The following is a 72,089-nucleotide window of genomic DNA, read 5'->3' as shown; positions in this document are numbered from 1 at the left end:
ATGAAGCAAAACACAGTTCAATCATTTGAAAATGTGAGGAGAGGATGATTACATTAATATTTCTGTATTACATGAAAAGATGTCTAAGTTGTTACTTCATAGGAAGAATAATAACTTAGTAAACGAGTAAGTGTAATTCACCAGAAACAGCAGTGGATATTTGCATTTCCCTTGGCTTTAGTTCAACCAAGTCAAGAGCTTTTTGTGATAAATTCACTGAAGAGAGAGACCAAGCTGCAGGGAGGCTGTGCCAGTAGCTGCAGTCCCAAGGCAGCTCCTGCTGGGAGCTGCTCCCACCCCATCACACCCGGGAGCAGGAGTGCAGCCTTGACCTGACAGAGGTTACGTACCCTCAGCGTGGCCAAATTCATCTATACTGGAGCAGGAGAGATTGTGCCATCAATCACCTGCACCAGGGATGAAGTTAAGCTGCCTGTACAACTTCCCTTTTCTCCTTTCTTGGAGTCTTACCCACTCAATCGCAGCTGCCTCAAAGGAGGGTTTGTGTGGGTTCTTTTTTTTTCTTCCCTGGAACATTTGACTAAATCACATTTGCAGATATTTCAAATGTTTCATTCACGTGACACCTGAGCTTTATTTACTTTTGAAATAAGTCATCTCATTAACAGAATTCATTATCCATTATTACTGTCATGTCATTCTCCTAATAAAAGGAATGACTGTAGAAGCATTCAGTGGCTTAGCTGGTAGCATAGTGAGCTATTATGCAGCAAACCTGCATTCACGCTGTACATTGGTATGCCAAGGCTGGCAGAGACTAGGAGCATCAATGAGGTAATAGTCTTAATCTCTGAGGGGAGGATTATGTTGTGCTGCACTGCAAATACCTCCTACTGTTAGCAGGATAATACTTCAGATGGAGCTATAAATTGTTCAACAAATAAGGACAGGTGCTGGGAAGAGGGTGAAAAAAAACCTGCAATGTTCCACCATTATCTCCAGATAAGAGGTGGAAAAACTGTTGTTCTCACTGCTAAACTATTATCACTCTTTCTCCATATAAATTACCAGCGTGCCATGGCCAGCCACTCAAAAGTGAAGTGCACTGATAGTAGTTGGGTCTCTTCTTCCAAGAAATGCTATTTGCTTTTGTGACTGAACAAATGCTGGTCGTGGGTATGTGTGGCATGAAGTGATCACAGGCAGGGTGCCCCAGAAACACTGTCCCACCTCCCCGTGTGAGTTTCCTTTTCCAGACAGTCCTATGGCACATCTGAGCCTGGACAGACCGTGCTCTTCACTCTTTTCCTGCTCAGGAGAGCAGTTAGGATTCACTACTGTTCATGGCATCACAGTTTGCAGCTGTTCTCTTTATAGAACCATGTTTTCTAGACCTGGTACTCTGATTTCACCTTAACTGACCCTTAACAGTAGGTCCTAGAATGAGAAAGGGATTTCTCATTTATTAGTGGCAATAAAAAAGTTGGCACACTTTCCAGACCATCTTTTGCAATAGGAAGTCAGCAAATATCACAAAGCTGGGCAAATAGCATTATTCTCACTTTACAGAGGATAGATTTGAGACAAACACCAAAAAGCATTTAATCTGTGCTGTTGCTGGGATAAACTTTGTCCAGTGGTCCCTGGAAAATGCTGCTCTATCACAGGATAACAGAAGAGCATTTAATGGGAATGTACAGATCAGCAGTTCAGGCTAAAACATAAGCAGAGCTTTGCTCCTAAACAACATTGCCTTTTACAGGTAGCAGCGATTTACAATGGTCCCAGCACTCGTCTCTACTTTTGTCCTGCTGTTCTTCCCACTGCTAGAATTTGCTCTTGATCCAAAGCCTCATCCAGCCACACAGCAAACCAGAGGTGGATTCCGAGTGGGAAGCAATGCTTTCAGTCTCCTAGGTTAGTTCTGAGTCTAGCTGAGAAGCTTTGCTTTGGACCAAGGCAGCATTAATTTCATTTGCCTGGCTCACTTCTCAAGGAGCAGAAGTAGATTTCCCTGCTTACCCAGCTGTAACTCAGGGACCTGCTCTTTGCCCACACCACATCTCTTATGATGCAGCGAGGACCTTTTCACTCACCATATGAAACATTACCTTTTGATTAGAAATGGCCAGAGAAACATTTCCAGGCCCCTGAATCAATAATTTTTTAATGGTTTTGCTCATGGAAAATTTCAGCATTTGCGAACACTGTCCTGTTTTAGGATTACAGCAAATGAGGGAATATTGACCTTGCCCACCAGCTTGAAATTACTTTAAAAAATTTATCCAAGCTCAAATATGCAGCCCTGAGAAGTGGGAAGAGAGACCTCTTTTGGGCAAATTTTTAGCAACATCTGATTTAAAAGATGTTCAGATTGCGGGTCCAACTCGTTTTCCAGCCATGCACATGGAGATTCAGTAATTTCCCCCTACTACTGGCCTTTCCTGTCTGTGGCACCCGTGCAGGCTAGTGGAGAATCAAGGACACAGAGTAGCTGATGATATAACTAAACAGATTTGTCAATCAATGGAACAAATGAAAATCTCTATGCACTTGCTTAATTTTTTAATTTTGAGTTGATCCTTCTTCAGTAGGAAGCACATTTAAGGGGCTCCTGATTTTCCTTGCAGAAGGGCTGACCTGCTGCCCACTGCAAAAGGATTTCATCCTTTCCATGTCCCTCAAAAAATATTAACTTTTTTTGCTCTCAGTTTTTTTCACCCTTCCTCATAGAAATGCCTGGTTTCATTTGCTAGAAAGTTAACCAGTTCTCATCACAGTTACAAAGACTGGGATAAAAAAAGTCTGTCCCTCTCTAAACTCCTGGTCTGAAGGTTTGCTTTAACACCTAGTCAACCCAGTCACAGCAGCTTGTCACAACATGACTCAAACCCAAGAGTTTTCTTCAAGAGGGAGCTTCAGCTGGAAGTTTTGTGACTTTGTGGCCAAGCACAGCCGCCCCAGCATGGATCTGACTCCACAATTTCTGTAGGAGCTGGAGTCTTTTTTGACACAAAAGGGAATTTTCCTAGTCAGGACTGCACCCTATTTGCACTTACACCAGATTAACCACTGCTGGAAAAGATGTAAAGGGTTTTTATGGTGTTTGTAAACCTAAAGCCACCTTGGCAGAAGTGAGAGTGAGATCTGTAAATATATCAACAGAACAGCTTGTCTCTGGTTCCCCTGCAGCCAGGTATGAGAGATGCTCAGGGAAAAGCATGAGACAGTTAAACTCCGACAATGCATTAGCACAAAAAAATCCCAATATCAAAGTCCAAACACACACTGCTTTAGCAGCACTGCAACCCAGTGAATCCCAGTCTTTTGGTCGGTTTTCAGCAGTCTTTGGAAGAGTTGTTATCTTTCTGATTTAAGATACACTGTTACTTAAAACCCCTTAACAGTAAACCAAATGTCAAAAGATGAAAAAAAAATTTTCCATCACCCTCTGCTTTTTATAAAAATATATCAATTTAATAACTTGGTTTAAAGAAAAACAGAATGATCATGTTAAAATACTGCCAAATTTATAAGCTTTGACAGTCCCACATACTGAGATGAACAGGCAAATTTATTTAATAAGAAATAAAATACATTTTCTCCCTGCATTCACTGAAATAATAAGACAGACACATCTGTCCCAAATTTCTTTTAAGGAACAGAATGGCTGCCACTAACTAGAAAATAGTGCCTTTCTGCTGGCTTACCTCAAGATAAATTTACAGCTTCACTGTAACAGTATCAGAATTCAAAATGTAATAAGTTCAAGTAGAATGAGATCAAACATTTCTGTCCACATTAACTCTTTGATGTCACAATTCAATATCTCACAATGAAAGATGGGGATGTAAAAAGCAGGAAAGTTTATGCAACTTCTCGCTGTTCTCAAAGCCAAAATATCTGCAGGGCCTGCTCTGTGGGGTTTGCACATTCCTGTAGGAATGTGTGGTGGGCATGGCAGAAGGCTACACTGCCACAGGAGCACAGATTTACGTGATTTTTGGGACAGATCTTTCTGTTGGCACAGACCTCAGAGCCTCATAGTCCAGCAGCTGTTTAGAGACCTAAACCAACATCTCAGAGATAAAAATTGTGCCAGGCACTCTCCAGTGCAAGATCTTTGTGCAGTTAGAGTGCTAACACATTTCAAAAGGATTTCAGGGAAAGGGATGGTTCTTGTGCCATCTGACCTCAGAGGAGAGATAGGCCACTCTCACCCCCAAACAGTGCAGAAAATGGAAGACAGTAATTGTAGCCACACAAAAGAAAAATGGTACATATTTCAAGATGGAGAAGAGTCGTCCTTCTCTATGACAGCAGGCAGAGTTATTACCCATGTGTCCCTAAATCTCCACAAGGGATTTATGCAATGTCCCATATCAAATGGACAACCTACTTTTATGAATTTCTGCTGTCCTCTGAGACCAGACATTTCTTTTTGATCTAAAGCCTTTGGTCCTCTCTGTTTCCTTTGTGCTTCTCAGATGGCACCAAGAGGATTCCAAGAAAAAACAGCGAGGAACTTCTTTACTTATGAACTTAGGATCTGATCATGCAAGCCAAACAGGCTCTTTAGCAATTGTTTAGTTTCATGTGGCATTCCCATATACCGCTCCAATATTCTGGGAAACTGAACTTTGGGAAAAGTGTTACCAGCAGAATGCAGGCAAGGTGTGCCAATAACCAGCTACGATGGTGAACCTTCCCAGTGAGAACCAAGAAAGGGTTTCCTGGGGGTAAACGAGAATGAGAACCAAGAAAGGGTTTACTCTGGGGGTAAATGAGAGTCAGCTAAAGAGGCTGCAGCTCCCCACCAGTGCTGCCTGATGAAGTCCTTGTTTGTGGGTTGATATGACACCGCTGCAGCTGTGCCCTGGCACGCATTCAGCTTGTGCTGGCCACAGAGAGCTTTTCTGGTCTAGCCTGAAACAGTTCTGCAAACAAGGCAAGCTGTATGAGCAAAAATCACTTGATGCCAGTATAAGCTGGGTTTCCCTGAAAGCTTTTGCCAGTGTGAAGTGTTCTTAAAAACTGTAAAAATAAAAAACAAAAAATGTCACACCCTTGGCTGGCATTGGCTTGTGTGCAGACGTTTTAAAGATATATTTGGCTCAGGTTTGCTTTTGCTGGATAAGACTGCACCAATGTAATTGAAGAATGTTATGATAATAATAATAAATGTCACGTTTATTAACATATTTAACTGCATTAATAAATGGGAAGCTGTCAAACTGGTGTTACCCTGAGCAAAGACCATAATAACACTAAGTGGTAACTCTTGGGGACTATGTGAAAACAAAAATCTTTCTTCGGATGGAGTTGTAAAGTCTGTAACTGAAAACTAAACCAATATCTCTCTCACCTTTGTGAAGAGCAACTTTCAGATAGGGAAGGTTACTTAGCAGGGTCCAGAACACACAACGAAAGCAGGAAAGGAAAAAGAAATGAGCTTGTACTATGACAGGTCGAGGTCTCTGGATTCCCAAAGGCTATTCTTTTGCCAACATAAGTGTTCTGCTGTCTAAGAAACAGATTGTGAACATCCTTGTCTATGAGTATCTAAATCTAAAGTGATTTAACCTGCCACAGTGAAATGAAACCTTCCATGATAGAGTGCTAGAGGAAAAATTAGTTGCCCTGAATATACCTGCCTGGGACAAACCACGTGTCCCCCAAGGGACAGACAAGTCAGACCCTGCATCTACCCAAGAAGTCAGAATAAAAAAATCCTTGAAAACTAAAATTAAAAAGTAATTACCTGAACAAGGCTCACAGAATTCATTACTTTGTAGACAGGGCTTATTAGAACAAGAGAATATCAGGCAGACACGACAAGTACGACCTGCCATAAACCAACCCAACCACAACTGCATGTAAGAATGTACCATTTTATCTGCCTGGTTTTCAGATCATTGTTAGTGCTGGAGAATAGCTCTGCTCAATGGCAAACAAGTGATGGCCTCACCTTCTGCATAATTGGCACATAATGGGAACTGTAAACGGGGGAGACTAAACAGCTGGGAGCCAGAATGGACCATTTGCCCCATTGCACTTGCCAGCTGAAGTTTGGAGAGAGGGGGTTTTAAATATATTTTTGCACATTTTTTCCTATTCAATCAGCACTTTTTCCATAAATGTTTGCAGGTTAGAAGGACTTTTGGACCCTGACCAGACAAAGCTCTTGACTGCTTTCAAGAGCTTGGAAGTCAATAGAATCACTGACCTATGTGAGAGCTTGAAGAAGCAAGGGAGGCAAGGTTTGTAGGGAGAGGTATTTTATGAGGAAAACCAATATCACTGGAAAAAAATGGACAAGCTGTCAGGGACACAATTTTTAAGTGCAAGCCCCGTCAAAAGTTTTAATTTCTGGGGCAGATGAATTATTTAGTTTACCCCTTCTGTTGCTTTGTAACACCTCAGGGTCAGTCTCCTCCCATTTCCAGTCACTTGGCTGTGGTGCCTTTTCCCACAGCCTTGTCCATGAGATCTGAGCTGCTCTCTAGGTGTACCTTTCTTTTTCACAGGGCACCTGAGGCACCTCCTGAATTATATGCCTATAATTCAAGGGGATTTAGGACACCTGACGTGTCGTGTAATGCTACACAATTACATCTCAGATCCTGGCTTTCAACATCTAAAATCCAGCAAACCTAGATGAGGTGATTTCAGGATGAGTTTCTTTGTGGTTCCATTATGGATTTTTTTTTTTTTTCTTTTTGCACAAAGATTAGCTGTAGCATAAAGCAAATCTAAAAAAATTAAAAAATGTGGCTCTGGATTCTTACATACTCAATCCTCTAATCCACCCTCACATAACCTGTTCTGTCACACAGCCCTTGGTGTAGGTGTGTAGATGGGATCTGATGACTGAGCTCCATTGTGTGAACACCCACACAGCACAAGCAGACGGAGCTGTTGCTGCAGCTCTTCCTCCAGCACAGCAGTCGAGCTCGACCATCCTTTCTCCCACCCACCCTCTCACCCCCTCTGTGCTCTCTCCTTTACCACACTCCAGTGCCAGGGAACTGCTTTCTGCAGGCCAGACCAGAGCCTGAGCTTCACTCCCTGCCCCGAATCTGCTTCAGAGATGGAAAAAGGTCCTCACGGGTCCCTGACGTCACCAGAGCTGCAGGATCCCAGCTCTGCAGGTGAGAGTGGAAAATGTGATGGGATGTGCTTCATATTGCACAAACCCATGGGCTGACAGTTCTTTTGAAGATGAGCAAAAGAAGAGGGTGGGGATAAAGATTTCGACAGCATGTTCCCCAAATATTCCTCTGCGTTTGACACACAAGGTCTTCATTTCGTTCAGCTCATGCTGGGGATATTGAAACCCTACTGGAAGATATATTATTTCTACCAGTGCTGCAACTTTGCAATCAAATAACTTCTTATACTCATTTTATATTTCTCAGCCTTCACAATATGTGCCAAATGCAGACTCTCTGAAAAACGGAGGACTGGTCAACAAGGGCCACTGCCTGCTAATAAAATTAATTGTGCTACAAAAATGTAACAGGTTGTGTGTTGAATGTTTGAAGAAAAAGCAACAAAACAATTTCCACCCACCCAAATACTAACTGAATAACTTGGCCAAAAGCCTCATATTCTTACACAAATCTACTTTATCATTAAGAAAAGATGTACAAAGAAAGATTCAATTCCTAGCAGGATGCAGCTTAAGAAAGGGAGATTAGAAAAGGCAATGAGGCACAGGTCAATGCCAATATATCCCTTATATTCGTCTAATGCAAACCTAATTGGAAATTTAACTAAAAATTATTGCCAAATACCCCATTAGCTGATTCCAAAACCTGTTTCAACAGCTCAAACCTTTTCCATATCACTGGGACTGCACAGGTGCCTACAAAGGTATAATTTGAATTTGTTTCTTATAAAACAGCTCGTAAGTAGAAAATACCCTGGTTTAGCCATTATCAGGCATATTTTTCTAGGTGCCCATAATGGCAAAACCAGCACAAGCCATTCACATCGTTAAAGCTTTGGGAGCTGACCAGGCTTAGCACACGGGCTCTGTGAGACCATAAAGAAAATGTCTGCGAGCAAATTCCTATCAAGAATGAATCAGAACTCTGTGTAAAAGGTAATTTCAGCATCTCTGGTCCAGCAAAGTAATGCCAATTTAGGTATAAAAGATAGGTATATATACCTATATAAGATATAAGGCCAAAGTCTTTCTACGTAGACAACATTTCCAACAAGAAAAAAAAAATGTTGTAGGAAACCTAGGTGTGTATTAGTCCTTGCTGTGCTTGGTTGCAGCTTGTGCCAGCTCTCTGGATTAGTAAATCAAAATAACGAAATTGTGAAATATCTTCCTACCATCAAGAAAAGAAAAAAAATTAGTTTTAGGGTTTTCCCAAGCATTTGCAGTGATGATCTTGCCAATCAATTCTTGTTGTGGAGTGAGCAGAAAAGAACTAATTATATGACTTTTTTTTTTTTTTTTAATTTCAGAACAAAGAACATATAATAATTATTGGTCCTGGAAACTTAAATATAGCATATGCTGTAATCCTGAGTTCATTATGACTTGAGGGACTGGTAATAATAATAAGGCATTACGCAGCCCTAAGGAGCTTCATATCTAGAAGGTAAATACTTAAAAGCCTTGGTACATCAGCAATCCAGAGGCAGGAGTAGAGATTATTATGGTTTTAGGTGAGGGTACATTATAATTCTTGTTTTTAAATCAGCTTTAAATCTGATTGCAGAAGAGCTGGATTTCAAAAAAGGGCTTTGGTGTGCAAGAACATGAGACAGGCCTGTATTTTGCTTTCTGCTCCTTGATTGTTGGTACTCTGGGGTAGAAAAAGTGCCTGAAAATCATTAAGAATTGAACAAACTGAAGTTAAAAGCTTTGATCATGGAGTGGAAAGAGGAAGCAGATAAGTGTGTTGTGTTTTCCTACATTGTTTTGCCCTTAGACCACAACATTTGAAATTTAAAGTCATTGTTTGCTGACTTTTTTGTTTGTTTACACTTACCGTGTGTGTTTTGATCAGCTCAGTTCACTTTGTCATACAGAAGGACTCTCACTGCAAAACAGCAACTACAAAGCTGCCCTTGTTTTTGACAGGCTAAAATACCTGTGTGAACAAAGCTATCAAATGACCTCCCCACCCTTAAAGCACTGAACAGCACCGAAGCCATAACTCAGTAATAACAGATGATCTATATAATACTCCAGTTATAGTCTCCCTCTAGTTACTCTGAAACCCTAATAAATATAATATTGGTAATTAATGGAGGGCTGCACTGGGGTGCTCTGTCTCCTGAAGGGCCAGGTTGCCTCTGCTTTGCTTTGCCCCAAACAAACCTTGTGGAGAAAAAGGAGAGGAGAAATCACCTTTGGGGCACTCTTGGAAGTATCAGTGATTTATTCCACAGCCCTGCTCCAAATAAAACACAGGATTTCAGTCATGGGCTGGTCACATGTGCCAGTCACTGGACTGCGGGAGAGGGGCACTGGGGAAGAGTTGCTGTCTGAAATAGAAACTTTGGTTGGAAATGAATCTTTAGAGCTGATGTTCCTCTGAGTTGTGTTTCTGAAGGGCTGCTCTAGTGAGCTTGGCTGTGACTCCTCTCACCAAGATGCCACCTCTCCACAAACACCTGGAGTGGCACAGGTCACAGAACCCCCCAGGCAGAATAAATATTCTTTTTCCGTGATTCCTGACAACCTTGCTTTTGGATTCAGCACTGATAAGGGACCATGACCTCTTACAGAAATGAGACTGCTCCTGCAGCAAGGGGCTCTGGGAGAAACACTCTGTAAAATTAAGGGTGGAAAAGTCAAGAAGATGAGAAAAGCATCCCAAAGAATCCCATGAATTGAGGGAAAGGTAACAGCTGGATTAATGTTCAACTGCTTCATTTTGGGGTTTGCCATGAATAATTAAGTGTAATTAATAAATAGTGCCCTGAAGATAGGATCAAACAGACTTTGGGTGTGGTGCTTAATCCTTCCTGAGTTGGAGAGCAAGGCCAGCAGCCCATAATGGATTTAACTAATTCTCTTAATTGCAGCTTCATTTGCCTGATCTTTCTAAATGGTATTAATCTAGATTTGCAGAATAAGCACTTGGAAAAGACTTACCAAAATCACGGTAGGATCTCAAAGATACATTTCTCTTCTTAGATTTTCTTCAGTTGGAGAAGAGATTTCATTGTCAATGCAAATTCTATTAATTTGGCTAAGCGTTCACAGTCTTTGTTGGCATAAAATAAGAATTTAAAATGTCATTAACAAATTCAACCCTTAGAATCAACATTGGAAACGACAAATTCTGCAAGACTGCTAATTAGTTATTTACAGATTAAATACTTCTAAAAGGCAAAACTGCAGCATTTGACTCTCATTTCTGCACTGTGTACTGAAGCACTGCACAGATTTCTGTGTTTCACAGAAGGAAACACATCCCACGTGCTGACAACCACACTGGGCAACCAGATAATCACATTTCTTTATCACCCTTTGCCTGGACAACAACAAATCTGCATGCGAGGCCTTTAGCTCTGAGCAAATTCCAGCCAAAATAAGTTATAGATCATATCCTCAGATTTTCCAGATCTGATCTGCCCTCTGCTCCCACCACACTCCAACACTCAGGTGTTCAGTTCCCTTCTCTACCGAGCTCACTAAGTGGACTAAAACAGTAAACAAAACCTAGAGATGCAGAGGTTAAATCCACTGCCAATAGTTTCTCTCCTTGGGCACAACAGAAAATTTCTTCTCTGCCAGTGCTTTGTTGGAGAAAAAGGAATAAACTGCAGCTCATGTGGAAAAAAGTGAAGATGTGTGAATGGCTTTGACTTGCCTGAGGTGAACAGCTGTGCCAGTTTTGACTCTTGACCCATTTTGAGTTTGATTTCCTAGCTAAGTCCTGCAGAGGTAACTACTGTCCTGCTTGCCCAAAATCAACACCATCATTGGTGTTATCACCCATGAAAATAAATGCCAAAATTCCCACTCTTTCAGTGGTGCAGCATCTGCCAGCTGAGTCCAGTTCTGCTCATGGCAAGGACTCCTCTATCTTTTAATTACAGACTGAATAAAATATAGATTAAACTAAATAAAACAAGAGCAACATGGGCTGTCCAGCCATACACACCACTCTGCTGGTTTAATGTAGGTTCACATCACTCATCTTTTCCCTTTCCTATGTCTTGCTGCCTCCTTTGCTGTGTTTTGTCTTAAGCTGGGCTGTAAATTAAAATGAAAAATATGTTCATTTTTTTCCCTCTGTGTTTGTGCAGCATTGAACACCGAGAATCCAAGAGCCTGTCACCCCACTGTACTATTAATAATTGAGACCAGTAATTATTTTATTCTCATTATCAAATCAAAGAAATAATGCTGCTTCAAAGCTACACATGTTGCAAGTAGCAAAGTGCATGTGATATCCATGGCCCTTTTGCTGCTCTTAGCTAGCCACTAACTCACTTAATTTTGTGTAGTTTAGCACATTACAAGATTGTTCAGGAGTGCCATAAATGATGTCAGGCACCATCAGAAACCACTTCAGAAAATCATTGCCTGTAGCCAGATCAAAAGGTGAACACCTGGAAACTTGCAGTTCTGGGAAAGCAGAATAAATCTTTTTTCTTTCCCCCTTTTTTTTTTCTCTTTTTTTCCTTTCTCTTCCTCTTGGAGATTTGTTTCTTTTTGCCTTAAAGAATTTGAAAGGTTTATTTACAGCTTTTCAAATGACCCCTAATCTATTTAGAAAAACATAGCACGGCAAATTCATCTCGGGTGTAACTCCATTTGTTGACTTAAGCAGACTTGTGCCAGAAGGGAGCCTGGCCCAGGAGTTTCTCTGCAGAGAAAAACAAAGCATTTGAATACAACACTTAATTGGCTCCTTGAGTCCCATCACAGGCTGTCCTGAAATATATTTATTAAAGGTAATTCTTTTATTGTGGTAAGATTGTATCGGTAACTGAAAGTCATGATATTGGTTGTAAACCTTGTCTTGTTCCTTAGGCTTCCCTGCTCGAGGCTGATAATTTTCACAGCACCTGACAATGTTTAGAGAGACATTGTATTATGTAGTTGAGTGAAATCTAAGATCATCAATAACTGGGAAAGTTGCTTATTTTGTCAGATATCAGCAGTGTAATTAATTACAATCCATTAGGGTCAACTTTCAGGAAGTAATATAAAAAGCTGTTTACTGTGGAGCTGCGGAATTCAGAGATGTGCTGGGAGCCTCTCGCAAAGACACACAGAGTCCATAAGTAATATTAAAATGATGCCTGCTATATCATCAAAAGCTAATTGATTTGTTTAATCCTAAAAATTTCTAGCATTCTTCTCTCGACCAGGTTTTTTATATTGATTCACTATTTTTACATGAATTTGTTATTTTTCTCAGCAAGTCCTGAATATTTTTATGAACACATAAACCCCAGAAAAAGAATCTGGGGCCCAAAAAGTCTGTCAAAACTGGTAGCTGCTGATTTTCTTGCACTAAGGATAGAGCACAAATCTGCCTGTAAGAGTTGTCTCCATATCTTGTAAATGGAGCAGGGGCACAGGGGAGAGTGGAAGGACACTATAGGGAAAGGACTGGCAAAAAGGATAAGGAAAAGAGAGTAAGGAGAGAGCAGGGAAAACATTTGAGAGAGGAAAATATAGAAATATTCTAAAAGCAGAAATCAGCTGTCTCAAGTGGTTGAGACAGGGCCAAAGGAGCAACAGACAATTGATCCTCTTCCCTGCTTGGCTGGTGACTGGATGCAATGCTCATGGGGCATTAATCCTCCCTGTCCCGTCCCAAGAAACAATCCTTAAAAGATCCAGTGATGAAGCCAGCAGAAAACTGGTGAACAATTAGTGTTCATTCTGGATGAATCAGTGGCTTTGCTTTCATTTGGATGCTAATGATGTTGTGATTGCGTTAGAGTAAGCCGGTTTGGGTTTTCTCAAGTACACAAAAAATCTGCACAGTTTTAATTAGTTTGCTATGAACAAGCTCACTTTAAAGAGTAGCATTTAGTAGATTGTAGAAGATTTCCATCCCTTTTTTCTGACTTTAATGTACCAATTAAGAGTTGTGCTTGTTGGACTGTTTTGGCCTTACGCTGTGATTTTGGTCATATAGTTTAACAATTTATAAGAAAATCCTGAGGCCACAGAGCATTTGCAAACACATACCAAGCTGAACTGATGGGGAGAGCACTGAGAGGGGAATTTGCTTCAAAAAAATATGACCTTCCATGTGCAAACAAACTCATTTATAGGAAAAGGACTAATAAAACAGAGCCTTTTAATGAGGCACCCAAACAATATTTTTACAAACCAACTTCTTGCTAAAGAAGCTGTCTGGGTGTATGCACGTGCATTGCTGCTAAAACCAATTACTTTACTACATATGCTAATAATACATATGTATGATTAGCAAATACATATGCTAATAATTCAGCCAGAGTAAAAATGTTAAAGGAAAAAAAAGAAGAGTAGCATTTTGTAGAATTCTGGTTTTGTTTATCCAAGCAACTTGAATTTATACACCACAAGGAAGAAAATGTTTTCTTTTTCACATATGAAACAACAGCAGGTAATTTAAAAGCAACAAATATAAACAGTGCCAATCCCAAGCAATTACTTGAGACAAGAATAAATCAAATGCCCAAATTATTTCTATATACCTATATCCAGCATCACTGGGATTTTTAAAATGGCTTCATGAGAGCAAGGTCAAGCTCTGTAGCTACAATGACATTATAGACATTATTAAGATATAGAATTACCAAGTCAGATAACTTTTGGTTTTGCTCTTCTCTGTGAAACACACTTACAATCCTTTCTGCTGTTCCAGGTTACAAACGGCAAACTTAATCTGAAGAGAAACGTTTATATATTTGATGTTAACTGCAATAACTGCTCTATTTAGTTAGAGCTCTTAAACCTTTTAATAAAGCAGATGCTGGACAAAAAGTTTTTATTTTATTTTTATCATAGATGTATCCCCCAAAAGCTTGAAGTAATAGGTCTGACTCTTGAGTAATATTTCTCAGTATTTGCCACATAGTTTGTACGTATTAGTGTTGCATAATAAATAGATGTTTAAAATATTTGTTCATAGAGCTCTTTGCTTGAACTTAAGCGTAAGTTATCTAAACAGTTGAAAAAAGATTTATAGTTATGAAGAGGCCTATATGTCAAGCAAAGTTTTATGATATGTTCCATAATAAATTAGCAATAAATGGATACAGGTGACTGTGGAATTTATGGCCTTTAATGTTTTAATGCTTCACTAAAGAAAAACCTATTATTAAGGTCCTAAAGGGTAATACAGGAATACCATCTACAAATTGTCAAATTAAATAGTTGTTGCCAGGTATTTGAACAGTGGAACATTTCTGCTTGACCAGCAGCAGGGGTGGGTAGCAAAGAAAGCAGGAGAAGACCAGATAATTTCTGAAGCACAGCTGAAGATTTCACCCTGCAAACCCTACTCACTGGAAATGATGGGTCTGATCCTAAAACATCTCACATTTGAAAAACCTGTAATTATCCAGGTGGTCTAAGTCTGCTTGAAGGGCTCCAAATCACTCATACAGGTAAAGGCTGAAGGATTCATCCCAGTTTAATGGAAGGCTAAAAGCCAGTGAGTGAAGCTGTGCCTTTCAAACATTTCTGTCCACGTGAAAACTATTGCTTGAATTTAAGAAATAACACACTGTGGAAAAGAATGGATTTCACTGTCCTAACTCTGTGACCTCAGATAATACTGGAAAGTGCCCTAAAACACAAACGCCAATTTGCTGCTGCAGACGCTTGTGAACCTCTCTTAAGTGATTACACCCCCATCAAAGGATAAAAATATGGGTAAAACTGATGAGAACCCAACCAGAAAATAAACCAAACCTTTAAGTCAAAACAGGGATGGTACTTGGTGAGGTAAAGGGAGAGAGATTTATCTTTGAAGGGAAATCAGACCTGGCAGTAAGGAGTTAAGATCCCAAAACGACTTGGCAGTGCTGCCCGCTCTGGAGAAAACAGCCCCCCCAGGGATGTAGCAGAGAGCAACCCCGTCCTCAAAATTGCTTTTTAAGATTAAGCATATCCAAGCTATTAGCAGGATGTCTGCACGTTAACACATCAGCACAAAGATAGGGCCAGGGGGAGGGGGAAAGAGTTATGCAAAAGTGCTCTGCGACTGCCATTGGGGCAGTTCATCCCTAAAGGGAAACACATGTTATACAATCCTCTGCCTAATAGGGTTGGACAGTAATTAAAAAATATCTTTTATTTGGAGAGCTGGGTCTTGAAACTACCAGCTCGCACCATTAATCTTTTTGATGTACTGCAAAGATCTGCAGCAAAGGTCAGCGGGCAGGAGCTCTGCCATTTGTAGGGGGACGAGCTCCCTGATGGGACAGCGAACTGCAGAGCAGATAAAGCCATTACACCCTGCTATCAGTTAACTGTGGCTCACAAAGGGACCGCAGGGTGACCATGACCTGATCACATCCCCATCTGCTCTCCTATCACTGGGAGACTGGTAAATCACCTTGAAAACTACCAGCAGCTCCTCTGAAATAAAATTCAGGTGAGGCAACTGCACAAGGAAACGATTTAAAGTGAATGGAAAGCAGGAAGAGGGCTCATTGCTCTCAGGATGCCTTGGTCTGCTCCTCAGAGATGGCAGAGGCAAACCTACTGTAAAATGAGGTGTCTGAGATCCAAGTTACACCTCACTGACTGTGCCATAACAGTTAAAGCAGCAAACCCAAAGCTGCTCTCTATCCTCTCAGCATTAACACCGCTCTGCCCCACCAAATGTTTCCAGCAGTCCCATTTGCTCCAGCTGGGGAATCTTCTGTTCTAAAGAGCCTTGATGTCCTCTACCAGTAAAACTAAATCCCCAGAGTGGCTACTGCCAGTATAACCAGGCAGAGTTTGTGGTCAGGGGAAAAGCTATCCATAGTCAGAACAGGCACCAAATAACAGTGCCACAGCAGAGGCTGGAGGGCAGTGTTTTAGCCAGCCTCTGACACTGTCCCCGAGCATGTGCCAGATCTTCTCCAGCGAGAGCTTTCCACTGCAGATTGGGATAATCATTAATTAACCCATTAGTCTTGTTCACTTCACAGCTCCTTTTCCTTCTGTGCTCTACTGTCGTGACACCATGAGATGTTTTTCCTTATTTTGACACGGCTAAGAACCTCGGTTCGGGGCTTTTTTTAGATTTTGGGGCGTTTTAAAAGAGAATTTGATGAACACCTGTGATTTCATCTGGAAGTTGTTTTTATCGCCATGCTGTGAAGAGCTAACTTCCAGATCACCCTCCCGTCCATATGTCTATCAGATGTGTTCATCTTGTGCTGGGCTGGGCAGGGTAGTTGGGTTTTTTTTCCACTATGAACTATGAGCTTATCTGACCCTTAACAATGACTGCTGCAGGTGAGTTGTAAAGCTATCTGCTGTTCAGATGAAACACAGATACTATCTACAGGTATAGCCTCTGTTTCCAGGAACCTTCTGCTGCGCTCTGTCCAGAGGGCCAACAGTGATTGCTTCCCACGGAAGGCTCCTTCATCCCCAGGGTGAAGCTTCTGCAGAGTCTAATTTTATGTAAACTCTCAGTTGTTGCTGTTTCCTTGTGCTTTTTTTTTTTTTTTTTTGCCATTCGTAACTTGCCCTAAAAATTCTGTATCACTGTAAAAGGCAGATTACCTTTACCAGAATAAAGATCCCGTGATTATTTTTTTTGAATGCTGTCTCCCTCAGGACAGAACAAACTGAGATGATTGTGAAGGATTAATTTAGCTCGGTAAGTGTCCCCAGATCTGGCTCCAGGGTGTAATATCACCTCTCTATTGTCTGTGTATCCGTTTCCACTCAGAAAATGGGGGAGAAGAACATCCTCTGAAAATTTACTTTTCCTCCTTGGACAGCAGAAGTTAGCAGACTTAGATCTTTCTATTCCTTTTAGGTTAACAGTGTCTTTTATGCCTGATTTCAGCAGCTGTGATGAGCCCACATACAGAAATATTCTGGAAAGATCAGTTCACAAGAACACTCAGCTTCTGGGGACAGGACAAGTAAAACAACTCTTGTGCAAACACAGTTGATATCCTCTAATTAAGAAGGTAACAAAAAATAGGACATATTTCTGATTCAAAACAATATTTATTTAATTTACATATTTAGCTGGCATATTTGTGCAAATGAGAGAAAAAAACTGCACTACTATTTCACCACAGATAAGATTCTTCACTATAACTACATGCTTCTAAATAATGATTTTCAGGTTTTTCTGCCTCTATCCACTACTGCAACATGACAAATCTTTAAACATATTATACAGATATGTTTTTTTGAGGTTTCCAATGTATGGGTATTTTAATGGTATCTACAATAATGTTCGAATGAGGATAAAGAAATAAAATTTATGGATTTCAGATGCTTCTTCATTTAAAGCAGACTGAAAAAACAAGGAAGTGGGGAAGTGATAGGTGTAATGCTCCACAATTGCTTTGCATCTGGGATTTTCAAACAAGTTTAAACCACTGGAATCTCTTCATGCATTCAGACACATTTCAAAGAGCTTTGAAGGGCCTTCGTTCATGCAAATGTTGTGCATTTGCAATGGGTGTGATCCAAAGCCCTCCTCTGGATATTCCTCTGCCAATCTGTGGCTCTTCATCCCCACCTGAATGTTGCAGCTGAGGTCACTCCCTGCTACGTCCAGGATTGAATATTCTTGTAATCCTTGTAAAGCATCATATCAAGTACCAAAATTATATCAGTGGCCTCTGAGAGCTGCAGCAGGGGAAGAAGGGCTGCCAGCCTTCAGCTGCAGCTTCCAGGCTGGTTCTTGGAGACTGGGATGCAGGAGCAGATGATGTTTCCAGCATTTCCCAGTGGAAACTGCAGCATTGCCTGTCATGTGCCACAAACTGGGATCGCTCTTGGCTTAGAAGTCTGTACTGAGCCAAAACCCAGTAAAAAAGCCTGAGTAGAAATGCAGGAGGTGTGTGGCTTTCATGCCCAGATTGCTGCAGCAACTGGGACCAGAGGGAGAGGGGAGCACTGTCTGTTGTAAACACAAAGGTAAAAAGACCTGGGGGAAAGCAGGAGACGTTCTGTCAGAAGGAATGGAGAAGGTGATGGAAGGAGCACCAGACAGAACAATGTCCAAGTGGAGGTGAAGAAATTCAGATGGGGATTTTTCTTCTTGGGACAAGACAGGACTGTACAAAATCAGAAGAAGTGAGAAGAGGTTAAGCTTACTGGAGGGACAGGGTTGCTGTTGACAATATGAGATCAGTGTTTGAAAGAGTAGCTACAAAAGATGGCACAGATACCATGCTGCTGAAAAAGAAATAAAATTAAAAAAAAGGTTTGTCAGTTATTTAGACCTTTCAGGAGTTGCTGTAGAGTTTGTATGGAACAAAACAAAACAAAACAAAACAAAAAAAAAAAAAAAAAAAAAAAAGAAAAAAAAAAGGACACAGCTTTTAAACAAAGAAAAAGAAACCAAGACAGAAAAGGGAATGAATAAACCTCAATCTGTGAAGTTGCTGATCCTTTCCACACACTCCAAAGGGGCTTTCTAAAAAAGTAGGATGTCTTTTGATGTTGAAAGATAAATACAAAAGAAAAGCACCAGTAGCTATGATTGGATACCCAAAAAATGTAAAGGTCCATTTACACATGCACCTTCACTATGAAGTGATATCTTAAGACACCTGGGTACCTGTGTGATTTCCTGGGTTAATTTATTTATAGTCTTTTTTTTCACAGTAAGTGTTTCCATAATAATAATGGAGTGTGACATTTGGGGTTTTTTTCTTCCCAAAGGTATGCAGCAAGCCGAGTTTTATATCCAAAGATATATGTCTCATTTGATATTGGCTTAATGGCTACTTTCCCAAACACAACAATGCCTGGCTCAACAGCATTTCTACTGTGATTTATGTAACAGCCAAGTTCAGGAACATTTCTTTCTTTTTATTTTGTTTTTTCTTTCTCTAATAGTATCTTCTTTTTTTCCTTCTTAATTTCAACTCAAGAGGCTCTCAGGTAAAAAAAAAAGGAAAGGAAGTTATGCTAATGAAATTCTATTTCCCTTTTAAAGATGCAAGCATAATGTTTAGCTCTCATGCTTATTGCAAATTCAGGCACGCAGGATCAGAATTTAAAACTATTCTCACTTTCAAAAATAAAATCAATATGTAAAAATCTAAATCACAGCAGAGAGCACCACACCTTAAAATCAATAGCCTAATTCATATATAAAGCTGAAATTCCACCACTAAAGGTCCTGTGTGGTGAATCTAGCCCAAGCTGTTGTCTGTAAATTCATTTTACCAAACATCCTGACCTGGGAAGTGGGAGACTGAAGCAATAGCAGAAACTCACCTCTCCAGGAACCAACCTGACTGCAACTTGTCTGGTGTTGAGTGTCTGGTTCTGGTTTTACTCCTGTAAGACTGAAGTTAAACTGTATATTCTTGCCCTCTGTCATCTGACAGAGGAATGTACTCAGCCCCCTAACATTTGCACTGCTTGTCTTACTGCCATCATTAAAAGAACCTCCTGCCTTGTAAAAATGTAACTACACGTGTTTCATAAAAATTGATATAAAAATAACAACACTGGGGTACTTACATCTTTCTGGAACAATTGAATTCTGAAACAAGCATCTTGGTTCTTCCTCCTGCAAATGGATCAAATTACATTTCACTAGGTAATAAAGTGTGGTACAATAGCCTGCCCAATCTGTTTTCATCTTGTCTGGTACAAAGTTTCAGATAAACTCACTCATTATTCAACCTAATGGGCCGGGTTTGGCATATATTGAATGTTGGAGCTCTCCCTGGAAGCTGCAGAGGTTAACTGCTCCTAACAGTCTCTTTCCTTCCTTTCTGGGCATGTTTTTCCCATAAATATTTGAAACAACAGAACTAAATGTCATAGTACCCTACAATGAAGGTGCTGGTACAGACCACTGTGATGAAATAATGGTGGCAATTTTTTTGTTATAATCCTTGGTCACCCCAGTGGAACCTGGTCCATACCTGGAAATATTTTGAAATGTATCAGGGAAGCAATCTGCTCTTGCCAAAATGCTTGCAGAATTGAAGGTCCACATTATTAAGCAATATTATTGTTCTTTATTCACTTTATTGGTAGTGTTTGCATGATTGTGGCACTCCATGAAAAAATAATACTGTCAGAGTCTGAACTGGAGATGTTACACCCTTCATCCAATTATCATTTCAGAGGGGGAAGAAAAACCTTTCTAAATACAAATGACTTAATTTAATGTTAACTATGAGCTAAATAATGGTCATTGTAATCCTGTAAGTGGTCCAGCTGCAGGAAGTTGAAAACAAAGTTGCTTCCAAAAGCAGAAGCTTGAAAAACCTATGTATATCATTTCTAGGCTCCGCAGCAAGGAATTACACAAATTGCTAATCAGGCACTAAAATGAATATACTGTTGATACAGTTGAAATGTTTTCTTTGCTCTCCTGTCGTGCTATAATATTTTTCTAGTCCCTGCCCTCAAAGTAGATACATCACATTTTGATGTAGTTAGGCTCTTTTCAAGGTGTGAAATTGGTAAGTACCAACACCAAAGGAAAAAAAATCTTTTAATACTGCACTGTGCCACTTGAAGCTGTATTACCCTTTGGCTTTGAGCCAGCAAACTCCAGAGAGAACTATTTTATAGCACATGACTATAATAAAAGATATTTAAACATGGCCTAACAATGGATTAAACTAGTAAGACATAGTTTGTGTTAGATCCCAAGGATGAATATCAAAAATAGAGGCAATAGTTTTGAAACAACAGCCAGCAGTGAAAAGTTTACTTCTAATATAAACCAGACAGTCCCCAAAATAATTTGTGGTTTATTTAATTCTTACCGTTCATCTTGTGTTCTTTTGAGTAAGCTAAAGTAAGACACCCGCGTAAAAGCACCAGCTGGTTTAGATTTTGATTCTGGATCTCTAGTGAGCTGAAAAACTCTAATCTGCATCTGCAAGGGTGGGGAGTCGTTTTTGTAAACAAGGGGAAAAAAAGGGATTTGCTGTGGGGGGAAGGGCAGCTTAGAAGAAGGTGCATTTTGGGAGAAGAGAGAAAAAACAACCTCGTTAATATATTATAATAAATTACTGTTTTGTCATTATCTGGTTATATTTGCACAAACATCAATTGCATGGGAGCCCTGAAAAAAGAATGTTTCATTGCCTTTAATATGCACTGCAGTGTGCACCCATACAAAATCATTACTGTAACAAAACCAGCTGCATGTAATAGAAAGCAAATGATTTACAATGTTACTATAAGAAACTACTTTATTTCATATTATCATAAAAAGAACAGCACTGAAAATTTGCATGACAAACACAAGAATCCAGGAAATTCCAAATCTAATTCATTTTTAGGTTTTAATAGGTATTAACTTATGGAGGTGAATTGTTAAGAACATTTCTTGCAGAATATTTCCAGAGAGTTTAGCTGCAATATTGGAACATATATTTAGTGAAATGTGAACTAGCCCAGCAGATGAAGGAAATGCATAAGCTTTAAATTCACTGCTGGACCTAAGAAAAGCACATTTATTTTTATCACCATGCTGTGGCAGAAGGTTTGGGTCTACCAAGGATCTCTCAAGCCAATGGGTCTTCAGTCCTCTGAACAAAGACTGCTGGATTTGATGCTGTTCTAAAGTTTCACTTCTGTTACCAACCTTCACAGTGACTGTTTTAAACTGCTGTAAAATTTTAACAAATAAACGTGAACAGTTTCAAGCCCACATTCTGCCTGGTTGTACAGAGGTGTTGGGATACTCTGCTGATTTAGCAGATTATGAAGCACCAAATCCCAGCTCTGTCTCACACAGGTCATGAAACAAGTTCCTGTTGTGTCCTGGAAGGTAAGCCTATTGTACTCAGCTAGGGAAGGAGATAACAGCTGTTACCAAAAAGGTGGCAGGCATGTAAAACAAAAACTGAAGCCTTGAACAAATGAAGCTTTATAAGACCCAGGCAGAACTCAAACAAATGTTCAATGAAAGTCACTTTTATGGCTGTACTTTGGTTTATCGCAAGGCAGTAATAAATGTGTCTCATTAAAAGCCAGTAAAAGAACACCACCTACACCACCAATTGCTGTAACTGCAGATATAGCAGATCTGGAATAGTTACCTAAAGACCCTCATTTCCTAGCATTTAATGCTTCCCTGTCCATATAAACTAGCTTTCTATGGATTTAAAGACTGTTGGATGCTAAAAGCAGCAGCTGTTGCTGGGAAAACGACACTTTCAAAGCCCTGTTTCTTTCTCAAGGTGAAGTTAGAGGAAGGTTGAATGAACATGGAACGCTCCTCAGCGAAAAAAAAAAATTCCAGAGGAGAACATGCCAACAGAAAAACAAGCAATTCCCCCATCCTGGCTGGAGTGTGAGTGTTTTGCCTCAGCTTTATTGCTCAGCGGGTCAAATTCATTCCTGGTGAAATGGCAGTTCCCATGGTGAAGCTGCAGGAAAATTCTGAAACATTCTGGCACCTGTCAAGAAATGGGGATGTGAAAGTGGGGGGAGGAACTGGCATGTAGAAGCTGGGATTAAGGGTGGGAGCCACCACATAAAAGGTTATTCTTGTTCTAGTTGTAAGAACTTTTTTATTGCGTAGAATTTACATACATGCTTATTAAGTGGTTTAAAAAAGAAGCCTGACAGATATTAAACAGCATGCCACACTCTTTATGCTGCTGCCATACAGATGTGTCCAAAGCATAAACAGACTTACAGTCAGCACTTGATTGCTCTATGGGAGAGTATCTCTGCAGTAAATTTCTCCAAACTTTTCAGAACAATTAACTGGAGAACTGGAATTTTTTTTTCTCCCCCCGCAGATTTGATCCATTGCTTGATCTCTCACTGCTTTCCAATTATGCAGGGAAAATATATAGCAAGTGTTTTAATACCCTAGATTGAATTTCCTAAACCTAAGCTAGCAGCAGAATTACTGGGCCAGGGATTCTGGCACAAGAAGTACAGCTGTGTGCGAGCTGGTGGGAAAACTACTGGAATATCATGACTAGTCTTGGTGTTCACACTTCAAAGAAGCCATGGAAAATTGAAAATAGATCAGAAAAGAATGATTTCAAGATTTGGAATATCTGCCTTGTAGGGATAGATGTTTGCAGCTTAATCTGTTTATCAGAAAAAAAGGTTAAAAGACTTGATCAATATATTAATACCTACATGTGGAAAAAATCCGTAATGGCTCCGTAATTTAAAATATAAAAATGAATCAAGACATAGAAGCTGGAAATGATAAAATTCTGATTATAGATAAAACATATAGGATTATTAACAGTGAGGTTAGTTAGTTCTCAGGTAAACTTTTACAAAGGGATTGTGGGTTTTTCACCCCAGAAGCTTTTTCGTCAAGACTAGATGGCTCTGAGACCAAGGAGAACTGGGAAGTGGGCTGGGTGCAGGATTCCCAGGTGAGGCATTCTGGCCAGGGCAAATGGGCAAATAACCATCATGGTCTCTGTGACCAAGGATGCACTGGGGCAGGTCAGTCTTCTTCAGCTAAACTAACTGGCAAAGCCAACATCAGTGTATGAACCAAGGTAAAACCTTCCTGAAGAGTTCCCTTTTCACAGCAGCACTGATGCTCTGGGAAGCCATGTCATCTGTGCTTGGCTCAGTGAACTGCCCCTTCTTTCCATCCTGATTCCCTCCCTGTCTGTGCTTTCCTGCAGAAAAAACATAACAATGTATGTAATTTGCTTTATGCAATCCCCCTGGTGCCATGCACAAACCAACTGCTCTAACCTCGCTTTTACCTCTTTGCCCCTTTTTTTGCTCACACTTAAAATTTCAGGCTTGCCACTGCATAAGTCTTCTTTGGGAACATATGCTGGATACTTAAATGTTGAAGCAAATCTCTGTTTCTGCAATTTATGTAATTCCAGGGATGACCCTGAGAAGTCATATCTTGGCTGGGATGATATTTAAGTTAGTATTTACAGCTGCCTGTGAGTTTTGCTGAGTAAAGGTTTTGCACAGTAATATTAGTCTTGTGCCTCTTTACTCAGCACTGCCCAGCCATTACCTTGCTGCTCAAACTCAGCAGTTTGCAATTATCAGCTTCTGTGACATCTTGATTCTGTCACTTGCAATGGAAGGACCCAGGCAGTGGCAGGACTCTGCACAAAAGAGCCTTCAATAAATAAACACCAAGAATATCTGATTGCCAAAGTGAAGCATTTAATCACATAGGCTTTTCTATTACTGGAAATGAAGGCAGACATGCTGTTACAGTAATATGGGGAGAGAAAAAAATGAGATTGAGCAGCAGCAGCAAAGAAACAAAGGAGAAGCTGAAGGAAAACAAAATATGGAGATGATTTAAAATCACTTATGAGACCTGTGCCTGCTAATGCATTTTTTCAAATGATTATGACTTACAGAAAATACATTCAGACATCTTCTTCTCATTAGAAACACTGAGTTGAAAAAGATATAACCAGTATCCCAGTGTGTTCCCCTAACATGAGCTTTTGAACCACAGCTACGAAGTTGCATCCAACACTGGTATGCCTTAATATCATATGTTGCTGGATGATGAGACATCTGTATTCTTATATGGACAATCACACGACCCCAGCACCAGCGAGAGTGTTTCTAGAGAACAATTGCTGATGTGTTAGCATGGTTTCTATCTTTCTATTGAGACTAGTATGCTCCATCTTTGACTTCATAATTTTCTAGCTGATGGGAATTTCAAAAGAGCTGCTGTAGAGAGCTTTTACTGTTACTCACTGCTTTTTTCAGTGATTGATAGGCAATGCTGTCAAACACCAACAGAAAATGAGGATGCATCATTGGTTCAAACTGTGAAGATACAGTGAAAACTCTGAGGTAATGACAAATCACTTTTGCTAGAGGCTCAGAGGGTGATGCCCACGTCCTAACATATGTCCTTTTTTAGTGAGGTTTAACCAGAAAGAAATCTGGTTGCAAACTTTCAGAAGCAAAGGCAAAGGAATATGAAGAGCAAAGCAACAAGAGATTTTAACACCAGGCAACTGTTCTCATTTTTATTTACTCAGACTCCAAAACCAACTAACTCTGCCTGTGTCACTTTGTCTTCACATGCAGATACACTTTCTGAGCATAATTCTAAAGGGGGAGTTGACAAAGTGACAGAAGAGCCTCAGTAGTTTCCTAGTGTGGGGGAAAGGACTTCAGAGCTGCAAATAATAACCAGAGACTAAATTCTGCTCTCCATCACACTGGAGAAAATTCAAAGTAATTACCCCAATGACTTCAGTGTAGTGATCCTAGATTTATATTACAGTAAATGACAGCAAAAATTGGACCCAATATAGAAATAATTTATCTAAGGCCCTAAGTATAGTTAGTTGCACAATTCAATCTGTAAATAATGCCTCTAATGCACATATGGCTAATTTACATCCAGACTATGAGAACATATCCAGTGCTGATTTCCAGGATGCTTAAAGCACTAGGCAGTGCCAAAATAAATCTGCAGTATTCCCAGAGCCCTCACAATCCTTCCAACTTCTGGGGTTGGAAAGAAGATGCACTACACACATTTTGGAAAAGTGAAATTCTATCTGCCATATACTAGTTATTGGATAATTCTTACCAAAAGGGCATAGAAGGCTGTTAAGCAGCACTCCATGTCTACTTGCAAGAGCTCTGCAAGCTCTCTTCTCTCAAGAAGTTGTTTTTATCTAATTTGTCTCTTACTGGGAGCAGAATTCTAGGAGCAGCTTGAGTTTTCTAAGAATAAACCACATTTGAAAGATATGAGGGTTTTAAGTAACATTGGAGAAGAGGGCTTGGAGTACATACATTTAACATACATAAAAATTAACTACAGTAATTTAAGTTAGATTCTTTCTCTAATCACATATTTATGTTAAGACCTCGCTGAAGCCAAATTGAAATTGATATTTGTAGGAGGAAAGATGGTATAAAAATCTGAATTGTTCACCAGCTCGGCAAGAGAAAAAAATTCTGCCAAAATACCAGGTATTGTTCTGGGTTTTCTTTGAGCACTGCAATGTGGTGTGTGAAGAGTTAGAAAATCCATGTCCTGCTGTACTTTGGACTTCAGAGGAGACATGATAAACCTAAGTGTTACAAACATATCAACCTTCCTTCCTTCCTTCCTTCCGACACTTCCTTCCTTCCTTCCCTCCTTCCTTCCTTCCTTCCTTCCTTCCTTCCTTCCTTCCTTCCTTCCTTCCTTCCTTCCTTCCTTCCTTCCTTCCTTCCTTCCTTCCTTCCTTCCTTCCTTCCTTCCTTCCTTCCTTCCTTCCTTCCTTCCTTCCTTCCTTCCTTCCTTCCTTCCCTCCTTCCTTCCCTCCCTCCTTTATGTTATTTAACTTCTTGGTTGGTTGGTTTGGGTGTGAGCTTTTCGTATCATCAGGGAAGAAGAACTCTCCTGTTATGAACACACAGGAAGTGTTGAGACCCTGTGGTTAAATGCAGATTAATCACGGCTGCCTCAGTGCTGCAGGTGGATTCCATTAGACCCTTCAACAACAGAAGAGACACAGGATAGTCCTCTGGTAGAACAAAATCCTTGGGAAGAGATTTTGGGGGCAGCTAAGCCTGGGAAAAAGTCTTGGAGATGAGCAGGAAGTTTAAGTGTGTTTAGTTAAGACCCGACTTCAATGAGCACTCATTTGCTCACTCATTTAAAGGAGTACACCATGCTTGAAGGTGGGTAGGTGTTTTTCCCTCTTGATGCGTCTGCTACCTTGGTGCACAAACAAATGATGCAAATATACAATTTAATCTCTGTTCAAATAATTCCATTTAGTCTGTCCTCACTGCCTAATGATGTTGAATGTGTGAGTCCTATAAAGCCATTTAGAGTCTTATAGAGGGAAAACAATTAGTGAAGTTCAGAAATAACCTCACAAAGGACTCTTTGGAACATAATTTTCTGGTATTTGCCAAGATTCTCCTTAAGGGAGTTGATAACTTTGGAGAATTTGTGAGGTAATGGTCTTTGAGATCATTGGAGACCCATAAAGAATAAATGACCTAGAGAATAAATGCAGGAGTTATTTAAACACAGGAAAAGTACCTCTGAAGAAGCCTCATACTCAAACAATGATAAAAATCTTTCTTTTTCTTTTCTTCTCCTGGTTCATTAAGAAACCAGAAAGACCATCATTTTGAAGTTGCTTTTTTCTACTGTTAATGTTTCTTAGGTTCTGTCAAGCACGAAAAAACCAAGATTATTCTCTGCAAAGATGACAAAATCATCCTTGATTCTCCCTATATTACTTATTTCTATTCCCAATGCATAAAGGTTATTTAAGATGTTCAGTCAGTGGACATATAGCCAAAACAGGAAAAAATGTTTATATTTAAGTCTAAAAATAGATGCCATATAGCCAATTTCCATTTCTAATATAACTCTTCATTTTGAGCCTCAGTTTGTGTTGCTGTGATTTTTGAACAGGTACTTCTCCAACGGTTACTTTGGAGGTTCCCATGAAGTTTAGGTGAGCCAAGGGCAAATCTGAATTTAGCTCTTGGAAGTTAGTTTTAAAAGAGTTTTGTGTCACTGGCGCTGTCCCCTGTGGAGGTGTTGCTGATGACAGTCTGAATTCTACCAGGTGTGGGGCAGGATGTACCCCACGGCTATGTCAGGTTGGAAGTGCTGGAGTTTGCATGACGGGGAGGCTTTGACAGAAGAGCACAATGGTTTGTGCAGAAGCTGCTGAGAACGAGGTGTTTTCATGTTTTTAAAAGGCTGAACTGAAATCTAACCCAGACAGCTGAGTAACATCTTGAGACACAGGCAGTTTGGGTCAAACCTGGGTGACTGGCAAGTTTAATTATAGTATTTGATGACTGCTTTACAGCATTTAAGCCTCTTTGAACTTCACAATGGATGAGAGTGTTGAAAGGCTGTGAAACATGTTCGGCTAAAAATGAACAAAAAAGATGATGCTTCCAACGCTCTTAGTGGTACCTGGCATTTATTTGAAGTCTGATATTGCACACAGGACTTCCACAACTCCAGATTTCCGGTTGAAAGTACTGGATTTCCATCAGAACAATGGACAATTCTGTGGCATTTGCCTGATTTCAAGCCCCCACTCCCCTTTTCAGAGACACATTTCCTTTGCTGGTTCTTATATGATCCCATTCCTTGCATTAATGCAAGAAAGAGAGGTGAAGAGTGAAGCAGGGCAGACACAAACTGCATCCCAAGCAGATGGCTGGAGAGAACAGCACAGAGAGAACAGAAGAAATGACAGTGGCAGCACCTGAGAGCTCAGGACTACTGAGGTCTCTATAGGGCTTTTAAAACCTACCAGAGAAAATTCAGCCCTAGTGTTGAGGCCAAAGGTCTCCTCCTTCTGAGAAGTTCCACAAGAGTGAATGTGAAAGGTAAAAGAAAGCACACAGAGCAGGACAGTGGCCCAACTGGCCCAGCCTCAGCAAACCTTGAACATTCTGGGTTGCGAAATTTGGGGTCAGAATAGAAAATTCATTAATATTCTTCTAGCTTTTAATAATTACATCAAAATACTTCCAGCATAATGAATTCTTCTCAAACCAAGAGAGCAGACAAAACCAGCAGCTTGAGAAAGACTTTCCAATCCACAGTAGTTTGAGCCCAGCTATTTGATTTCTACAGTCAATTAATTCTAGTGAATTCCTGAAGAAGTCACTAATCGAGAAAATAACGACAGCTAAGAGAAAGCTAACAGGCAACAATATTCAGTCTCAAAAATTGCACAGTCTTTCCAGAAAACAGTCTGGACAGTTGCAACAGCCACTAAAAGTTATTCAGCAAGGCAGGAAGCAGAAGCTTGTCACATGTCAAGACAAAACCAGCCTGTTCCTCACAGCAATGTAATGTTCAAAGCAAAGACAACGCCTGCAATCTGACAACTAAGAATTATTCAGCAGATAATTTCAAAGAGGAGATAGCATTTTCATAAGAAAAAACAACAAAATGTTTCCTACTTCACAAACAGAAATCAGGGAGAAATTAAATCACCAAATTACCTGCTACAGTTTACCAGTGTAAATGCAACTGCTCTGATCCTCTTTAGCAAGTACACAACTGGAAATGAGAAGCAGAATGTGGAATTGTTTCAGTGGCACAGGCAAAAAGATTTTCTTGCATTTTCTTTTGAAATGGCAGCCAGAATATCAAGGCTCCTGTTTAATCAGATGTACTGTAGGCTCAGGAGGGAGAAACAAAAGGGAATTACAAATTACTGAAATAGAAAAAAAAATCCACCATACTTCCTGGAATTCCCCCTTTAAAAAATGGAAACAAAAAACAACAGTGTTGATGTCCTGGGTCAGAAATGACTGGAAGAACATATAATAGAGACAAATGGCACATACGAGCTTTAGGGTTCTGTATTAAATATACCATGGATGTCCACTGCTGTTCTCTGATTAACAATTGATTTTTAAACTCACTCTCATCACTGTCTACAAGGAGATAGGGTGTTGGAGTATCCACCAGGAACACAGGACAGCTATTTCAAATCAGAAATGCAGAAAGAATTTTCTGAGACCACATATTCCAGCTTTGATGGCTTTTTCTTCATCAGCAAGAATTCTGGGCTTGGTTTTCTCAGCTTTCTCCAATGCTACACAGAGGGTAGCAGAACAGGGAAAAGCAGCAGGGCACAGAACACTACAGGAGCCGCCTGCCATCCCCAGGGAGAAATCCCTTTTACCACAGTGCAGCGTACAAAGGAGCTACACTTGACTGCAAGCTCCAAATATAATGTTTTGAGCTCAAAATTCTCTAAAAGAAACGAAGGACTAGAAAATTCATGATGAGATATCCTCAGAGTGAGTGAATTTGGACAGAAAACATGATACAGCAGTGACAGCGAGTTTAAAAGATTATTATGACAGAACAACAGCGGATATCTATGGTGCACTGAAGGAATGGTACAGTCCTGTAACCAAAATGGTGCATAGGAAATAAAAGGGATTTTCTAATGTAACATTCATGGACAGTGATGAGCAAAACCTACAGTGCATACAGGCACTGAGCAGTCCTGGTGGCTCAGTGAATGAAAATCTGAGTCATTTCTGGATTAATGCTCTAACATAGTGCCAGGGGACACTGTGTTGCTGGAGATATCATTATTTCTCTGAGATACTTTGTCATTTATATCCCACGCTACATTCCAGATGATGACAATTACCCTATTCCAAAGAGGACAAAATCAAAAGGCCAGCTTTCAGCTTGACCCTAGAGGGGTGTAAGAGGGAATAAAATATATCTGGTGCACCTTTGAGCAGAATTCTCTTCAAGCACAGGGGTGGAGGAGTTGAGGGGGCATGTCCCCAGTGCCTACTCCAGCAGCTGAGCAGAGAGGAGAAACATGAGAAAGGGGAAAGGTTCCACACTCCACTTCTCACATGCCAGATTGCACATAAGGAGTAGAGGACTAATAATATGTTTATTTCTGAAAGCAGGAAAGGCAGATTGGGTATTGCATTGATATACGGTCTGCAGCAGTACAAAAGTTCTTCCACCTTCCCCTGTTCAGCTGTGTGCACATGTATTCCAGTCAGCCCCTGTTTAAAAAGAGACAGTAACAAGAAATTAAAGAATACCAATAAAAGGCAAGGAAAAAGCGCAGAACCTGTCTCTTGTAAAAACTCGTTAAAGTTTTCCTGAGACGCAGCATGCAGGACATGATGTTTGACTTAAATTTCTATTAAATAAATACATTCTGCCTACCTAAAATTCATTTCTTGTTTTGATTTGATGAGTTCATCATGCTTGGTTTCTACTTAGTGCAATGAAGATTATTCTACTAAAACAGAACTTGTATGTGGTAAAATTAATTTCAGAAATGTTCTGATGTACATAAGTCGCTCTGGTTTCCAAGAAGAACCCCGTGGCTTTCCCCCATGGCCTAAATCTCCCGCAGAACCCTGGCACCATAATCCCTTCTGGCTCTTCCAGCCCGAAATACTGCAACTCTCCCCAAGCACAGCAGCTCCTCCTGGGAGCTTCACTGTGAAACATTTGGGAAAGATACCTGAGGATGTGGAAGAATGACAGCTGCAGAGTAGGGGAAGGGGTTTTCAGGTGAGGGGATGGTGATTTATCCCAAAGAGTTGACCTACAGCCTTAATTGACCATTAGTATCTCAGCATCGCAAGGCAAGGCAGACAACCATAGCATTTGTAATGCTTTCAGAAACTCCTATACTAAATGACCCATTTATATATTTTTGCCTAAATATATGATCCCAGGACATGTATTGAAGTTACCATTTCCAACTGGACCATCTATTTTCCCATCAAGAAAAATCAGATACAAAGTGGAAGAGGAAAGAAGTGCCAGGACTGTGTTAACTATCACAGCATGCAGACAGCTCTCACTGCCAGCCAAAAATTGAGCATCAATGAAGTATTTATTAAAGTTGTGTACAGAGATGACAGGAGCTGGGCTCAGGCTAATGACTGTGCGTAGACTGGTAATCCCCCCTTTTGGGACCTCGGACGATAACTTGCTTGGCATTAGGTATTTTGGGTAGCATCATACTTTACTCTCCCTAATGGCCTTCAGCTTTAAGATTTTCATTTCCTGTAGGTCTCAGCTGTATGGGAATATGGGAATGTATCCCAAGGTTTCTTTCCTCAGTAACTTGTGAGCCATGGACCAGGGACTCATGAGTGAGGGGTGGTGGGTGAAGTATGATCTGACCTGGCTGCTTTTTATGGTTTGCAGGGATGGGATACAACTTGCAACTCTAATTTTTACTTCTTATTTTTTTTTTTTTTTTTAAAGAAACGACGTTAATACGATGTTAATAATAAGTGACTCCACTTACAGGTGCACATGTAAACACATGCAGTGTCCAGGTGTACCATAAGCAAAATTATATGTCCTCAAAACATCTTGTATATTATTTATATTAATATTTTTATGTTTTGTAATTTTTACTCTCTCATTTAAATCCAACAGATTTTCCAGGGCGGTTGGATGGGGCTGAAAAATAAAGATGTTCCCGAAGTGACTGGCAGCAGGGTGGTTCCAGAGCTCGGCTGGTTCCGTGGCTACCCCCGAGCCCCTAATATTGAATAAAAACAATAGACGCCTTTAGCCAAGTACCCTCCTCTCCACAGCTCCTGCAGAACTCTCTGCCCGCTCTAGAAACAAAAATAGCGAAGAATTAATTAACGGGCCGGGGCTCTCAGCCGGGAGGGGGCCCCGGGAGCCCAGCGCTCCGTCACGCCCGGGGGAGCCGCGGCCTCTCCGGCCCTGCCCGCGGGCCGCGGGGGTGCTCGGGGCGCTGGGCAGCGCGGCCCGGGCGGCCGGGGAACGGCGGCGAAGGGACGAGAGGGAGGGGGCGAACCCTGCCCTCTGCCCTCTGCCCGCCGCCGCCCGCAGCATGGGGAAGGCGGAAGCGGCGGAGCCGGCCCGTCAGGCCGGGCGGCGGCGGGGGGGCAGCGCGGCGAGAGGCTGAGGCGGCCGCGGCAGGGACGGGCGGACTGACGGAGGCAGGGAGGGCAGCCCGGCACCGAGCCCCGCGCCGGCACCGAACCGCCGCCGGCACCGAGCCGGACGAGCAGGGCGAGGCCGCCGCCGGCCTGCGGGGCCCCGCGGCGGAGCGGCCCTGCCCGGGGGATGCCCTGGGGGCGGCGCGGGGCCGGGCCGGCGGCAGCGGCGGGCAGGGCCAGGCCGGGCGCGGCGGGGCGGCGGGGCCGGGGCTGCGGCGGGACCTGCAGCCCCCGGCCATGGAGCCGCAGGTGGGGCTGCCGGGGAAGGGGGGGACCCGCGGGCTGGTGAGGGCCACCCGCGGCCAGCAGCGCTAGAGGAAGGACCAGCCGAGCCCCTGACAGGTGTCTCCGCCGTAAGTGCCCTTACGCAGTCCCTCGAGGACTGACAGACTTTGCGTTTGTTATTGCTGCTGCTTCTGCGATCTTCAAAGATGATGTTGGCGGAGCAAGCCCAAAAGTGGTTCCCAACTCATGTGCAAGTTACGGTCCTTCAAGCCAAAGGTCTGAAGCCAAAAGGTAAAAATGGCAGCAACGATGCCTACACCATCATACAGCTGGGCAAGGAGAAGTACTCCACCTCGGTGGCTGAGAAGACGCTGGATCCCATCTGGAAAGAAGAGGCCTCCTTCGAGCTCCCTGGACTACTCATGCAGGAGAATCCAGAAAAATACATCCTGTACCTGATTGTCATGCACAGGTCGCTGGTGGGGCTGGACAGGTTTTTGGGACAGGTAGCCATAAGTCTGAATGATATGTTTGAAGACAAGCAAAGGCGGAAAACAGAGTAAGTGATGGTTGGTTTTTTTCATTATAATTTGTATTCGTTGGGCAGTTGCACTTGGGGAGGGTGGAAAATAGTAGCCTTACTATGAACATAAGTACTTTGAAATGAAATTAGTACGTTTCTGTCATTGATTCTGTGTTCAAATCTCTTAAGCTATACAGTTGTGTCATTGTGGCCTGACCTCTTCCAGAGAGGTTTACTGTAATCAAAGTGCCTACTCTGCACAGGGAAGGACTGTCAATAACATTAACTTTTCTGACAAACTCTTGTGTGTAACATGAACTCGTTACAGTCTGTTTATCTAAGCATTTTTCTTTGTTCTGCACAGGGCCATACCCCCATTCATCTCCTACCTCAGTTTGAACCATGTGTGAGACTCAGATGCCCTGAAACCTGGTGTGGTTCTCTTTAAAGTTGTTTCCCTTCAGTTGCTTCAACCACGTGTCTTTAAATATTTTATATTTATGTTTTAGTGGTCAATGAACTGTGACTTAATGAAAGCTTACCACAACAGCACAGTGCTTTGCTGGTCCTGATTAATCTTAGGCCATGATCCCGCAGGCTGCACGGTACAGCAGGCCTCAGCTGAGAAGACTGAAGAGAAATTTCAGCTCTTGTGGTAGCTTCCATCACTACCTACATAAGCCTTTGTCAAATAAAATAGTGTGTGCACTATTTTAGGAAATAAATTCCTAATAGGAAATAATTCCTTTTTTTGCATTCCAGTGCCAGGAAGTTCAGGCACTGGAATGCAAAAAAAGGAATTAAAAAAAAGGCATCATAGCAGTTTATTAAGTTGAACTGTACTTATCTAATTCTCTGAGTTTTTCAACTAAATGAGTAAAGTTGTTATAATTCCTAGACAAGACATGGTTGCACAAAGATGTTTGGTACCAGCGTAATTTGTCCTCCGTGTGTGTAGCTCAGACTGTAGGTATGAGAGTACTGCAGGCATGCCTATGACTCCTTGCTTTGGGTTTGGTGTAGATACACTGGTGCCACAGAAGTTGAATCAGAACAGCTTGGAGAGCTCCAAGTGAGCTCCGTGTTGGCAGTGACATGAACGCTGACAGATCTGTCTGCAGTAGTTAAAAAGTTCCTGCTCCAGGTGCCTTTCCTCCTCTAGTGTCTCTTCAGAAGAGTACAAAGGCTCCTGTGCTCAAATCTCAGCTGTTGAAATTGAAGTCGGGTATCCATAGTGATGGTGGGTCTGTGGTGAGGTGCTGGACTTGGCATCCAAGCCACTAAAAGACTGGTGTTGCTTGTCTGTCTGTGACTGTGCCAGGGTTGGACCTCCAGCAGCATTGGCAGTTGGAGGTGGAAATCCGTATGGTTAACACCAGGCAGGGCTTCTTGGTCAGGCAACTGTTTCTGCTGAAACCACCTCAAAACCTGGTCCTACTTAAATGCATGGCTGAGGTTGAAGAGCACCAAAGGCAAGTCAAAGCTCTCTTTGCTCTGGTGTTTGTTTTTGTGAACTGAATTTTTGGCAAAACAGTATGTTCACAAACTGTATGATCAGAAAGAAGAAGTCTGTGCGGAATCTCTTGTGGGTTCACTGCCTGGAGTATTACACTTTTTAATTGCTTATCTTTGTAGGGATAAACCAGTTATCTTGATGCAATGCATGGTGATGCCTGTAGCCTTAGGGTCTTAATTTCTTTTGACACTCGAGTCAAGAAGTTTCACTGCTCTTTAGACACGTATCTTAAAAATTCTTGACTCATTAGTGGTAATTATCTTGCAAGTCAGTAGTCAACTGCCTTAGTTGCAACACCTAGCAACAAGGTGAAAAACACGGTGAATGAATGAATGAGGGAGGAACGCTACAAAAAATAAAGACTGTAAATCTAGATAGAAATACGTGTTCAGAAGCTGGAGTAAAATATGTAAATTATTCCATTAATTGTTTTTGTTACTGTGAGTAACAAAACTTCTTTTCCCTAGAAGAAGAAACATAGGCCTCTGCACCAGGTTTAGCAAAAGTAATACTAGAGTCAGTCTTGCAAAATTATTCCAGAAATTTTTAAGTGGGGTAAGTAACCCAGTCCTTGTGATAGCTAAACATTCAGATCTGCAGTATTTTTATAGGAAGTTAGGCTTTGCAGGGCTCCATAGGTGTTCTTTATTTTCTCATTTCTTTCTCTGAAGTGTGAGAGAGGCACTCCTGCTATGTAGCTGTGGAGCGGTTCCTCCCAGAGCACCGCTGAAATCACCGGGAGCGCCGCGCGCGCGCAGCCTGCGAGCTCTGCTGCACAAGATGGGGGCCTGTGGGGAAAGTTTTACAAACAGCCTGAGTCCTTTCTTCAGAAGTTACTTGAGCATTTAAGATTGCAAATCTTATTAAAAGTCGATGGGTGTTAGGCTTCTAGGGTCGAACAGCCGTACTTGTAAAAGTCTTATGTAAGTGTAAAAGTGCGGCTGGGCGGCAAGTGGGATTTTTGGCAGCGCGTTCTCGCGTAATGCTGATTTAAATTCTTACGAGGAAGGAGCCACTGAAAGTCCAGTTTTCCCCTTGGTGTCTCTAGGTGCTTAGAAACCTCAAAAACGTCCTTTCTAACATCCACTTTCAAAAAAAAAGTAACTCTGAGTTCTTAGGTTTGGACGTTTTTGAGAAGTTTTTGTGGTTGTGTGCCCTCGTGCCACACGGGTGTGTCGTGGCTGTCTCCTTGAAGCACTCGTTGGAGATGTGGATGCAATATTTGTACGTGTGTGTGGGACGAGGGCAGACTTTCAGGAATAGATTTACGAATGCAATCTCAAACAAAATGCTCTTTTCCCCCTGCTTTATTAAATCCTTTTTGATAGAAAATATTCCTATTCCTGTGTTGGCAGTAAACTAAGGGTAATATATTTGGACCTGAAGACCTAACTGTGAGTGTGGTGTGGGAACTGAGACACCCAGCACCTTTCAAAACCAAGTACAATGTCTTTGTTACCAAAGCATTCTGATGGTTGAAAGCTATATTCATTGTTTCAGAAACACTAATCTGTTTTATTAAGCAATGTTTTTACTTTCAAATATGTTCAACAGGCTTGTGCTGTTATTAAATCCAGAGTTATTTTCTTATGTTGATGTAACCTTAACATTTCTTGCTTTGTTTGGGGATGAATGAGATCCAGTTATTTGATGAAGTGTCTATTGGTAATATTTCTACTTTTTAATATATTTAATAGCTTCCTCTTTCCAACACAGCTGTACATATGGTGCTGTAAGAGACAGACTCAAGAGTCACCAGGGTATTGCAAAAAAGATATTTAATATTCTGCACAATGCTGAACCCTGTCAGCAATTCCCTAGTGCTTTTTTAGTAAGGAGGTATGAGAAGTGAAGGCTACCAGCTGATTCTGAATTCCTAGGAAGACCGTGGGGTGTGTGACATTTGGCTTTTTACATATTTTTTTAATTTAATGTTTTATAATTTGGAAGAAATAAATTTCAAAAATCATTGCAGACTCAGGAACATTATGTTAGGGACAAATAACTTTTCTTTTTCTGTGGAGATTTTTTTGTTACTTGTCACATCTTAAGACAAATACTCCCTGCAGTAAAGTTTTCAGGCAGAGGCCTCATGATGGGATTTGTCTTGTGTTCTAAGAAACTTGCTCTGGCTCAAGACTTAATAAAACAATGTAGTCTCTTTACTATAACTTGATAGGGAATATTTTGTACACAGCATCATACAATGTCCTTTTGCTTTTGAAACTGATGATTTTTCAAATTTTTAAAAGTAAAAATTGCTGGAACAGTTAGATCCAGATGCAGCTCAGATGGTCCCTCACTAGATCTCTTCCAGAGACTTCATCCAAAGCATCTGCAGGATCCCAGTTCATTTTCTTTCTTTCCTAGTGCAGAAAAGTCCATAGTACTGTGAAAGTTCATAAATTTGTGTCTCTGACATCTCTGCTGTAGTTGGAAATGGACAGGGACTTTTTACTTCTGCTCTTTTTTCCAGAGCTGAAAACTAGGCTCCAGATGCTGAAAGATTTTACTGAGGTTTTTTAACACTTCAAAAAGCTTTGGAAAAACTGCTTTAATGGAAGTGTATTTAGCATAAGTTTTCAAATGTTACATTTCTGACATGGCTTTCATTTTTTGCAATAACACGGCGTGGGTTTTTAATTCACCCTAAGAAATACGTGGCAATTGTTTCCGTCTGCTCTTGCAAAATAAATATACCTCTTTTAGTCTTTCATTTGAAATGTAAATTATGATCAATGAACATATCATTTTGAAGCATATATGCTTTTTTGTAATAATTCAGTTATAATTCACAGTTGCCTTAATGCTGCTCATAATCTGATTGCACAGCATCAAAACAAATTTTTGAGTTACCATGAAATAAAAAAATACTCATTTTCTGACGTGTCTTAATTTACTGAAGCATTTTTCAGGTTTTTTTTATAATGACTCTTAACTTTCCCAGTTATTTATTTCCTCTGCTTTTGCTTCATCCTTGTTACTCTCTAATTCCACTCTGTTTATTGTCCATTCCTTCATGAGCTGTCCTGGACGTTTCATTTTATTGTATGTTCAGCTGATTTAAGATGTAACACTTGTTTGGAATGCTATAAATTTGAGAAGGCAGGTGATGTAGAGTTATTATTTCTTATGGACATGGTGGAGGAGACATCTTTTATTTGTGATTTAGTTCCTCTTCTCCCTAGGGTCTGTAATACCTCAACACCGCTCCCCTCCACACACACACAGATTGCAGCACTTGTTAAAAAAATGCTTGCTTGAGCATAATACAGTGAAGGAATCTTGGCCTTTTCTAAAGCTACTTCTCAACTTCTATTGATCATAAAAAAGAGTGAAAACCAGCTCCTCAGCAAGCAAATAAAAAGAACTCATGGTTGACCATGATCAGTACCCCTGTGCGGTAGGCACTGACTTTAGTGCTGCTGAGCTTCCTGGAGGATGCAAATGATGTGGCTTTTTCCAGATTAATGTGAATTCTTTCTTGGCAGCCTCTGTCTTGGATATAAACTCCCTCTTCAAATGCCTCTGCTCTGTCCTCTCTCTCATCTGTAGCAGCATAAGCAAGAGGGAGGCTTCAAATGCATCTGGAATTATGAACAAGCAAAGAACTAGTAAATAGATAATATATGGGCTCAGTGCTTGTTAATGAGTGGCAACCATTTTAATAATACTTCTGCAAAACATAGCACACTATTATTTACTTATTTTTAGTCTTAAATTTAGTTTAAACAAGAAAAATGAAGGGATGAGCTTCAATAGTAGTGGAAATGGCAGGGTGTAACAAAAAACGTCTTTATTGTGGTTAAAGCAAGAGAAAAATCTTGTTCCACTCAAGTCAAAAGTGGGAAGAGTAGTAACTAGAAATTTGTTAAAGGCACAGAAGTAAAGAGCAGCCTGGAGATTCTGTTCGGGTTGTCTTGTGGTACCACTCATTAAATGAAAAAAGAAAATAAGGAATGTGAGTAGTGAGGAACAAAAGAGAAAGATGGTTATGGGAGAAAACAAAGTTTTGCCCATCTGTGGCTTTATGGACTTACAGTGATATTTTCAAATTACTTAGTAATATTCCCAGCATTTACATTTTAACAAATCCATGCACATCCTCTCAGAAAGTCATAACTCTGAGTCAAAGTGCCATCTGTATTGAAATGCTTCTCCATTTTCTGTGCACACATACTCAAATAACTGGCCTTTATTCTCATACCTTCAGTTAGTTTGTTGTTAACACAGAAGTATTCACACATATTTAGCCAAAATAATAAGTAAACTAAGACCACTTTAATGACTTGATTCCAGTTGATGTTAGCAAACCCCATAGTGAGGGTGTTGTGATAGCTCTCAGTTCCCATATGTTTTGTGGTGTTACAATGTCACTCTGTAGTATTTATTTTAAACTGCTTTCAATATCTCATTTCAGTTGGCTTCCAGAAAGTAAGGGTATCCATCTTTGTGAGTGTCATCACTTATTTTAATAAATAATTTGTTTTCTTCTTCATTTCCCTTCATACGTAATGTAGTCTGTGCTCAGCCCCTTGCCTTAATTTTCCTACTTGCTGACTTTTGGGGCAGCCTCTCAGTATGGTATCGGAATGATTTATCACAAAACATACTTCTGCATTTTTCAGAGTTCATACTCTGCTAAATGAAAATGTCAGACAGTTCTGGGCTTTGGATGTTGTTTTTCATCAATTAGCTGTGGACATTTATGTTCGTGGGCTTTTGTGAAGCAAGTTTCTTCAGTGTATTTAGCTTAATGGTAGCCATCAACTTTGTTTTTGTGACAGCTGTTGGACACGTTCTATCATTGAGATTCTGATGGTCTTAAATAAATTTAGAAGTATCTGCCTGTATAGAAAATTATCATTAAATGTGTAGCAGATCAGGGTGCTGATTTTTGCCTGTAAAATCAAGGTCAGAAGCCTTGGTGGATGCTGTAATGATTATGTGACTTTTTGCAAAATTTCTATAGTAATTTGTGAATTGAAATAAAGATTTTGTAAAATTCTTTGGGTTTTTCAGCAAAGCAAAACTAGATCAGCTCAACAGATAGTTACTGGTAGAGTGAAGGCTGAGGGGTGTATTTGAGAAGCAGAAAGATGGGAAAATTCCTTCAATACTTTCCATCTTTGGCACTGTCCAGAAGACAGAGTTGGGAGATCATCTGTCATGCACAGGATGAATGTGCTGGCTGGAACACTTAATTCCTGTTGAAACTGGTAGATAAGTTACCCAGTGGTTTTGGAGGCTGTCAAGGTGTATAATTAAAATGTAATTGAAATTAGGTAGTGCGTTTTCTTACCCATGCTGTCAGCCCATCCTGCTCGCTGTTACATGGTGAGCAGAACAGGCTGAGTGATGCTTCTCCAAAGGAGAGAGAGGGATTAGACTTGGAAGTGTCAGATTCTGTGGCAGATTTGGAGGACAGATAGAATCAGAAAAGGGGAGGAAAAAAACCAGCTGGAAGTCTGGTGTTAGCTATTTAAATGAAATAGACAGGCCAGGGTTTTGTAACTTGCTCATTTATAGTAGCTCATTTCAGTTTTCTCCTTCTCCCTTCCTGTCTGTCTTCCCCAAGGTGAGGGATCATTACTGGTAAGACTGCTCAAGTTAGGGGAGTTTGCTTTTTCCACCCCTAGTTGTAGGTGTGGCCAAAATAAACTAATCTTGTCATGGGTAGAAAGTAGGCATGCTGCTTCACACAGGGGTTTAGCTTTTCAGGGCTGCCTGGTCAGCAGGATTTCTCCTATTTAGCCTTGCACGTTGAGCTTCTCTTTGCACATTCAAGGAAATTTTCAGCATGCAGAGGGGCAATATATGGAAAACTTAAAAGTAAAAATTAACAGAAACCTGTGCAAGACAGTCAAAGCCCTGAAAAACAGATGAGAGAAAGAAGCAAGGGTTGTTCTGATGGAAGCCATCGGGAAAAAGTTGAAATTTGAGGGTGTATGGAGGACATTGCCCTACAGAACATTTGAAGGTGAGAGCAAGAAGAATGAATGTGATTCCAAAGGCAATAGGGCTTCCTTTGAAGTTGGGAAAATTTGCCAGACTTTGTACAAGGTCTGTTTAAATAAAGACTGTCTGCAAGACTGGATGTAATATTTGGTTATTAAGTAAAAGGGCATCTGCTCTCATAAAAGCCACCCTGTTTTGTTCATGTATGTTATTGGCTATTTTCCTACTTTGTACAGGCTTTCTATAGAATCAGCTCATGGCAGCCTGACAAATGGAGCATTTATTGTGGCTAAAAGTACTGTAAACAAAACCAAAATAGCAAGTTTTATTGGCTTTTATAATACATTTCAATTTTTAAATTGGCAGTAGTATAGTGGAATTTAGTGTTTTAGGACCCAAATGTTGTTATCTGAAAACAGTGGACTTCATTTCCCCATTCTTTTTTCTCTCCTATATAGAGCTGTTTTTTCTATTTGCTGCTCACGCCCATGTGTTGTCGAAACAGATTCTAATAAGAAACATTTATAGGCCGAGTTGCTCGTTCACGTGCAGCTCCACATAAATGCATTGCCTGCATTTGTTCTCATCTGTTTAAAAAAGTAATTAGTTGCCTTTGAATTTTGAAGAAAATCATGATTTGAGTCTGCTTCTCATATTGTCTTGTTATGAGCTGAAGCATATGGAACCTTCATTATAAGTAAAACAAGATAAACTCTCCAAGGTAACAAAGAAACCTCCTTGAAATGCCTATGAAAATTAAATATCTGTCTTTCATATAAAGATTTGATCCAGCAATCATTATTCAAATAGAAATTCCATTGAAGACCAGAGGAATTCTGCTGGAGTAAAAGAGTTTATGATTAAATTCTGTTGGAATCAGTAGCAGTGTTGAACCTGGTTCCAGCAGGACCTGCTGTTGTCTTCCTAGGGAAAGGAGAGTTTCTTTGTTTTCCCATCTGAACTTATTTTAATGTCAAGTTTTTCAAGATACACTTTGAAAAGAAACGTAGACGCCATGAAGGCAAGGTCTTAGTTGTGGGCTTCTCTTTAAGAAGAGGTAAATGTCAAAATAGTTCAAGGCATTTGCCCTTAGCAGGTGAGTGCTGATAATGACACAGCGTTGTTGATTGGTGACAAGAATGCCAATAATTGTTAAATAAATTTTTAAAATAAAATACTTTCTTCCCCATAGCAAAAGATTAGGAATTTATGTCTTTTTCTTGTTCTAAAACAAGTTGCGTATCATGGATACATTTAAGGTTTTGATCATTCAGAAGCAGAAACATAGAAAAATTCACCAGTTTTATCAGAGATAGAGTATTAATGTTTGAACCCTGTGAGGAGAGGGAAAAAGGGAATGTTTTGTTACTGTGTAGGCTGAAATATTAAATTTGAATGTCAAAAAGTGAAGTCCTTTCTGCCTCCTACGTTTCTTAAACCACTCATGAGCCTTATTTGTGCTGGTGTATATTTAGTGTGTGGCTGAGGAGCTGTGGGAGGACTTTCTCAGGTTCAGGATGGTTTTTTTGGGGGTTTTTTATCTGCCCAGGAGCTGTCTGAGCAAGGCTTGCTCGTTATGGCTATGTACTGTTTGTATTTTTTTTTTAAGGGAATATGTGAACATACTTTCTTTTAAAGAAGAGTTTTAATGAAAGTGGGCTATCTTGTCTTCAAGTTTTTGCAGTATTATGTAGCACAAAGACAGTTGGCTTTTGGTTCTGTTTTTGTTTTCTGTAACAACTCTATAGATGACTTAAAGTGTTTCTGGAGTCAGTTACCAAAGAATTGAAGCATTATTAACTAAAAGGAAAAACAATCCATCTTCTTCAGACACATATTCCAGGTTTTGTATTTCATTTAAAGTATATAAATGAAGTTACCTCACAACAGAAAAAAAAAAAGCTATTTTCCTAAAGCTTTAATTATCCTTCACCTGGTTTGAGCTTCTGGGTCTACTGGTCTGGATTTATATTGTTCATTGCGAGAACAGAGGAGGTCTGATTAATTACTGTGCTTTAGTATGAAATATAAAATCTTGTGAATATCACAAAGCAACATCAAAAATGGCATAATAATACTCTTTATCCTTTTGTTATGTCTTTGGTGTGTCACTTTTGGAGGTATTTTCTCAACTCAAAATACATAATCGCTGCCTGAAAACTTGATTACAGCTATCACCTTTAAAATATATTTATGAAATATGAAAATAAATTGAGGGCTATTTGTCTCATTTCCTGACCTTTTTTTCTATATTTGGCAGGATTGAATAATGTATGTATAACTGTATAATCCATTTTTAATCTGTGTTAGTAGGCAATTTAATTTCTTAGTCTCTCCAATTCAAAAGTTACTGATGGTAAGGCACTGTTGTGTTAGTCTGTGTGCATGGATTTCTCCTGACAATGGGTTTAGAGCACTTCTTTGGAGCTGGTGGATCTGAAATTTGCCCTTGTGACCTTTTGAAATAGAGAAAGGCTCTTGGTGATGGTTGTGGAGAAGGGATTGTGTGTTGGTCATTCATTTAGGTGAAGCTGTGGAGGGAAGATTGAGCCATAATTCTCCAGATGCTTCCATGGGACAGTGGAGCACAATAGGGAATGAGTAAGACACTTGGATAATGATAAAGCTTTTGCTGGACCTGGCAAAGAAGCACTCTTGGCTTTTTGAAACAGATGATCACACCTTTGATCTCTTTTCAAGGAGTGGGGATTTATGTCATGGTTCCAAAGGAAATATTTCTGAAGTTAATCCTGCTGGTGACCTGCAAAAAAGAGGATGCTGGATACACCTACGTGCTCAGTTGTGCCTGTGGAGTTACTGTCAGCATCCAGAGGGGAGGCAGTTGCAGAATTGAAATGGTGGCTGAGTGTTCAGGGCTCCTAGATATTTCTTAGCCAGCATTGCTGCAGTTGTCATAAATCTTAACCAGTGCTTAGAAGGAAGGAAAGAGAGGAAAATGTTTGCTAGTGTATAAACCTGATCAAAATCCAAGGAGACAAGGTTACTAGATCAAGTAGGTGCCACAGAGAACACATTAATATACATCACTACTAAATAAGGGACACTGGAAGACTATAAAAAAGAAGGAAAATTTATCTGTATTTATAATGAAGTACAAATTCTCCTTCATAAGCAGATGGAAGCCCTTAACTTTGGTGATGTTTTGTCAGCTTCCAGAGTTGATTTTGATTTTGAAACAGGTGAACACTGTAAAGAGCTTCCTCTTGCTTAGTCATTTAGTTTTGAAACAAATATAAACAAAGAAGTTTTTGTTGAAAACAAATATAAACTAGGAAGTTGTCTTTGAGAACAAATATAAACAAAGAAGTTGTCTTTGAAAACAACGATAAATCAAGTTTTTCAGTGCAGGAATGGTTGAATCTTTGATCTAGGATTTGGATTTTCATACTTTAAATTGTTCTAACCAGATGCATTAACCAGCTAACCAGAGTGTAATGATAGCCTTCAGAAAACACAACTTAATTTGCTCTCTTTCTTCTTTAAGGTGGTTTCCCCTAGAATCCAGACAAGGGAAGAGAACTAAAGACAGAGGAGAAATCAACGTCAATATTCAGTTTATGAGGAATAACATGACAGCAAGTATGTTTGATTTGTCCATGAAGGACAAAACCAAATCCCCGTTTGCTAAACTAAAAGACAAAATGAAGGGTCGGAAAAACGATGGGACGTTTTCAGATACATCCTCTGCAATCATCCCAAGCACTCACACACCTGATGCAAATCTAGAGGTGTGCAGTGGTGAAGTGCAAATGAAATCAAAACCAAAAAAACCTTTCCTCTTGGGCCCTCAGCGGCTGTCCTCAGCTCACTCCATGTCAGACCTGACAGGACCCCACGTCTCCTCAGAGAAGATGAAATCCAGCACTGTTGGCTACACCCATCTTTTCAGGCGTCAGCTGGAGTCCTTTGGGTCTGTTGATGAAGGGGGTAAGTAGCACTCATGACCATTACAATTACAGCTCACTGCTGTCAGAGCATTCAGAATCTGTTACTTCAGTTTATGAAGCACTTACGCGGCCAAAATGTTAAGAAATATTGCTGGCCTGTTTTTTATTCTTTCTTTCCTTGCTGGTAACTCATGATTGCTGTTTCTGAGCATAAGAAATAACTTACATTGCTCATGATGTATGATAGTTTAGCATTTTCTCTTATTATGTCCTCATCTGAGAGTATATTGCATTCCAGAGGGGACTCTAGGCAAAATAGCATCTTGTGAGAAATAAGCCTAATTAAAAAGTCAAAAACTATCACCAAATTTTAAACCTGATTTATACAATGAACTGAAAATACTTGTAATTGCTCAAAGTTATTATGCAACATCATACTATTGTCTCTGGAATGGCACACCAGTCATAGCTGTCTTCTCTGTAGAACTTCATTTTCATGCAGGAAGCAAAAATTTCCCATGGTGCCTATCCATAAATATTTCTGAAACATGAAATCAAGGCTACAGCTGTTATTTTTTTTTAATAGCTTAGTTAATCACCAATGTTTTGAACTGAGGCTCAATTGCAAAGCTTCTAGATCTGAGCTAAAATGGGTTTTCTGCATGTCATAAACTGTGATATAGTGTCTCATTGATAATATACTAATGACAGATTGTTTGCAGGGAGTCTAAAATCTCCACACAGAAGGACATTAAGTGTTGATACTTCTAAAATGAGCCAACTTGACAGCACAGTTGATGAAACTGCACTTGAAGCACAAAATGACCCGTTTAATGTGAGTGCTTCATTACCCCAAAAATTTGCTACACTGCCAAGACAGAAGAATCCATTTGAAGAAAGCCCAGCAACGTGGGATCAAAACATAAGTCTGTTTTCCAAACCTGTCGAGATCAGAAAAGAAATTAAAAAAGAGAAAAAAGAGAAAGTTAGTCTTTTTGAAAGAGTGACTGGAAAAAAAGATAGCAAGAGGTCAGATAAACTTAGCAATGGGGGATCAGAGAGTTCTAGTGACTTGAAATCACCGAGTGCGTTTGGGGAAGCTCATCAGGAGAGTTTTGATTATGATTCGACTAATCCGTTTATGGCAAACTTCAAGCCTACAAGCACGTTGCCATCTTCAAGGTAGGTTTTTGCTGTATTTCAGTCTGATATCTTGAACGTGTTATATAAATGAAAATTTGGAGTATTGAGGAACGCAATTTTTGTGCTTTATACACGTTTATATCAGTGCTTTTCTGTTTCTAAGTATGTTACAAACTTTTTATATAATTTGATTGTTTCCTACTTTGTTTTGAAGTGACTTCTTTATTGCTAATGTGTGCTGTGAAGCTTTTTGGGTGCTTGTATTTGTGGAAGACCTTGTTTGTGCTTCAGAATAGGCTCTCCCTGAAGTCTTCTGCTTTACCTGAACATTCATTGCTAATTTCTTACATTGCCCTAAGTCAGGTTTGGAGAAGGAAAGGTTTCAAGTGTAAGGGGAAGGGGGAACTGACTAACTACAAGAGTGGTGCAAATGGGAGTAGTGAAGAGAAATCCCGTGGATGTCACTATTGGGGAAAAAAACAAAGGAGTATTTAGGTTCTGTATGTTAGAGTACAAGAATTAAAGAACATTCTGTTTCTAAATGGCAGCACCCATGTGAACTCTTATCTCACTTGAATTCATGTGGCTCACTGCAGCTTTGCTGAGTTCTGTGCATTGAAATTGTTGCACGAGGCAGCAGTTTATGTCTTGAGCAGAATGAATTGAGTTACAGGGCTGATAAGGAACTTTGATTTCAATAATCCATTTTAATCTTTGTTTGTCTATCAATACTTTTCTTGTTTTCCTTAAGAAAAAGTGTAACCCACTTTTAGTTTCCTTCCTGGGTTTTGTATGCTAGTGAGAAAGATAATCTTGACTGTCTCTCTTTATACATGTATAAAAATATATATATATATTTATGTACACTGCCACCCACATATACTGTTCACAATAGATAAATGTTTAAGAAGTTAATTAACTTTCATTCCTTTGCATTATTTTCTTTTTTTTTTTGTATATAAATGACAGGAATTAGCTGTCCTTGCTTTGCCAAGGCAATCATTCATTTCTGTGTAATGACTTAAATTTGGTAGAAAATGCATTTGAAATTAAAATGCTTCAAACTGGAATCTAAAGACTATAAAATCAATCACTATTTTAAATGGAAAACCTAGTTCTAAAAAGTTCACCTTAGAAGAGGGGGATCTTATTGTGTCCCAGCTCAGTTTTCTCCTTGTGTTAGAATGCATGCACTCCTGATTTAAACTTAGAATCATTTTCTTAACAAAACTAATCATGGATGTGAATTAGGGAAATGAACTGAAATTGAACTGCTGTAGAAAAGAATTTGTTGCTAGAAGCTCCTCTGACCTCAACAAATTATCTTCTTAGTGCTTCTATGAGTCCAGTTAGTTCCTAGTGTCTTAAATAACATGTTTATAGGCAATCTTAGAATATTTTTTATTTAATAAAGTATTTCTCTGGATTAGCATAAGGTTAGGTTATAGCTCGGTTTGTCAGAAGTTAAACTTCTATTTTGGTAAGGTCCTTTAAAGAGAAATAATTCAAATTACAATTAAAATTGCATAGCATTTGATTTTTAGAATGAAACACTGTATTCAGGCAGATGCTAGATATAAGTAGTGAAATCCTTTGAAGTTCTGGAATGCAGCAGATCTTGATAAATATAAAACTTAATGGTAATCATGGTGGACTTTTTTTCTTTGTTTTGTAATTAAAAAGCTCATCACAGTGCCCATTCAGAAGGACTCTAGTCATTTGTTTCTGTCTTTGTATGAGAGTCCCTTTTACTAATTCTTGACTTTTATGTAAACATAAACTTTTGATAAGACAAATAGATATTATTTTATTTTCAAAAAGCCAAAAACAGTAAACATTCTGACCTTTTTTTTGTGAAACAGCTATTATAGCATAATAGCTAGCATGCAATAAGTTAACTTAGAAGCTCTTGATTTTTATATGTTCCATTATGATGTTCTGTGTGAACCTTTTAGACTTAGTTTACTTTCTTCCAAATGTATCTTATAGAATTATTTTCTTTTGAAGTAGAAACTAATACAAAATGTGCATATTTAATAAGTTTACAGTTTAAGTTTACCCTTTATCTGTGGAGGATTTCTCAGATGGAATCCATTTTTAATTTTTTGAACTAGTAATACTGAAGAAAGGATTTGTATGAATATGTGGGTACAAAATAAATGAGAATGGGTAACGAATTCAGTATGCAGAAAGTGCAGACGGGGAGTTTAGTCTTTGGGTTGTTTCTTATTTACTCAAGGTGCTATTAAGCTCTTTAGGATGAATCCCATTTCTGCAAGTAAACCAGACAGTATATTTTTTATTAGGGTTTGTCCAAAATTAGTGTTCTGCTGTGGATCAGGTGTTTGCTTTGCAGGTGAATCTCCCACTTAACCCCACTTAGCTAAGCCTTGGTTTGGGTGATGGAGCATCCTGAGCTGGATTCCTGTCTGATGAAATCCCACTGGAGGATGTATTCCAGGAGCACACTGGAGCCATCAAACATCCAGTCTGTGACCAGAGAAAAGTGGAAGGGAGAAAACCCAGCTCATAGCAACCCTCCTTCCCAACCCTCAAATCCACCCAACCCAGCTCCTTCATGTTTGTGGCGTGACTGTCACGTGCTCAGCACTGGTGAAGCCTCATCTGTAACCTTACAGGGCAACTTTTCAGTGACTTTGGTGAACTTTGGGCCAGGCTTAAGTCCATCCTAATTAATTGTGGTTGGTAATGATGAGTGAGCAGTGACAGTGTGGAGAACAGCAGCCGATGACATCAGCTGGGTGAGCTGCTGAAGCCATTCACCAGCCCATCCTGCAGTGCTTAGCTGGCTGGCTGCATGCTCTGTCACTAATTACTCTTACTTACTAATTAAACCAAGGAAGATAAGTGTTGCTCGGCTGCTGATCCAAGAATTACAGAAGTGGTTCAGCGACACTTGTAGGATTTTTTTTTTCCAAAAGCAAGTATGCCAGGATTATTTGAGTTTTTTTATTGCTATTATTTATTATTCTTGTTTCAAAAAAGTTTTAGAAGAATTTTGGAAAACAAAATCCTACTTGGTTTGTATACAATGCTTATTGACAGGAAATTACAAAATGTGGACCCCTAATTTCTGTTAATCTCTGATCTGGCAAAGTTCCCTGGCTTTGGCTAAATCTGTAAAATAGGGATGCTACTTTGCCTCCTGCAAATGCTGAGTGGATAAATGAGTATTTTTAAAGTGTTTTTATAGATGTGATATCACAGTGTTACATAAGTGTTAAGATCGGGGGTTCCATTGTCTGTTGTGGGCATAGTAGAGACATTTATGAGCTGACTCCTCGACAATTTCAAAATGCAGGAGTCTCGTAGTGAAACAAAAAATGCTGGTTTTGCAAATACTACAAAATCTGTTAGTTCCAGAGGCTTCGTATCATACAGCCAATGAAGAATTTTTAAGCAAACAATATCTGGTGCTCTTAGCCAGCATTTACCAATAATAGTTTTGGTTTTGTACTTCTTAATGCACTGTTTTGAAACTTCTACCCAATATTGCCTTAAATCACACTCATTCTTACAATTACTGCTATTGTGGCTCTCAGGAGGTTAATTTGCAGTCAGAAGCCACGTGGCTTTTGTGTTGAACACAGTTAAAGAAACTGAGGGTGCTCCTGGAAAACAAAGCTTGTTTTGTGCCATAACCAAAGCTTGTGCATCGTTTTTCTGAAATTGTTTTTGTTTAGGAAAATACATGACACTACACTACAGGCTAATAAACTGATGTGAAAATTTCTCAATTTACACCACTTGACAAGTGCTAAAAGAAAAGCATCTTTAATTTTAATGTGTTATTAGGACCTTTTTAGAGAGATTGTACAAGTTATTAACAAGGTCCTCTGAGACAGGAGACGGGTAATTAACAAGACCTACAGAAAGGGAGTTTAGGTAATTAACAAGATCTCAGGCACTGGACACAGGGAGACAAATAGTCCAATATTTAAAGCTGACAGGTTGTTACTAGTCAGATCAAATTCCAGATCTGGGAAACTGGATTAGTGTTTGGGAGCTTTCTACTAAACATTATATATATATAAAATACATACGCATACATCAATAATGTCTGTGTCTGTATATACACATCTATGTATACAAGAGAGAGGCATAAAAAAACCCCTCCTAAAGTAGCATTTTCTTGCCCTAGCTATTGTTATACTTCATAGAAAAGAAGATAAAGCTTGTGTCTACATACAGATTACACTTTATCTCAAGTTGTGACAATAAGTATGTCACATTCTTAGCAATGTGGAAGACAGAATAGTGGAGGAGAAAGAAACTTGTGTATTACTAGGATTCACTGTAACAATTACAAATAATACTCATATTTAGAATATTAATCACTGGTGAATTGGAGCATAAATTATGAAAATATTACTTAATTTTTCTTTTGTATTTTCTTACTGCTTCAGCAGTTTTTAAAATTTTCAACTCAAAAAGAAAAAAAACCCTATCTAATCCTTCAACTCTTTTGCATCTTTGCTGCTTGTAGTTTCTGAATGTGGTGATTTTCTTCAGCCTCTCTCCTACTTTCATCACATGTGGCTGTTAGAGCTGCCTGTCTCCTCAATGTCATGTGTTCCAGACAAATCAGGGACTGGAGTTTTGTTTTTCCTAATGGAGGCAATGTTTGAAATAAGCAATGGCTCTGCATTTTGATATGGTCATTATTAGATTTGTTTAAGAACAAGTGAGGTGCCATGAAAACAGGAAGGTTTTGATAACAGTGATGTGTTTGGATCATATTAAACTCTTAAGTCTGAAGAAAAGCTGATGTCTGCATCATTTCAGCAACATGAGTGTTTTGAATGCATGATGGTCAGGTGGTTAAAGAAGCTTTTGCAACATCCTAGTGTTCCTCTGGGTTCCTGCTTCTCACTTGAGCTGTGACAGTAGAGCAGGTGCCAATCTCGAGTCAGCTGAAGTTCTAAAGTAAAACCTGTTATCCCAAACCACACTGAGGGTGAGTTATTAGTGCAATAACTTCAGCATAATCAGAGTCACTGTTAATGATTTCAATCTTGCAGAGTTACTGGCAACAGCTCCATTGGAATGAACCCCAAAAGTTGCCTGATGAGAGCAAAGGATTGTAGTGGCTGTGTATTTCTCTGCCAAATAGGAAATCCAGCGTACAATGCAATTCACTCATTCTACTTTTCACATGCCTTTTTCAGAAATGTTGCTCTCTAGATATTGCTGTGCTTGCTAAAGCAATAAATCTGTTAAGACATTTAGCACGTTTATTTCTCGATTAGTAAAAAAATGACATCAGGTGAAGTAGAGTATTTTCAAAATTTTGTTTCCTCTGTCAGTGTTAGCATGTCTTACTTTAAGAACAACGTACTTCTGCATTGCTTTTCTTGAAATGAATCAATTTTTTCAGTTCTCTACTGAAATTTGACTAGACTTTAGTCAACTGTGATCTCCAGTTTTGGCAGAATATTGATGGACTACGACAGTGCTTTAATTGTACTCTAGACCATTAATATTTGTTAATTCAGTGTGGTAAAGCTGTCAGTGGAACATTATTTCAACAAGAGAAATACATTGATGGTACACGAGAGGTAAAGAGAAATTACAAAACAAGCAGAAGTCATGCAGAGGTTCTTAGTCTGTCCTGCCAGGACTGTTATCATCTGATTTAAAAGATCACTGCATGTGATAGGAGAATAATGAAATCTTTTGCAAAGCTCCTACAAAGCAGTGGTTACAGCATTTGGGACATGACTGAGGTGGGTAGAAATACTTGGTATTAATCTTCACTTTTGCAGACTCCTCACCAGCAATCAGTCACTCGTAATTAGTTGACTGTTTTAGGAATACTGTTAGGAAAGTTCATCCTGCTGGCTGCATGACAAGATTTTTTCAGGCTTTCAGTGTCTCTTGGTGCACATTAGGGCATGTGAAATCTTTTTTGAGAGGATGCATGAGGCACATTATCTTTCCCAAGGGAAAATGCACTGCCTGTTCTATTTCACTTTAAAAAAAAGAATAATTTGTTCTATTGTTTCTTTATTAATAAATGCAGAAACTATGTAAAAGCAATGCACTTTTTTTTTCTATTTCATTGTGAGAACTAAGGATTAGTTCTACTCTTTTAATAATTCAAAAATGGATCTGTACGTTTCAGTGTAAAATATAATTTTAGGATTGTTTAATTTGTTTGTTTGTTGTTGAGTTAGAGATCTCTAATAATAGGGTCTTCCAGTGGAGATCCTGGCAGAACTTTTAGTCTAACAGTTCTTTAGTGGTCTCTTGAGAAAAAAAACGTATTTGCTATAGCACAACTCCTAGTAAAAGGAGAAATATTTATATACTTCGAATTCTAACTAATCAAGAAAAGGTAGTGAGAGCCACAAAACCTGATCCTCTTTTTGTGTCCTCCTGGGGTTACCCGGGCTCCAAAAGGCCACAGAACATGGCTTGACAGCAGAGCAATTTATACAGTGAAGTGTCTTAAGTGATGTTCCCCAGAATCTAATTGCAAAATAGATGGTAATATGCTTTTTCTGTACTTGTTTAGCTGCCAGACAAGACAGTCATTCCTTCTCAGAATATAAAGTGAGCTCTGCATTGCCAGGCACAGCAGGCTGACATTCTATGGAAGGCTAAGTTTCTGAATTTCATTAACTGTATCTGAATTTATTCATTTCTTTTGGTTTTGGTTTTCTTTTTTTTTTTTTCTCCTTGTGCAATAATAGTAACCTAAATGGCATCCTAATATTTCAAGATTTTGATATATATTGTGAGAATCCAAAGAAAAATGCATAAGCACTGTAGTCAGAATCAGTCCAAAGACCAAAAAGTAGGATAGGAATAGGAATTTCAACTCTAGTGAAAAATGAATATGGCTGAGCTTTTCTAATTACCTGTATGCAGACATCCCATATTAAAGGAAAGAAACTGAAAGCTCACACTTAGCTCACTGGTATAATAGATATTTTACAGAATGTTAACATAAATTTTAATACGTTGAATAGTAATGATTAATTTAAATATCCTAATTTTAATTTCTAATAGTATACACTACTATTAGATTAGTTACTACTATCACGTAACTAATAGGAATAGCAAAAGATAAGTAAAGAGCTTTTGGTCCTTAAGAAAATACTCTTTCCATGGAGCAAATTTAGGAGTCTGATTCCCATGCATTATGTTGTCAGAGTAAATGGAACTAAAATGTTTAAATCAGTTATAAGAAAGATTTATAAAGATTGTTTTAATCTCTAGGCATTCAGAAGCTAAATATTTATGCAGCCACTAGACCTGATGTTTGAATTTTTAACTATCATTAAATTTCAATAGAAAATGTTGTAAGATGCAGTCATAAACTTGAGCTTGTGACACATCCTGAACTCCACTCCACCGTATTCTTCCTATACAAACTGTAAATTATCAACAAGCTATGGAAGCATTTAATTACCATAAAAAAGGTATTATAAAAAAAAAGTTACAATTAGTTCTAATGAAATGTTTTTAAATAGAGAAAATAACAATAAAGTAGAAAATAATATGCTTGCTATGATTATGAAATAGAAAACCCAACCACTCTACAGAACCAGCCCTGCAGTATGTCTGTCTCCATTATTAGTTTGTATAATTCTTATTTCTCATCACTTTCTCCCCTCAGGAGCAGGACAATAGAAAAGGATTCTCAACTCAGATGAGCTAAAATTGAAATCTAAGCCAATAAAACCCCAGAAATTCAAACAAACTTTACGATTCTAGAAAAATGTACAAAGAAAATTATACCCAAAGCTGTAAAATACTATGGAACAATAAAATAATGGGTATGATTTAATCTGGTAAAAATGTCTGTTATATAAAGCAACTGTCATGGACCCTAATTGAATTCCCAGATGAGTGAAATAGGGGACAGGACTAATTGTGCTGCATTGGAGAAGCCTGTTCTGCCTAGAGAAGTGTAGGGGTGATGTGCAAGCTGGGGGCTCAGTGTCACTTCCATGATCCTACTGCAGCTGATTTTTAATCTGTGCTGGTAGGATTTACCTCCCTTTTAGTAGCTCCTTGAAGGTGATCTGAGGGAATGAAAATTTATTACTTGTAAGAGATAAACTGTTAAAAATCAGTATGAGACATCACCTGGAGGCACATGAGGCACATGAAAAGTCCATTTGTTAGAAAAGAAATGTCTTTTTTACTTGTAAACTGAGCAAATTTAGTTTGGGCATAATTGACAAACAATAATTATAGAATCCCACAGTGCCAGTGTTTCACAATCACTGTTCACAGTAAGCCTCACTCAAAAAAAACCCCTACAAAAATCCAAAAAGATCCTTTTTTTTCCCGAGCTGTGAACATGGGAACTTCTTCCATAGCAGGAGTTCCCTGCCAGTTTATTGAACTCTGGGAAAAAAACCCAGAGACTGGATTATAATTTATACTATCACTATGAACTGTGACTGTAACACAGGAGAAAACAATGTTATTTTTTATAGTTCAGATCAATGATTTCAGAATGCTTCTAGGCTGCTCAAAGGAAGCTTGTGCTGCTTGTACAGCATGGGCTGCAGTCCTAGAGGCCTGTTTTATATAATTATTGCCAGTAATTGAGTGAGGTGGTAACTTTAGGGGTCTATTATTGTGATGAAATTTTAATCGAAAATAAATGCTGTCGTGAATTTCAATACACCAAACAGACAACTCCACCAACTGTTTGCATTCATAATTTTAGAGGATGTTCTTTTGAGGTGTTACCTGCCCCTCAGACAGTGAAATAGGGGTGCAGTGGTGGGAGTCTGCATCTGCTCACACTCACTTCGGGCTGGGGCACTGGCAGGAAACTTTGCAAGGCTCAGCAAGGCTGACGAGATTCCACCTTACTTAGCAGACACTTTGATTTAGAAAAATGTTATTGTATGCAATCTCAGCACCTGCTACTTCTTCAAGAAGCAGTATATTTTCTATGAATCTCCTTAAAGTATGAGTAAGAGCCATTATAGCTTTGGATTTTTATTGGGGAATATTTTAATAGCTTTTCTTTTTTCTTTTTTTTTTTTGAGTGTATTCAAATTTCTTCTTGCAACAGACGCAGATGTTCTCTTTTGAAATTGCAGTTATGATGTCCACAATTTTGCAGAAATTATTGCAGGTTTTTTACTGCTTAAAAAAACCCCAAACAACTGGTCCATATTGCCTGTGATTTATACTTCTAATTTTGAAACGCAGCTCCTCATAGTCAGAACTGCTGCTTTCATTTTAAGCTGCTACTACGAAAAAGAGTCCCAGAACTTATTTCACAGAAACTAAAAAGTCATTCAAGGCAGTGAAAGATCCTGCTTTTTTAACCTTTCAGAAAGCCCCCCAGTTGAGCAGTCAGGCTGCATTATTCTATATCTTGTCTAACATGAGGAAACAGTCCCAAAAGAAAGATATCCCAAATTAACGCCACACTTCGTTAAATAGAGACATTCTTGGTTTTCACCGAGCTAATTCGATCCAGTTCAGTTAACTCATTTTTTTTTGTGCTGGGATCACTGGAGGCAGCCATGAATGGAGCGAGTTCATCATGTGTTTGACACATCAGAGTGGGGCTGAAAGGAGGCTGGGAGGGAGGGACCCTGCCTTTGGCTGGGCAGACAATGCCCCATGAAAAAAGCTCCTCATTCAAAAGGGGTCTCCAGCAACCGGGGCAGACTGCTGGGGATCACTGTTACAGACAGGTAGAATGGGAATTAGCCAGACTTAATGACACCTCTGGGTGTCTGGTTGTGACTGTTCCTCTAATCCCATCTCTGTCAGATACCCTCAGATGGTTTACAGGATTTCTGTGTGAGCAAAAGTTTGCCTGCGTTGGAAATTAAAAATAGTGTACAGACTAAAAAAAAATAAGTAAAAAAAAGAGATTTCAAAATTTAAAAAAATTCTTTGCAGAAAAATATCATCATTTATATTTTATATATTTTAGTTCATAAATTGTTATATATATCTGTATATATATGTAAAAAATACATATTTTACATATTTTAGCTGGTAAATTTTTAAATATATATATATATATAATATATTTATTTTATGTATTTTTAGTTTGCAAATTTTTTGCCCTTCCTCTTTTACACCATGAAATATGTGGTTTATAAATTCATATAACAGAGTGGTGAGCAGTCAAAAAATACATGTTCCCTAATATAAAAAAACTTTACAATTAAAAAAATATGAATATATATATATATGTTTTTGTAGTTCTCAGTCACACATCACTCTCAAAGCCAGTACATGCAGTCTAACAAAAGAGATTCTGTGTTGTGAAGAATGTGCCTGCTGTGGTGCTACCAAGTAAATAGTATTTGTGAGCCATATCCAAATTCTGAACACATTTTCAGAGAATGTTTTCTCTCCAAACCTGCTGTAGCAAGTACATAAAAACACAGCATCCCTGATTTTTAAAGATACTTGCTAATAATTACACCAGCCTGTGTGGACAGTTTCTTAAGCCTGACATTTAGGCAGTGGCTGTGTTTATCAGTATCAAAAACATAAAAGAGCTTTCCTTTCTGGATATGCACAATAATCACTAGGTTTATAAAATAATAGATTATTTACTCAATTTTAAGAACAAAATAAATGTATCTGACAGAAGATGGCTTTTTAGCCCTTAGCTGGTGATCTCACTGGAATTTCTGCAGGAACTTTCCTCTAGGAGCTGCCATGAAAGCTGGGAATACATGTTAGTCTGTAGGGTTTGGTTGTTGGTTTTTATCAATCTCATCCCAGAGACTGGGATATTCTAGGATATTTCAGAATAGGATATTTCTTTCTAGAATATTTCATTTAAAGTAGCACTCCATGCTTAGAAGCTCAAGCTAAGTCTAAAGATAAGAGGAGAGATTAGGAAGCCAAATCCATAATAGCCTTTCTTGCATTTCTTAATTAGTTATTCAAATTTGGTGACAAAAAGAATATGAAAAATACAAAGAATTGTGAACAAAGAGTATATTCAAATTTCCTTTAATTTCTAATATTTTCTTGTCCTAAGTTTAACAAATCAAGAAAATAAACCATATTAAATATTTTGTAGCTGTGTGCCTAATTCAGTACTTTATTCTAGCAGATGTTTTGGTCAAATCCACGTGCCCTGCTAATATTTGTTTGGTATGTTCTTTCCCCACAGTTTTAGTGTGAATCCTTCTGGCTCTGAGGATCTCAGGAAAAAAATGGTGAGTTATGAAATGTTATGGACAGCCATATATAAATATATATATATAAAAAAAAAATATATATATATATATAAAAATGCCAACTAATTGGTACTTGTATAAGCTTATAAGCTTTTGTTCTATTTTAACCTCTTATATGGAAATGTTGGGTTTTTCTTTTTTTTTTTTTTTTTTACATATCCAGAAAACCTAAGTAGAATAGCACAGGCTTAATGTAAATTTGGAAATAAAGAAGAGTTTTGCACTCAGTATGGAGTTTAGTGATGTGGTGAAGAAGGAAATATTTAGTTCTTTGCACAAAAACTAAAAAAAACCCCAAAACCTGAATTTAGAATTGGTTTAGATGACTCTAGAGAAGTAATGGTAAGGTGAGGAACTCTGCATTAGGCAGTGATTTATTAAGTGACCAGACATGAGCTTACCATCACTATAATCAGAGACTTGAGGACAGTCTTTAGAAGGCAGATCAAAATTAAAATTATTACCTGATACATGGTAGAATTAATAATACACATAACAAATGAACGGATGAAAACACTAAAAAATATAAATACTAGAAAGTATTATTCAAAATGCTCTCGTTTCTAAAAGTACTGAGAATAAATTATGCACTAAGAAGAGACAAAAAATAATCCACAGATTGCCTGGACAGTGTCTTTGTTTGAAAGAAAATGTGGTCTAACTAGAATTTGTTCTGTGAATAGATGACATCTTTAAAAGTGGGTTTGTTTTCAATCTCTAAAATATATAGAAAACAAGTTTCACAAGCAAATATGACTTTGTACTGTTTGTTTTCTGCTGGTTTATGTAAATGATTTGTAATAATATTTGATGTTATTGTAAATGCCCAAGTTTTTATAATGTAAGTAGCTGGTGGGAGATGTCAGAGTATTTGAAGGCTGCCTTTGATCAGATAGTAAACTGAATTCTACCAGGCAGTCACTTAATCTCTGACAAAAAGAGACATCAAAAAATTGATTTAACTTAGCAGCCATTGTCTGTAAAGTAACCATAATTACAGTTTCTGTGTGCTTGCAAATGTACTACTGCAAATCATGTAATTTATTGCTGGTAAAAGCATCGGTTTAATTCTTTTAAGAAATAAGATGTGAATTGTTTTATTTAAAGGATTTAAAGGTGATAAAAGAAATCCTTGATGATTTTTCTTTTGGAATACCAGCCACCCTAAATGTCTGTTATAGGATTATGAGGTGGTGCTCATTTAATGCAAAATACAAATGAGGTGGGGAAGAAACTCTATCTCAACCACAGTTTTGAATGAAACCATTTGAATTTCTTTTTAAATATTCAGGATTGCTTTCTAAGGTGTTTGAAGTAATTTATTATTAGATTCTGTAATATTAGCCCTCACCAAGTTATTACATTTCTTCCTTGTGCATATTATTTAGTCATTATGTTTGTATGTCTTCTCCTGTGATGCCAACACCTGTCCCGAAAGCAGTGCTTAAATGGGAGCAGTAGCCAGTTGAAAGGGCTCTTTAAGGCCTAATTAAGAACTGAAAGGAAGATGAAGTAAGTAGGACAAAAGATGTGAAAGTAGCTTAGATGACATTCCCAGAGCAGAATTCCTCATTAGAACAATGAGGAGATGATCAGGGATTGCCAGGCCTTCATTTTATCAGTGTTTCCTCTGGCTGGCAGTGTGTACCCCAACAGGGTTTTGTAGCTGAGACAATCGTTCTTTGCATGGCTTGTTTAGAATCGTTTATTTTCCCTTAATAATTCATTATAAGATTATTCTTATGCACTAAAACTGTGGTGTCTATTTTTGTAAAGAAATAAGTGTTTCTTATACATTTAAATATTACCTACTGGCTCAAGCTGAACATACCAAATCTTCTTAATTTTAGCAATATTAATTTCCAAAATGCTAGCATACTTCTGCTAGAATTTTCTTGCACAATTAAGACGTGTATGGAGCATGTGCATGATAAAACATCTTTAAAGCATATATATTACACACAATTTTCCAGTAAACTTGATTGCATAATTAAAGTCATCATTGCACCTTAACTCCTGTTCCTTTGCCAAATCAGAAAATAAGCCAAACCCTATATTTCAGGCATGTAAGTGTTAATGGTATTTTTTCCAGTGTGTACAAAAATTTAGTAAAGACAATAAAATTTTATAAAGGGAAAGTTTTACATCCTTCTTGTAGAAGAAAATGTGCTAAGAATATGATCACAAAGTGAAGATCCTTTCTTTTCTATACTTGTTGAAAATGGATTACTAACCAATTTATAAATTTCATCAGTTAGCCATTTTAATAAAGTGGCAGTTACTGATTACTTACAATCCCTTAACTTGGTATGTTTAAAATACTGAATATACATCCATAAATGTGACATTAAATGTCTCAAGTGTGGAGAGAAACCCTTAAAATCACATATTTTTGAGAGCTACTGTTAGAGTATAATTGATGGAGAGAGGCTGATCTGTCACACTTCAGCCTATTTGCAGGGCACTATCACTTTTAATTAGGTTCCTTTGAAAACTTTGGCCAGCTGCATATTTTAATGGGTCCTCATGTGCCAATGTGAAAATATGGAGCTGTATGGAAAGAAAAGAATGGGGCATGGAAAAGGAATGGGTATGACTATTATGTGGGGTGCTTCTTCCCTGTGCAAGCTTTATCATTTTTAATGACATGCTTCTACTGTAAACAAAAGCTATCTCGTGTGCCCTGTTAGAAGTGCAGGACTTTGTAGGTTCCATATCTTCTGAATGTTTTCATTTCTGAATGAGATGAAGCATACTGCTTAACATATCTAGCAGTGCTGATGCTTTTATAAACCAACACACAAGAAGACATTCATGTTTACAGTCTTTAGGATTACATCTTGTTCTTTTAAGATGACTCATTTGTCCATCTCTGCTAATACCTGCACTTACTGAGTCATCAGAAATCATTACAGAAACAATTCTGTTTTCCCTACTGCTTAATTCTGGGCCTCTCCTGCTTTAAAGCAAGCAAGGTCTTTTATAAGTACACATTTATTTCTGCCTTAAGTGCTCTGGTGCAAGTAAGATGTAACCTTTTACCTTCACCTGCAATTTAAAATTGAAAGTTTTATTATGTGATTCAGAAGCCAAGGCCTGGAGAACCACTGGTGACTACAAATATGAATGTGAAAGACAGATGAGGGCTGATGTCATTTAGAGCTGAGTAAATGCTTTGCTGTGATGCTCTCCAGAGGCAAATACTCAGAGAAGTTACAGTAGGAGTTGAATTCTCAGGGCTCTTCTCTTGTTATTCCATAATTAAGGGGGTTGGTTTCCCAAAATGGACCTGCCAGCTGTTGTAGTCACTGCTCATATGGTCACTAACTCTGACACACTGTGTGTCCCCCTCACTGAGATTTTTTTCTGAGATGACAGAGTGGGAAACGTTCATCCAGCTGGACAGACCATCTCCAGTGTCTGCTCCAGTGGGGGTGCTGGAGGGAAAAGCACTGCAGCAAACAAAGGTGTTGCTGAAAAAAATTGCTTTTCATGTCAAGAGACGCACATGAGAAACACAAAAAGCAATAACCAATTAATTTTCTGGAGACACTGAACTGCTTAATGAGGTGTACTGTTTTTCTACAATTACCTGCAGGAAGGAAATCCTTTCGATGCCACTGCAGGATACCGAAACCTCACTTATGAGGAGGTTCTGCAGGAGCTGGTGAAACACAAGGAGCAGCTCAAGAAGAAGGACACCCACATCCGTGAGCTCGAGGATTACATTGACAATCTGCTGGTCCGAGTGATGGAGGAGACCCCCAGTATTCTCAGAGTGCCATATGAACCTTCTCGGAAAGCTGGCAAATTTTCCAAAAGCTGAGATAGTGCTACTTTCTGCTGGATGCATTTGTGGAAGGAGATCACACTTTAATATTTTGTCTTCTCTTCATTCCTTTTCTCCTAAGAAATTCCAGCGAAATGGGGAGGAGGGACAATGGTGTGGGTTTTTTCCTTTTTTTTTTTTAATCCAAACACTAGCAGGGGCTGCCAAAAGTTGTTTTATGTTAAATTACTTAGATAACTTTTCTTTTTCTTTTTGAAAATACCTTTAGGTACAGAATACTTAAAATAGAGTTAATAATACATAATAAATATGTCCATGCAGTTTATATAATAGCTTAGTGTTCACCATGTGGCAGTTTCAACAGAGAAGCCTGTGCTGTTATGAATGTTTTCTTGGATGATTATTGGTATTAGGCAAATATATTGATTCTTTTTTTACAGCATGCCATCAAAACCACTGTTTTCAATCCAGTGTAGTACTCTACTAAACCTAAGTGTGGTTTGTTGCAATGGAATGCAGTCCTGCACATATTAGAGGAAAACAGTGATGCACAATCCTTGCAGAGTAAATGCTGTATTCTATACAATGTGCTTTTTATATAACAATGTAAAAAAAAAAAAACCCTGTGCCATTTCTGTCGTGGCACATGCTGGAACCAGTTATTTTACACTTAAATGCTGAATTTTGTGTATAATGAGTGAACTTTGGTAGTGAGCTCATGACATAAAGTTGTTTTGAGGATCTTTTTGTATGAAGTTACTGCATGCCTTTTCATGTGTTAAAAGTACTTTGAACCGTGTTCACAGAGTCAGAGGTACAACTGAGAACTCAAGTATGGAATAAAGAAATGAATACATCTGTTCAGTCAAAATCTACTGCCATGAAAATGTAGCAGAAATGGAGGGGCTGATTTAAATAGACACGATAAATCAATTTAAGGTTGAGTTTTACATGGTAAATGTGTCTTAACTTTTTAAATCTTATGACAACGAAGTATATGCCTTTAGAAATAGGCCATGTTGCTTAAACACATGTAGAGTACTTAGGCTTTTCATTAAAAATGTCTGTATTCCATGTAAATAGTTCAAAAGTCAGTTCTCACAGAGACAAATGAAAGAAGAATGTAGTAAATATCTTCCTGATCATTTAATAGTTGTTCATAAAATGATGTATAAAAAAGGGTCTGTTTCTCAATGGATTGGAAAATATAGTGATGAAGGTATAATGGAAAATACTGTAGGAGAACCCTCAGAATATTAAGATGAATAGATTTTAATTTTGATTTCCTTAATAAGAGTCTTACTTGGATTTTCTGTTGCTGTGAAACAGTAAAATGTTATTTAAAACATGTACAGAGAATATTTTAGATTTGGATCTAAGATAATTGTCTTTTCCTCTCTTTCTGCACCTGATCTGTTGGGTTTTTTTACAGCACCATGGCATGGCTGCTGCTGAGGTGACCAAAAAAGCTTGAAATTAAATTCCAATTTTTGTTGTTGTTGTAAAAGATTTTAATACATTTTTGTTTTTAAAACTGCAGAATTTTGATAATATTTTGAATACTTATATGTGGAAGGGTTGAGAAAGTTCTGACTGTTTTTGACATCATTAGTATTGTAGGACAGCACAGAAGTATTCTAGTTACAAAAAAAAAATTCTTTGTACAAATATTCTCAGATTTCCTTTACTTATTTTTGGCTTTTTCTCCTTTATTTTCTTCTTTTATTTAGCAGCTACCTCCCAATCCCCATTTAGCACTGTCCCTAAAATGTGTGCAGCCAGAGTTCCCACCCACCAGTGGGATCATTTAGTGTGGATTCCTGTGCCTGGATGGATCCTGAGAGATCCCAGCCCTGCCCAGCTGTAGAGCTCTGCGTTTGTGTTTGTACTGCAGAAATCCATCCCACACCAGGCAGTCTCACTCTCTTTTGTCAGCCTGAGGATGTATCAAGTTTGGTACCTCAGAAACCACGTGAATGTTCTTTGACCCACTTAAGATCTCGATGACTGTAAATTTGTTGTAATGCATTCAAAGTGCCAAAGGTTATGTACTAGTTCATGGTATGTTTGCTGATAGAAGTTGGGGTTTACACTCAATTAGGTTTTCACTTTCTAATTACACCAAGATGTATTTCAGTTACTCAGTATTTCCTTGAAAGTTCTTAAACATTTTCAAATGCTTGGCCGAAGCCAGCGTTTTCTCCTGTTGTTGATGGGGAAATGTTCTGCAACAGTTTTGAATTCCACAGTCATTTTCAGCTGATATGAGACCATCTCTAGGATCCACAGTGCTTAAATCACCCACACCAGTGAGGATTAACAACTGCACTAACCAGAGAATGTGCTCCAGTGACTTCTCACATGCAAGCCAACTTATAATTATTAAAATGAAACTCTACTATATTTAGCACCTCTGAAATCACTTCTTTTAGAATGTAAATGTAGAATATCAAACTGCATAATTGACTAAAAGCAGATCATTTGACATATTTGCATACCAAGAACGATAAGCAGATTAAAGGTAGCGAAAAGATCAATTTTTGTGCATTAGTGAAGAAATTTAGTGAAGCTTTGAATGTGCTATCTAGTCTTTATCTGATCTCTGAGTGAATAAAAGCACCTTTTGTTTCTAACAATTTGTCAAGAAATAAGAGAGAACAACAAATGCAATTTAGGAAAAGGTAAAGTTACTGAGAGGCAGAATGGTACATTAAAATGATGAAGACATTTTTATAGAGTTTATAGGTAAAAATACAGGCTACTTTTGGAGCAATTCTTGAAAGATTACATACACATCATTTTCTGCTTAGAAGGAAAATTTTAATGTTTTCCTATATTCTGAGATTATTTTTAAAAAGCATCTTTACACCACGTGTATTTTTTGAACCATGCAGCTTTCAAATGAAAACTTCTCATACAGAGTAATTTTTATATCGAAAACAAAGGAAGTTCTGTTTTTCCCATAGGATAAAATTGTAGACTCTCTTGCAGATCATTTTAAACCCATAAAAACTTGCCACTTGTGGTCAGTCTTTCTTGCCCTTTAAAATATAGGGATGAAAATTTTAAACATCTCCATATTATTTTGATATTTTCTCTCCTAAATTAGCATAGGAGCTCATCCATGCATGCACTATATTTTGAAATTATCCTTTGAAACAGCTCCGCCATGTATTTTGCTTACTTAAAAGGACAAATATGAAGGCCATACTTTAATGTTGTAAGTCAGAAATGTAAACTTTCTGCCATTCAAGAAGGATGTTTAATATTTATGTATGTTACCTCTTGCTGCTGTATTTTAAGTTTAGCTTGGTTTTCCACCTCCTAATGAATGTAGCATTCTCTCTGGATTATAACTGCATTTATTGCTGTTGGCTCTGTGTCAAGAACTATTTGTAATTTTCCAGCTGTGGAAATGCTGCCTTGTATTTAGAAAGGCTTCATGATTTGGGGACCTGATGAAAATCGTGCTCATTAGATGACTTCTGCATTTCTTTCTGTATAGGATGCCCTTTCTTGGATGCATCTTAAAACAAACAGAACTGCTATCTTAACGTGTTTACTGCTGCACTGGGAGTTTGTTTATGCTTCCAGCTTTAAAGAAAGATTATTGTCCTACATCAAGTATGTAAAGTGAGCTGATGCTTTTCTGCTCTTTGTACCATTGCTGTTGTAGATACGATAGAGGCGTTAGCTGGGCTTTGACAATGGTGAATTTAGAGCGTGTTGACTAACTTCCCCTTCTTTGAAGTACTTGCTGAAGGATTATAGCTCTGCTGTGTTCATGATTTAAGGGTCTGTCAGCACTTTCGGTAGGAAACCCTATTTTCAGGGATTTGTAACTTAAAAATTTCAATACAGTCACTGGAAGTATTTAATATGCAATAGGTAGCACTTTAATCTGTTTATGAAGGGGTTTGAGATTTGTTTCTGTTGAAAAGGTCACAGTCTCCTAAAGCATGGTGGGCATTTGCTTTATCTTTTATAATTTCTACGTTGAGGAAGCCATTGTATGTTACAAGTGGTCGAGCCATTCCTATTGATCTTAGAAGCTTCCAGATGTATTACAGTGTATTATAAAAAGCTGAAGATCCAGGTTATATAGGAAGTCTGTAAAAGATAGGATCACTACTTATAACTTAGGGGTTTATTTTGTCTTGTGCAATCAATGGTAGTTTGTCTACATTTAGTAATGGTACAGAATCATAACTATATGCACTTGTGAGAACTATAAACTTAGAATGCATGAAAAACTTTATTTTTGTTCCATTATTGCAACTTCAGATCTTTTAATTTGATGAAAATGTTAATATTTTAATTTCTGTTCATTAAATAAATATTGCATGTCTGACACTAATAAAGCACCACAATGCACTACTGCAGTATTTATTGAATTGTGACATTAATCTGTTATGCAAAGCATGTGACTCCTAAACTCCACGGTGTTAAGGCTCTCAGACCACAGAGAGGGGTATTTCCTTAGGGACAGCTCTAAATGAATATGCCAGATGTTTGCAGGGTAGCCATTAAGGGAAGTCTTTTCAGTAGTGTCCAGAACTTCGAATTAGTGAAAAAAAAATGGTGCAGTCTTAAATGTCCTAATCTGTATGTCTTTTTTTAGGGTGGTATCTGCAATGTCTTTAAATGCACTAGTCCTCTGATGCCATGGCTGTGTAAATATTACCAGGAGATGTTTGGCACTGCAGGCCAGAGCAGCATTTAGCATGAGAACAAACACTGTGCAAATTCTGATATGGAAAACATATTTCTCTTAATAAAATAAAAATCCAACCAGAATGACAGAAAACTGGAGCAGCCTCCCCCATCACCCAGAAGTATTTTTTTCAATGCTCCCACGAGTTTTTCTCCTTTTCCATGAAGCATCAAAACAGCAAAGTGTGTCCTCTGACAACAGCAGGTTTTCTGGATGGTGAAGAGGTATGGAGAGCAGTCCTGGTTTGGGAGAAGAACATTGTGAATCTTCCACCCAGTTTCTTGAAGCTTTGAATTCCACAGGGATGTGATTCCTCACAGTTAATTTGCTCTGTGCGCCGGCCCTTTGTCAAGACATCTGTGGACTTTGAAGGGGTTCTTCTCTTAGAGGTGAAATGTGGTGGTTGTGGGAAATCACAGCCAGTTTGTGAGCTGTCCATGGGCTTCCACAGGTGGTGTTACACAGCAGATCCCATCAGCTGTGTCTCCCCATGGCTCGCAGGTTTTGCAGCTGTCTTGGTGTGTGAGGAATGAGGACAGGAGGGGAAAGCACCACACTGCCTGTGAAATACCAGTTTCCATCTGTAATTTACATCTGGTAACTAATCTCAGCTCCTGTGCCCCTTAGAAAAGGGAGCCACACCATTTCCCTCCCTCAGAGGCATAATGTTTGTTAGCTGATACCAGCCACAAGCCTATTGCTGATATGAGAGCCCAACTGGATGAAACAGTTTCCAGTTTCCCCAGCATGAAGTTGTCTTTGCAGTTGTCATTACTAACCATCTCAACCCCATAATAAAGGTTTTCAAGGATATTTTAAATATAGTTTAGCAGTTAAAGAATTATTGAAATTAGATGTAGACTAGAAGTATCATTAAGGACAATTCTCTCTCCAGTTGCACTTATTGAAGTTGGTTTTTTTTTTTATGGAACCACAGAATAAAAATCAGGATTTCATTTCCCTATTTTGATTTGTTTTTATGGGAGTGTTGTGCAAGTTCTGGCTGCAGCTCACTTGGGATATGCTGCCCTTTTGTGTAACACTGGGCATGTTTGTAAAGTTATAAATAATGATGATTAAAAAATGCATCTCTTTTTCTGGATTAATTAATTAGAAATTGGATTATTTTGTTGGATTGTTTTGTAATAGTGCCATTTTATAAGAGATAGGAATAAGACTATCTGCTAAAGGAAGCTTTTTTTCTGTACTACTTACTGAGTAATTATGAGAGAAGGCTACCACACTGAGTGCAGCCCAGCCTGGAAACTGTGTAGCATTGGTTGTGTAATGTTTATATAAATATCAGTATTTTCAGTGCTGGAAGCCAGTGGCTATTACATGGGGATTATTGCAATGTATTTATAATGTGTTTTTACAGCATTTAGTAATGTAGATCAGTCTTTGATAAATGGATGATGATTTAGGACAGAAAAGTACCCTCCATGGCTAAACACTGACATGTTTATACTTTAAAAGTAAGCAGCTTAAAAAGGTTTTAGGGCCATGCAACGTTTAAATGAAGCTGAATACTAAAAAGGGGAGAAACTTTGTGGGATGTATTTTGTTTGTTTCAGCCCAAACAGTGTCTGCTGTGTGACATGCAGGGAATGAGTAGAAACAACACAGGAGAGATTCCATTGCTGGGATCCAAAAAACCCAACAATAAAAGGTTGGTAGGGCTAGAAGTCTGATTTTGAGGGATCTGTTTGCCCAGCATGAGCCAGGTTCTGTTGATAGTAGGAAGAGGTAACACAGCATCCCTTACTAACAAGATTATTGGCAGGGTGAAAACCTCCAAAAAGTGGGAGTTTATCAGAGGGATGAAGTCTCAAAGTTTTAGATGCGGGACAGGTGTTGGGCAGAAGCAGCGCTGTCACTTTTGCTTTTTCAGCCTTGCTGACACTTGGTATTAAATTCAGGGATTGAACAAACCACATTCCAAGGAAAGTTAGGAAGTGTCTGAGGAAACTTTGGGTGTGCAGCATGTGGCTGGCCAGGTTTCCTCTGCTGTTACTTGAAGTGGGTGTCTGGCTCAGGGTCCTGTGGAGTGGCCAAAATGTGTCATATCGCCTCCTCTAAATCATTCATCTGGGGCCTTCCAAGGTGCTGAGTGTCTCCTTCTCCGATAACTTGCTGCTCACATTATGAATTCCTTGAAAATTGACTCCCTGGGACATCTTTACAGGAGACATCAAGGGTCTCCATTTAAATTTAATGAATACTGTGTAATTTGCCAAGGACTTCTACAATGCATTGGGAAAATCTGCCTCTTTGAGACCAGAGCTGTGCCAAAATAATGGCAGCTTAATTGCATCCTTTAAAAGCAACTGCTGACTCTCCAGCTATGAGTATTTTCCATTTCCTAATAAAATGTTTTCCCATTAAAGCAGCTTATTTCATTAACTTATAATTCATAGCTTAAATATGCTTATATTTTGCTAATTGTAGATTACTTAGTTCTTATTTTTAAGGAACACTGAAGCACAAAATACAAAATGTCAGGGTTTTTTATAAAGAAAAGTCTTGCCTTGTGCATAGCAATTGCATTTGGATAAGCATTTTAAATATGCTATTTTTAAGGAGTTTTTACATGCTATTTTAAACAAAATAATTAAACTTCTATAACAAGAAACAATTTGAAGTGTTCATGCAATTTATAGTTTTAATTCCTTTATAGATGTGTGCTCCAATATTTTATAGTTATGATTCAAAAGCTACCACAGTTACCTATTTTAAATTGTAAAGATATATTGTGAGACTTCAAATTATTCTTTTCCAATGTACAGAAAGCCAAAGTATCTGATAGACTCTTTTGTAAAAGTTAAAAGTAAGCTCTGGGAGAAGTAAGGTTTTCCTAAAAATTGATACAAACCTTTGTGTTGAACTGCAGTGCAGCTCCATTTGTTAGTGTGGCTTCAGGCACTTCTTTTTCCAACAGGATAACATCAAATTTGCTTTTTTTACTTAATAACTCAAGGACAAGAGAGTAGAAATCTGTCTGCAGCAGATTCTGGGTACTGCTTGTAACGACGATGTTACTAAATGTGGATGCTTTGTGAGATGTGGTCTTGGCTTTTTGGCGTTTGTGAAGAAGATGGCATGTGAATACCAGGCTTGTATTTTATTTCCAGGATCAGATAGAAAACTTCCTATTTTCTGATACTTTCAGATTTAAAAGCTTTTATGAATTTTTTTCTTAGTGGCCAGATTATATTTGGCTACAATGCATGTAACATTTCACTTGATTAATGTGACTGCTGTTTGAGACCCTCTTGTAATTGGCCTCATAATCCACACACAGAGTACTGTGAAATAGTGTGAATTTGAAGTTGAGAGACTGATGAAAGGAACATCCATCAATAGTGGGGAGAAATGAACTAATCCTAATTAAAAGCAAAAGAATTTTGTGATCTGAGTTGAGATTCAGTTGGTGGATACTGAAGAGTAGTTTTCTTGGTAAGTATTTTTATTATAACTGTACGGTATAAATGCTTTGGAAAAAAACCTCTTTTGTGCTTAATGGTATAAACTTTATTAGCTCTTTATAAACCAAATATTCAATAAGGGTCTTTTGCTTAACCTTTGTTTCATTGGATATGATTTCAGAGGGTTTAAGCAGAATTTTATTGCTGGAGTTGATCAGCACAGTTCTATTTGCTGACAGGCTCATGGTTATTCTTTTATCTGTTTCAGGATTTTTTGTTTAGTTTTAAGTGCTGAACATTTCACCACAGTCTATTTAGAGCATTATTTAAAACTTGTTCCAGTTCTCCTCGTTCTTACGCACACCCATGTGTTAAACTACTCCAGAAACTGGCTTAGCTCTGACCGTATTTGGAGGCTGTTCCTCCTCTTTGCTCTTGGGTTGGTTTGGACGGGGACTTTGGTCTAAAGTAACAAATGAAATATGTGACAAGAGCTGACTGCCAAAACCGGGATCAAAGCGAGTTTCTGAGGAGCTCACTGGAAAACTATCCTGAACTTTGGAAGGATGACTCAAAGCCACGTTCTGAACAGAGCAAACCACAGTGAAATAAATGGCAAGGTGAGGAGAGACTTTCAATAAGGTATGTGTCCCACTTTAGTGCTAGGGGAAAGGAAGCAAATCAGCAGATGAATTTCAAATATCAGTCAGGATGGGTTGCTCAGGATGTTCTTTGTCTGCAAGCCCACAAATCTTTGCAATTCCTGTCTGAGTTTACTACACAGAAGTGTGTTAGCCAGAGAGCAGTCAAAATGAAAGGTAGTATTTGCTGGTCATGTCATGTGGGACATCACTGACTTGTTTGGAAAGTTGCCACATCTGAGGTCGTGTTCTGTTAAATTCACACAGTGTCTTCCTCATCTGACTTAGAACTATGAGAACATTCAGCTCTGATTCATTAGTTTTAGGCAGCTCATGTGAATAAAGAGGAGACCTGAATAAGGAGAATTTCCCTGAATCCTTCACAGAAACATGTAGACTTGCAAAAAACAGCTGCTGTAATTGAGTAGAAGGCTGTGCTTTGTGGTTGAATGCATGTTTAAAGAAGCTGGCATTGGAAAAAAGAGAGTTCTGTGAGAAACCTAAGCCTCTCTCACAATCATGGCATCTCTCAAAGTCACAAGACTTTAAGATGTTTAGAAATAGCTGGAGAACAACATTCAGCAATGATGGTCTGTAGCCATTGGGAGCTGGAAAGGGAATTGTTAATTTTAGAGGGAGAGGAGGAGTTTGGGTAGTTGCTGTGATGTAGAGTGATAATGCTAATATATATAAGGCAGCTGTGGAAGGGAACAGCAGCTCTCTCAGAATATAAAAGGTGCAGAAAGAGCTTGTTGAGTTTTCCAGGGGCAGGGGATGAGAAGCAATAACTGCTTCCTTCCAGGAGGCAATAACTGGCTGGCTGCAGTAAAGCATCACTCTTCAGGAGAGCGATGGATGCTGTGAACACAAACAGTAACAGGTTTCTCAGATTTTCCTAGTGCCTGGGAAAAATCACACAAATTGTATTCCAAAATAAATTGTTTCAAGTACAAGCCTTTGGACAATAGCAGATACAAAAAAAAAAAATTTCTTTTTTATTTGATTCTACCTTTGACTTGTCTTGGAAAGAAATACTGTGGATTTTAGTCTGCCTAAAGGCTAATGGAGTTGTTCAAAGACTGGCATGTGAGCAGAGAGTAATGCATTTACAAAGAGGAGATGTCAGGTTAGCAGAGTTGTTATTATTACTTTTAAAATCTTTCAGTGCAATGGTGCTCTTCTGCCAGGAGCGCTTTTTGTTGTGACCTGGGCCTGTCCTTCCCGTGCAAATAAATCCATTCAATAAATCCCCATGCAAAGCAGCAGGCATTCTAGCTGGGAAGAGTTACTGGCATGATGCTGGCCAGCTGGAATAACCACTCACATCAGTCCCAGGTACAAAGCGATGCTTTCTCTGAAGTATTTTAGAAGGCAATGCTTTCTCATTAGAGCACATTGAGAATTCCTGAGGGATAAGATCATCACGTTCTAAAATACGCAGGATTTCATGTTTTTCTCATTGCTAGCCTGGGACTGGTACTTGGACATCATGGTCAGTGTCTGAAAACCTTTGAGCAGTTTGCACAGGAGAGGATCTCAGCACAACACTTGGATTATTGTTATGTGTGCGTTTCATCAGCTTGTATAATAGAAACACAGAATGGTTGGGATTGGAAGGGACCTCCAAGATCATCTTCTTCCAACCCTCCACTGGACCAACCTGGCCTTGAACACCTCCAGGGATGGGCAGCCACAGCTCTGGGCAGCCTGCGCCACCACCCTCACAGGGAACAACTCCTGCCCAATACCTAATCTGCCAACTCCCTCAGCTGCTGGATATTAATTATTTAGGCTACTGGAACAGTGAACCTCCCTGCTTCCCACGGGTATGAAATGTGTTTATTTTGATGTGCCCGTGGAGGTTACAATGCCTGTTGCTTCCTGGGAGAAAAGCTGGCAGCATATCTGCTAAAAAACATGAATCTCTTTTTATCAGACCACGACTCCTGAGCAGCAAAACTCAAGAGGTTCAGTTCTGTGCAAAACTCTTTTTCTTTTTTTTTTTTTTTTTTTTTTTTCTCCAGATCCTTACTAAGTATAAAGTTGTGGAATCCTTAATAAATGTGATTATTTTTTTCAAACCTTGGCATTAGTACACAAATTTGGCATTATACCAGGTCAAAAAGAGCTTAAAAGGCTACTAATTCCCAATATTTAGAGTTATTCCCACTTTGCCCTGTTTTAATGGCTATATTAGATCCAGGGGAGTGGACCCTTATCCTACCAGTTTTCAAAGCAGCAATTAGCTTTGCTGAAAAAGAGTAAAATTTAGGGCTAAACATAAATCCTGGTCCTTTGGAATGAAATATTTTGGCTTGTCTGATATTAAACTTGCACAAAATACAATGTGTTTGTAGCCCAGGATTTCTGTGAGCTGGCAATAGCATCAGTCTTTTTCCTCTTCTGGCACACAGCTAAGCAGGCAAAGATGTTGATTTGCCACAGCTTCAGTTGTGAATATAGGCTTTTCCTTCAGGTGTTTGATAACACTTTTACATGCTGGTGC

At 38.9% G+C, this 72,089-nt stretch overlaps 1 protein-coding gene across 1 annotated transcript; it reads left to right on the top strand.

Annotated features, from left to right (window-relative positions):
• Positions 1-32,770: 32,770 nt before the first annotated feature.
• Positions 32,771-65,177, top strand: RAB11FIP2 (RAB11 family interacting protein 2). The gene is made up of 5 exons (XM_038140721.1): positions 32,771-33,311; positions 44,255-44,697; positions 45,380-45,839; positions 56,947-56,992; positions 60,612-65,177. Exons 1-5 carry the CDS (start codon positions 32,959-32,961, stop codon positions 60,837-60,839), a joined length of 1,530 nt encoding a protein of 509 aa, XP_037996649.1. The 5' UTR covers positions 32,771-32,958; the 3' UTR covers positions 60,840-65,177.
• The last annotated feature ends 6,912 nt before the right edge of the window (positions 65,178-72,089 follow it).

This window comes from Motacilla alba, chromosome 6 (assembly GCF_015832195.1).
Source record: "Motacilla alba alba isolate MOTALB_02 chromosome 6, Motacilla_alba_V1.0_pri, whole genome shotgun sequence".
Lineage (NCBI taxonomy): Eukaryota > Metazoa > Chordata > Aves > Passeriformes > Motacillidae > Motacilla > Motacilla alba.
This window is presented reverse-complemented; position numbering and strand designations above follow the sequence as displayed.

What these genes read in the sequence shown, in the direction of transcription:
- RAB11FIP2 (XM_038140721.1), top strand. Translation starts at nt 32,959, where the DNA reads ATGATGTTGGCGGAGCAAGCCCAAAAGTGGTTCCCAACTCATGTGCAA. An exon ending in AAGCAAAGGCGGAAAACAGA is followed by an intron (nt 33,312 to 44,254) that starts GTAAGTGATGGT and finishes TTCTTCTTTAAG; the next exon opens with GTGGTTTCCCCTAGAATCCA. An exon ending in TGGGTCTGTTGATGAAGGGG is followed by an intron (nt 44,698 to 45,379) that starts GTAAGTAGCACT and finishes GATTGTTTGCAG; the next exon opens with GGAGTCTAAAATCTCCACAC.